The sequence below is a fragment of the Lepisma saccharinum genome, chromosome 1, assembly GCF_977018435.1.
Source record: "Lepisma saccharinum chromosome 1, izLepSacc3.1, whole genome shotgun sequence".
NCBI classification, from domain to species: domain Eukaryota; kingdom Metazoa; phylum Arthropoda; class Insecta; order Zygentoma; family Lepismatidae; genus Lepisma; species Lepisma saccharinum.
Window position 1 is genome coordinate 223,543,956 of NC_139229.1, and position 72,089 is coordinate 223,616,044.

General features: G+C 37.8%; 1 protein-coding gene across 1 annotated transcript; it reads left to right on the plus strand.

Annotated features, from left to right (window-relative positions):
• Nucleotides 1–19,994: 19,994 nt before the first annotated feature.
• On the plus strand, nt 19,995–57,935 carry LOC145979390 (persulfide dioxygenase ETHE1, mitochondrial). Its single transcript, XM_083112262.1, has 6 exons — nt 19,995–20,625; nt 32,476–32,620; nt 36,272–36,457; nt 38,348–38,530; nt 49,130–49,246; nt 53,425–57,935. The coding sequence occupies exons 1-6, from the start codon at nt 20,461–20,463 to the stop codon at nt 53,472–53,474; spliced, it is 846 nt and encodes a 281-aa protein (XP_082968388.1). The 5' UTR covers nt 19,995–20,460; the 3' UTR covers nt 53,475–57,935.
• Nucleotides 57,936–72,089: the final 14,154 nt, after the last annotated feature.

Consider the following 72,089-nt stretch of genomic DNA (forward strand, 5'->3'; position numbering starts at 1 on the left):
TTCATTAGTGACCATCAACTCAATGTTATCTATTCTATTATGGCACACAGGAAAATATAATGTTGGTTATGGAGTGTAGATGATTGGCTCCATAAATTTAGTTAGGTTTGAATGTTGCAATGATGCCAGTTTGTTTGTGAGTGCCTATGCCATTTGATTTGGTGATCATACCCTCGGCCACATTACAGTGAATATTCAGAGTCTCTATGGCTAAGAATTTAGGTATATTAATAGCAGTGTGTTTAATGGCTGGTTCAAGTTTTGTGTTGTTCTCAAATCCTAACAGCTCTCCTATAGTACCCAGATCCACTGTTTCTGTAGCAGATACAATCTCTACTCTGTGAGTGACAGAATTTTGAGTTAATACTATACCTCTGGGTAATTGAGCATTTAGAGTGGACAGATTATATTGCCCTGGAGTGATGACAATTTTTTGATCCCCTACTGCAATTTTGTTGTTGTGGTGTGTAATATTAGGGATCAAGTACATGCCATAAAATGCTCTGAGAGCTATTGTTTTGGGATATACTATATCATCATGTAATCTGAGTTTCAATATTGAATTTTGGCTGCTGAGATGGAATACACCCATGATGTTTTAAATACCACAGGGCTTTTTGAAAATTTTCAATTGATGGTTTATTTATTTGAGACATATATCTAAGAACAGATAAACACAAATGTCCACAATTAACATCTTTGAAATTTTGAACACGGGCATTATTGTAATAAAGATTAGCTGATTTTAGATATTTTATTAAATTTTCAGGTGGAACACCTCCAAATGAATCAAACACAAATGCCTCATTGTTTAAATATTTAAGATAACAGATCCAGTGAGTGCCCTGATTTTTGTACTTATCCAAATTAACAATGCCACACTCTTTGTTGAGTGGTTGTTCTGGTAAAGAATCAGACATGTACACACCTCTAAAATTTTTGATGCCCAGTGGCTTGATTAAAGCTTCAATATCTTGGTTTGTAAGCGGCTCTTCTTTTTTTTTAAACTTATTCATGGCTCTCTTAACACCTTTGCTTTGTTTCTCCATGGCCAGGTTATGGCGCTTTATTTCTTCTAATTCTGCCTTATTTTTCTTGGCATCTATTACTGTTTTTGCTATGGCAGCTGATCCCCCAGCCAAGCTCCCAACAACCCCAAGTGCTGCTAAGATGGCCGGGATAGTAAATATGAAACCCCCCACATGTGATTTTTTCCTGGATTGCTGTAATTTTTTTAATTGGGGGGTACTAAGCAACAATTTCATACCATGGCCCTTTGCAATACAAGAGCTTTTTTTCTTGCGCTGCTTTTTGGTTAAAAGACTATCAATAGTTTTAAGAGATTTAAGACCTGCATAAGGTATTTGATACATAACACCCTTGGCCTTCATTGTAGGTTTATTATATATACATATTCACAGCCCCCACCCCAGTTTTTGTTTGGTGTTCATAGCTATGGTGGTCCCAATGCTGCTATTCTCTCACTTAAAGAAGCATCTTTGCTTACAAATCTACCAAATGCAGCCTCTTCTAATTTCTTGTCTGCAACATGTCTCTTGTCAAGATCAGAATGTGTGTTGTATGCTATGTCATGGTCTCTACAAGCAGCACCTAGGGGATTAACACGAGGATCACCTCTGTTTAATCTATGGTCCAATTTTGTACCGGGACCACAATACTGATAGCCTGGAATATGTAGTTCAAATGGCAGCTTGTTTATAATGTCATTAACCAACCCCCGACCCTCAGAAATATTCCAAAATTTAGGTGGTAGAGTATTAATAATTTTTATAAGATATCCAATCCCCTTAGTGTCATTCACTATAAAATTAGACAATTTTGTGCTTATCATGTCCATAATTCCAACCTTTTCATTGTAAAAATTGTGGTTTCCAGCATTTTCCTCCCCAGCTATCACCAATAACCTATCTACAAGTTTCCTGACATCATCAACCCACACAAATTCTTTAGGCAGGGTGTTGTATTGTTTGATTCCACTGCCAGTCTTGATCTGTGACCATATGGGCTTGATTAAATTGTTGTATTTTGCTCCACTGCTAGACTTGACTCTTTTTTGTGTGGGATCATTGTTCTGGTATAGAGCATCTGATTTTATTAATATTTCCTTGTAATGCTCATAATCTTGATCTGTATAGCTGCCAGGCCTTTTCCTAGTCATCAGTTCCCACAATCCAGGTGTGCCAAGATACTTAACAAAAGCACCTCTTTCTCCAAGATGAGATTCTGAATATACAATTATATCATCTCCCATAAATGTTACTCTGAAATTGCCAATTGTATGTATGATGCTACCATCACGCTCTGTGTCAGCATATAAGCCAAAGACCTCATCTTTGTTGTCTTTAGGTGTGCTTAAATATTTTTGAGCAAGAAGACCCAATTCAATAGGATCCAGAGTAGCTTCAATTCTTCGAGGAGCAACAGGACTAGGTGTATGAATACTGGAAAGTGGGGTGATTGGATAATCTAATATATTCCTAGCAGCTACAGGTACAAGCTCTGTGATCAAATTTTGATTTTGCTCTGTAACAGTTTTGATATTTTTACCTAATTCACTAATAGCATCAATAATAGGCTGTTCTGTTTGTTTGTGTTGTTCATAAATTCCTCGGTTCTCTGATTTCCATCCCTTAAATCTTTTTACAAGATAATCTCTTAATTTAAGATCATCAATGATTGGCCTTTTCATGGTTATTTATATATGTTTCAATGTCTAGAAAATTGTTGATTTTATTTCTGTATTTGCCACTATTGGGTTTTCTTGTCATATCAATTGTGACAAACCCATAACTGTCCTGGTTCCAGCACCTACTGCAAAACTTGGAAAAATCATTGTAGCTCAAGTCCCCACCTACATATTCATCATGTATGTGTTTGAGGTTGGTATGATCTTGATGAAACACACATATAAAATTGCTGTTGTCTCGGATCAGCTGCTTCGGAATTTTAGAAAAAGTCTGTGCCAGGTAGAAGCAATCAATGTTTTTGTGTCGGCCCTGTGTAAAGAAATTTCTAACCTTGTTTTGATTATCCAGTATAATGTCATCAAACACAACAACAGAGTTATCGAGACATTCATGAAGTGGCTTAACATCTGGTTCAAAAGTGACAATATCCAATCCATCATATAGCTTCATCAGCTGCTGATATTTTAATTGTTCCAAGCTCTTAGAGAAGACATACAAGTGCCTGTTTTTCCAGTCTAACCAGTTGGGTGCCAATAAAAAATTATCAATCATTAGTGTAGTTTTACCACAAGCCGATGGCCCAACAATAAGACATCTAATATTTTCAGGCAGCAACTTGCCATTTCTCTTAATCTGCTGTTCAGGTTCTGGCAGCCTTTTTATAACATCCCAAGTGCTCATATTATCACTTTGTCTGCATCGATCCAGCTGTGTTCTGGAAGTGCTAGCCATTTGACAAATAACTTGTTGCCTTTTCTGCGGATGATTTTTTCTGAGATATGTGTCAGGCTGTTTAGTTTTGCTGAGTTCTTCTTCATAGAACCGGCCTTTGAGAATTTCTCCTCGGTGGTCTTTTATTATATATGTGTTAAGGGTCCCAGGTTTAATTTGAACCACTGTAAATAATTCAGTGCTCCAGTTTCTTGTAAAGCCTCTTTTGAATAAGTGCTTATATTTGCTGATTCTTACTTGATCACCCACCTTGTATTTGGCCTTTCTTGTTGTTGGCTGGTATCTAGGATAATAAACAGTCCTGATCAATTTTTGCTCATCAGATGAAGTTACTTCAGAGGGTTTCATGTTGATTGTGGAATGGACCGAGTTGTTATATTTATGTAGAAGTTCTGGAAGAATATTAAGCCATTTATAATTACCTTGAAGTGTAAATTGTTTATACATAAGATTTTTTAGGGTTTTGTTGAATCTCTCTACAATTGAGGCCTTGAGATTACTGTAACTCGAGTAATGTTGTATTGACTGGCTTTTAATAAATTGTTGGAACACAGAAGTATAAAATTCTTTGCCATTATCTGTTTGCAAATAGCGCGGTGATCTTCCACTCTGATTGATGATTGTCCTCAAGGCTTCTGTAACACATTTTCCAGTCTTGGATTTGAGTGGCACAGCCCAGGCAAATTTTGAAAATGTGTCTATTACAGTGAGTAGATACTTGTAGCCCTTATTGATTTTGTCTAAGTTTGTCAGCTGTCCACTTGCCATCTCAATCAAGTCGCTCTGCCATAAATCATCTATGCCTTTTGTGACTACTGGCAGTCTCTTATAATTATGTCTGGCTTGTCTGTGTAATTCATCAACAATAATTTGTCTAGACATAATATGAAAACAAGAATATTGCAACTATGGGGTGTTCAGCAGCTGATACTACAGGATTTTCTAAATATAATTTGTCTCCTATTTGTATATGAAATTCCAGAGAGCCATCATCTTCAGCATAAGATGTTTCTAATGTATTGGGATCTGTAAAATCTTCTAACTCTACACTGGTGATTTTTGGTTTGTTGTCAGCATTTGTTATTGATAAGGTGGGGTAGTGGTGTGCCTGTGGTTGAAGCCAATATTTGATCTTTATTGGTCTAAGTGTGCCCCCAACAAAAAACTGGTAATAAAATTGTGCAGGGGACAGCATATATATTTTGCCACCTGGTGTAAATGGTGAATCATATTCTTTGTTGGGGATGCTGTACAATTCAAGAATTACTGTATGTTTTGGATTCTCGATTATGCCGGTTATTTCTTTTTCTGCTGTAAGCAATCTGCTTGTTACAGATTCAAGGTGCTCATTGATGGTCCTAACAACATCATCATGGCCTGGCTTGATCTTTATGTCCACAACAAGTTTTTTGTATTGTTGCACAATTTCTTGTAGCTGGGTGGCAAAAACAGACAGAGCATTTGCTTGATTGGATTACATGGTCCCTAGCTGTTGCTTGATATTAGCTACAATTTGTTGCAAATTTTCAATAACTGCCAATTTTGAATTTTGAGCAGTAAGATCATGGACTTGTCTTCTGATATCCTCAAACAGGGCATGCAGTTCATTAATATGTTGATTAGTTGGTAGAGTGGCCACTGTCTGAGTAAGTTGTTTGATCTCTGTCTGGATATTCTTGATATCTTCTGATTTCAATATGCGATTCACTGCCCTCTTTATATTTTTAAGTTCCTGTGATGTAGGCAGATTTGATACAGTATTTTGCAAAGATTCAAGTGCCAATTTCACATCATTTAATTCAGAAGCATCAACCACACCACGCATAGCATTTTGGAGCAGGGCTATATCTGCCTGAGTGGGTGTTGATTGTTGTAAAATTTCAAGTTTTGTTTGGATATCATCGATCAAGTGATGAAAATGAGATAGTTCAGATTCAGTGTTGAGGTTTTCAAGCTTTGTGATCTGTTCCTGGACACTGACAAGTGTGTCTACAATACCAGGCAGGTGGGATTCTTGTACATTTGTCAAATCACTTTGCACTGCTAATATTGTACCCTCAAGATGGGTTATGGTACTTTAAATTTTTCCAAAATCTTCATATGTTTCAAGTTGCAGCTTAATGTTGGCAACACTCCGAGTTATTGCACTCAAAGCATCAGAAGATGGCAAGTTGTTCATAAAATTTTCAAGTGTCTCAATTTTTTCTTTAACCTCGGCTATGGCATTGTTCAGAGGGTCCAGATTAGGTATCTGGAGTGATTGAATCTGTTCCTTTAGAGTGGAAATCACTAGATCAAAATCTTCTTGTGATTTTATGCTTTTGACAATTGTTTGGAGCTGTGTCTGGACACTATTTATCTGCTCTTCCAATTGCTGTTTCAATTGCTCAGAGTTGGTGGCCTGGGTCTTAAATTTGGCTTGAAGAGCTGCTACAGCCTCTTCTAAACTTTGAAAATTATCTAATGTGGCCAAGTCAGTATATTTTTGAAGCAGCAATTTGAGTTCAGAATCAATTTTAAGAAGAGGGTCCATGCATTGTGATTGCAAATTTGTAATTTCTAGTTGAAGACTGGCATTGAGTGTGGTTTGTAAAGCTTGTAAATCACTTCTTAATTTCTTGACTCTGACATGAAGCATCAGAATCTCATCACTGTGATCTTCATGTCTTGTATGGCCAAATATATCATTAGGCATTTTTGTTTTAGTGGTTATTTATTATTGAATATCTGATTCTTAATTCTATAAAAAAAGGTATAAGCTTGTCATATGATCCCGGGACCTCAATATATAAGCAGTCACCAGCAGAAACAGTATATACAGTGCCAGAAATCATGTTTGAGTGCTTAATTCTATAAATATTTCTCCCCACTGTAATCTTGACATTACCCTCAGGGGTTGTAATAAATTGCAATTGACCACCTACAGGTAATTGGTAATGATTTAAATTATTGTTAAATATGTACAATATTTTACCTGTTTCATCATCAACATCTGTAAGTATGCTGTTCAGATGAATAATTAACAAAGCACTTAGTTTAGATAACATATCAGAAGAGGGTTGTGGTGTTGGCAGCTCCATAATAGCCTGTTTTTTGAACCCAAATAAGTTCATAGGCATGTTTATTTATTTCAAATCATGCTCTGTAATTGGGCATTGTTTGCCACTTTTCAAATCACAATGACCCCATGGTAAAGTATGTATGCCACATGACAAAATGCATCTCTTATCATCATGTGGGTCCAGAGCCACTTTTCTTACAATATTTGTAGTCAACAAGTGATCCACACTCTGAATTCTGGATTCTGATGTTCTGATTGTGCTACATGATTTGAGGCAATTTTTGTAATCTTCAAATTCAAGCTCTTTGTCTACAGTCACTCTGCCAATGCCCTTGGCCTTTTTGGCAACAGCGCCACTACATGTTTCAAAACTGTACATCTTGGCCCTTAACCCAGCAAATGCCACAATAACATCAACAAGTGTCTCATCTTTTAACTTGCCAGGCACCTTTTTGTTGTGGGGTTGAATCTTTGTATGTTCACTGGTATCAAAATATTCAAGTAATGCAGGCTGTGACATATCTTTATAAACATCTTCTGTTTGAATATCAAGAACAAAACTATCTGTGTCCATGTACATCAGTTTTACACGATCCTTATAAAAAGGCTTCAACACATTATAAAACAATTTTAACATGTGTAATTTGGCCAATTCTAATATCACAGCCCCTACATAAATAGGCTTATCAAACTTAATCTTTGTTTTTTTCATGTTGAAAAGTGCCATATTTTCATCATAAATTCTTCTGTAATTGAAGTTGGGCTATCCAATCAATTTTTTGCTCCGGTTGGGGTCAGTAATTATTTTAACATCAATATGTTTTCTGACATTTTCAATTGTTTTGCCATACACTGAATTGACCATCAATTTAAAAAAGGTCTTATCAAATTGGCTCATTGCAGATGTTCGAAGCTCTGTGTTTGTATCAATATATGGTTTCAACCATCTTGAGTGCCTGAACCTCAAAACGTTTCCAACTTTGGTCACTTGAACACCATGATTCATCAGGAACTGGAGGTTTTTGTAATATATGACATAATCCTGTTTCGGCTCTAGAGTCATCATCAATTTCTTCTGTTTAGAGCCAGGTGAACACTCAACCTCAGGAATTGGGGGCAGATCAGAAAATGTGTTGTGTAAATTATCAGGAATTGTCAGATCAACCTCTAAGAACAGGCCATAGTTACTGTCATCAAAATCTTTAAGATCTTCAATATTGAAATTTTCAACCCACTCAAGCCTTGCATATTGTAGTTTTTTCATCATGGCATAACCATAGAGGCTGTTGGCATCAACATACAGTATATAATTTGATGGCAGTGCTGGATCATAATCAGGAATATATTTGTTATTTGCTCTGGCATATCTCTGAGAACATTGCACCATGCCTCCTCTTATACATTGTTCCATAAACAGATACATATCTTGATCCTGGATCAGATCCAATTGCATTTTAGTGTTTGAAAACATTGCAGACCATGCTAGGCCCGGAGCACTGTAAAAATACATTGGATCCAGCTTATAATTTTGCATGGAAGATTTTCTGAATGCCTGCAGTATATCAGCTAAGAGGGTCACATCAAGTTTCAAATATGCCTTGTGATAATCACCAAATGTCTGGCATTTTAAATTGTTCCACATCAACTGGGCATGGTGATAATCATCATCAGTAATTCCAGATCCTCTGTTTTTGCTGTAAAACTCTTGCTGTGGTGGCAGAGAACACTCATCAAATTTAGAAAAATCTGTAACATAATCATATGGATATACACCCTTCCGCCTAATTAATTTCAGCTCCTGATTTGGAAACAAAGCACATGTGATTTTGAATTGATCATCAGATAATTGAGTGGCCAGTGTAGCCAGGCTAGCCGATAAAATTCTGTAAGAATGAGGAAATCTTAAGTGAATAGGACCACCATTAACTTTAATTATTTTGCTAATGGCAATATATTTTTCATTATTTTCAGCAAAAATATTTAAATTCTGCTTGTCAAACCCCTCGTACCTGATCAGATGATGAAAATCATAATTGGATGCACCATGGCAAAATATGGGGACAAATTTTGGTCTCTGGATCTTAATATTACAGCTATTACACAGGGCCATTAAGAATTTACCATCTGTATGAGAATGGTGATGTACCTTGATATTTGTATCTGAAAATTCAGAATCACATACCGGGCATTTTTCTGCATTGTTGAAATCTTCAATCTGATCCTCTGTTAAAGGCAACATGGGTTTTGATTTTAATAAGATATTAGATGCTATGTCATGGCACTCATTTTCTATTCTATCTGCAAATTCTTTGATGGCATCTGCTCCCATGTATAAATCTTCTTTACTAACAACCCCATCCTGTACAACCACATAATAAAAACTAGAAGGTTCATGTAGCTGGTATGATGTAATTGAAGATTCATCAGGATCTGGGCTACAGAATGCAGGAGGTTTGAGATTTGATTCAAAATCACAGACTATATATGCTGGGTGTTCCAACAGGGCTTCAAATTTTTTGAATTTGGCATTTTCACTTGGATTGGGCATCACCATATGAACAGGTTTATGGTTGCCACAGTATTTCAGATGCTCAATTAACTTGTTTTTAGCAATTTCTGCATTCTTTTCACAAACACCATTCACCATTTTTCTACCATCAAATACAATTAAACATCTTCTACACAACTTGAATATTGTATTGGATTTGTCTAGTTGTGTTCAGACTAAAGCTTCAAGATTTTGTATCAGAGTATAATGGCGTGTATCATCCCCTTCAATTAAGAGCAGATCAATCGGAACAGCAGAATCATCATCAAATGTACTGATTCTGAGAGGTGCTATCAAGCAATTGCCACGGCCAGTAGAACAAATAAATACATTAATAGATAATTGTTTACCATTAATATCCCGGGCATTTTTTTCAAATTTATCAATATTCTGAACAGACATTGGATATTCTAAACCCTCCATTGCCTCATCAAAATCATTTTCATGTTGTTTATAAAAAGTTATTCGCTGAGGATCCTTTGAAATTGGATACAAAGCAGCTAAAATACACCACAAAAAGCATTTCTCATCATTATTTTTTATATTAACCACGGCTTGTTTGTTTTTAATATTGGCAGGTAATGGCAAATATGTAGATCCTTGTAATGGGCTGAATTCAGAAATATTAACATATAAGATCCGCATAGGCTCCATCCAGACTCTTTTGCTGCAAATTCAGAGTGTTTAATATTCAATTGATCTATCAAACTGCTTATTATTTTGTCTGAATTTGCATTTGAATATACCGGTACAGTTTCTGTTATGTGGGGCTGTGTAAATTTTGTGCCATTTGGCTTCTTATATTGTGTAAACAATTTGAGGGACAGCTTATAAGAGCCATTTTGTGCATTTAGAATTGCCTGCACATCTGGATTTATTCTGTTCAAAAAATTCTTAATGTCACATTTTGGCTCTGATACAAAACGGTGATCTCTTAATTGGCCATTAAAACTGCTATGGATAGGTGGTGCATAGCGTGGCTGCTTTGCTGGTCCAGCATTAACAAGTGTTTCATGCTTCCTTTTCAGACCAGATGTAGATGGTTGAGGGGGCAATATTGATGACTGTACATAAGAATTACACTTATGCCATTTGTAATAAGCCTTGCTTAATATTTTATGGCATCTTGGACACATTTTTGTAGCCTTTCTGCATTTGTTAGGGTCACAAATATGGCGATGCCTAGACCAATTAGAACTAGTTATATTTTTTTTGCATTGATTGCAATATTTTTGATTTGGCATTTTTGTTGCTTGTTTATATATGGACAATATGCCAAAACAATTATGACAGCAGCTAGTGGCTGAGCTGGTGCTTTTATACCCAAACAACAGCAATAACTAGGCTCTGGTGATCCCCAATATAAAATAGTTTTGCTCTTTTATGCTGTTGTACAACACAGTTTACCAGGTTTCAAACCTCAGCTGTATATCAGCTAGCAGTGAATATTCTCAAAATCTCATGTGTGGAGATATTATTTTGCCACATGTATTTCAATCTGTCACATTTTATCAGGACTCAAACCCAGAGCCTCTTGATTACAAGGCAATAATACCAACACTTTGCCATCAGGGGAGGCTCACACACACTACCAGGTTTCAGACCTGGGGGCCTCTTGATTACAAGGCAACAAGACTAGCACTTCTCCATAGAGAGGTCTTAAACCCAGAAGCCTTTGATTATAAAGCATATAAGGCATGGGACTATGTCCATATTCTATTGAGCATCAGAACCCAGGAGAGCTATATATCAGCTAAATACAATTCAAAGTTGGACTTTGAAATGTGCAATGAATATTTCTGTAAGTCTCACTCAGGTATATATTATCAGAACAAGACAAAACCTGAATCCAATTCAGGCTTATATGACAACATGCAAGAGGCCAATGTTCTTTTTACTAAGAATTTCCCTTGGAGTCAATAACATGATGGAATGTATGGGGAATTTTCCCTGAAAGAGCACAGTGTAGATTTTATCTCATGCATGCAAGCATATTAAATCTCCCAGGCGTGCATAATTTATTGCTGGCCGAGACATGAAACTGATCAAAGATTAGAAAGAACATGAAACAATTTGCAGCCTGACCTTGTCCTATTGTATTGATCTGTAAGTTGTAGAGGATAAAAATATAAGCTTTTTGCCTTAGTTTTTAAGTGTAGCCAAAACAATATCAAGGGGGGGGGGGCATATTTTTGACAAGTTTATAGACAACAAACTGAGAGATGTAGCTTTTACACACATGGGCAAATCTGTCTGAGGGGAGTTCTTCTTTTCTACACTAGAATTCAAAATTCTTTAGATTTAAATATGTACACACATGGCCGATTGGGCTATATGCCCCCTCTTGACATAATTTTAAGTGTGGGCAAATCGGGGCATATGAACTCTTCTTTTCTACACTAGGATTCAAAATTCTTAGAATTAAGAGCATATCACACTTGAAGAATTGGGGAATAAGGGCATCTTGGCATAGTTTTAAGTGTAGGCAAATCGGGCTGTTTAATCAAATGACCTCTTCTTTTCTACGCTATAAGTGCGCTGGTTATAGGTCAAATCACACTACTAAAATTAGAAAATGCCGTCTTGAATTTGCAGGAACCGAGTTCACCAGCAAGGGCAAAAGATTTTCGCTCCCACTAGGATAGGCAAATAACAGAAAATGCTTGATAAGTAATTTGGTTCTCCACATTTCATGATATTATTATGTAACTAACAATTATACGCTATATAACTTTGGATTAATTTTATTTGTATGCCTAGTCAACTTTTCCGCTTAAGCAGCATTTGCGGGTGGAGGCCAGGGTTGATAAAGATCCAGGAATTTTAAATATATTCAATTCCCGTCCAGGAGAGAAAATCAGCAACAAACGTAAATGGGTTCTGGACCGTAAGGAACCTCTTCATCTGTGACGTTTTCAATTCGGTCCAGGGATATTATTTCCAGATGAATTTAATTTCTGTGCAGGAACGTTACTTCCTGAAGAATTTAAAGACGGTGAACGAATTTTCCGTATCAGTTTAAATAGGATCAAAGTTCCGTATTTAAATTAAAAAATTCGCAACTTGGTACGAATTTAAATTGTATGAGAAAAAAGTTCCGAACCTGCACGGAACCCTATAGAACAAATTAGAATGTATCTTTTCCTAATCTTTAACAATTCCAGGGTTGTTAATAGTCCAGGAATTGTAAATAAATTCATTTCCCATCCGGGAGAGAAAATAAGCAAGAGTAAATGGGTTCTAGGCCTCAATTCAGTCCAGGAACCTTTTTTCCGTATGAATTTAAATACGGTGCAGGAACTCTTTTTTCGGTAAAATTTAAATACGGTCCAGGAACCTTGTTTTGCGGCTGAATTTAAACAGTGTCCAAGAACCTTTTTTCCAGGATCAATTAAAATTCGGTGCAGGATTTTTTTCCGGATCAATTTAAATACGATCCAGTAACCTTTTTTTAAGGGAACAATACAGTACTAGGACCGAATTTAAATTGTGCGAGAAGAAAGGTTCCGATCCTGCAAAGGAACCCAATAAAACCCATAGAAGTTATGGGTAGATGGACCTTTGACAACCCTGGTGGAGGCTAAATGAAGAGAAATCACAAAATATCCAGAATTTTGAAACGTATTATTTCTAGAGCATACACACTACTATAAAATGTTGACTACATACCTCGTTTCCTACCTTAATTGAAATGTCCCTTATTCTTCATAGCATGTGAGATCAACCGCCCTGGGAGTCAAACCCGGTCTCCTGTGTGGTAGTCGGACACCAATCTGGAAAGTCAATGTTTTGGACATTTGGTCGATCAGTCGATCCTACTTCAACTTTTTCGAGAGGAAAACAAGCTGGCAGCTTCACACTCGAAATTTCACTTCGCCTACCCCCGTGACGGAGTGGTTAGCACATCGTGCTACGATGCCGGTGTGCCGGGTTCGAATCCCGGACTGAGCATGGGTGTTTGTGAGTGTCCATTGATCAATTTAATCATATCATTACTCATCCCCATCTTTGCAATTAGCCAAATGTGGCAGAAAAGCGAAGTAAAATGAACCAAATCAATCGAAATATCACTCCCAATGCATGAAAACGAGATCTCAAGTACTCCGTGATCCTACCGGAATCTCGCATTTACAGAAGCTAACTATGAAACCACTTATCGGATCAAACTACTTCCAACTAGCTGACACTTTTCAATTGTCCACTAAATCAACAGAGTAGGGCAAAAGAAGCAGATGTTTCTTGAAAATGAGTGGAAAGTTACCAACGAAGGATTTAAAGTCGGTACATTACAATGGCTTATTATAGCCTTTCCCTTCATTGCAGGTTATGAGCACAAGGGGTGAGTGTGGGAACCTGAAGGAACCGCGACATCTTGTCATTCATTCCCCGCCAGAAAAGGGACAAACAGTAGTATTTTGTCTCTTGCAATTTGAAAAGACTATGTCCATCCTGAACAATAAAGTAATTAACCCAGAAAGTCCTAGCACCCTTCAGCTAAATCTTATTTGTGATTTCGGCGCGGCCGACAACCAGAGCCAGATGAAGAGAAGATTTTGTGGGAGGGGGTGACCGTGCTTAGGCACCTGGTCTGCATCAAGGGAAAGTGTGTTTTCAAAAGGTCTCCGACTTCCCAGAAAGGTACGGGCCATATCATAGAATAACCTTACTATTCTATGGCCATATAATCACTGCATTTCCTGCCAATACATCTCTTTGTGTTCAACCAAAGTGAATGTCACCGCAGGAACCGAGCGCTTCGAGTTCTGTCGGTTACGGGACTTCTTGAATCTGTTGCCAACATGGTGCCAATAAGAGTTCCTTTCTGATTCTGCCAAGGTCGTTCCATCTATGAATCGGCTCTTCAGCCTGAGTGGCAAAAGACGGAGGAAAGTTGCACCGGAAAATTACCTTCTTAAATACGATGAAACCTGTAAAATATCCACAGATCCACATCCCTTTGACAAAACACCAATATTCTCAAAATTCTTCGAACGGACTGTGTAAAACATTGCAATACTCCAAAAACTAAACTTGCTCTGCAACACAAGGAAAATGCCCCATTAAGCAATCAATGTGCCTTTGTTAAGTTGGTAAGTTCAGTATGGCACTACATTTTAAATGATGCTGATGGAATAAATCAATAAGGTTTGTTAAATGACAACGACTCCTTACCACAAGAATATAATTATTCTTTACGGATATCCCCTATAACGGTTGGGGGGCTCGACGTGCTGACCTCACATCACCCCATTACTGGTTAAAGATCTCCACACCTCTAGGTAGGATTGTGGGAGGGAGACTGGCAGTCGGGAGATAGACCAAGCCCTTCCAGGCTTCCAGGGCTGTCGAACCACGGGCTATTAGCCTATTTATTTATAGATACTTAAATACATGTGCAACTCTGCAACCAGACATGTTTTTCCAGTGACTTATTGCAAGGGTTAGTTATTGTACTTGACTCAATAAAATAAACTTACTGTGTGAGGCAGATTCATATGAACCAAAAATAGACAAATCAATAATAATAATAATTTACTTAAAAATGACAAAAATGTATTTATTTGTTGAAATTTTAGATTCTTCGAAATGTTTGTTAATGAGTTGAGTTGGTGTTTTAAGTCCACTTTATGCACAGTAAGGCTAATCGGGACTGGACCTACATCAGTGGTCTGAAGTAGCGAGCTACTTGTAGCGTCGCTACTGTAGCTAGCTACAAAATTTGTAGCTGTAGCTGTAGCGACGCTACATTTTGAAAATTGTAGTTGTAGCGGTAGCGAAGCTACAAAATTCCTGTAGTTGTAGCGAAAATTTCGCTACAGCTACATTTTTCTTCAGCATTTTGAGGTGAATTTTGAATGTGGCAACAGCGTCAGAAAAAATCGGCAATAACCCTTAATTTTGCAGGAGGTTCATAAAGACAGTCTATTACATGGAGGTACAGATTATATAGATTGTAGGTTATAGATATCTGCGTAATTTATTTAATTAGTAGCTGAATAATTCAGATATTCAGATAACTAACTGACATATATGAATATATTCCTGCTAACAGCTACGTCTTTTTAGCTGCATCGCTATTTTGGGGAGAAACATGCCACGTTTGCTGCACCACTGGAAAAAAGTGCCTCGTTTGTGTCACCCCCGGAACAAATCCTGTGGATATTCATGGTTTGATTTGATTTGATTTAGTTTATTTTACTTCGCGTTTTGTGCCTCTTGGCTAATTTGCGAAGATGGGGATGAGTGATGAAATGATGAAATTGATGAATGGACATTCACAAACAACCAAGCCCGACCGGGATTCGAACCCGGGACCCTTGGCGTCGCAGCGCGATGTGCTAACCACTCGGCCACAGGGTCGGGCGATATTCATGGTGTAAGAGACACCAAAATGTCATTAATTGCTGTGTAAGACACAACTTGCAGTGCAAAAACGAGTGATGGATTTTCCACTGCACTGACAAGGGAATAGTGCCAGCAATAAATGGCTCAGTACGGTAACAGCATTGATCATCGTCAGTATATAGGATCTCACCAGCAGAAAATTATTGTTACAGGAATGATAGAGTTTCTGGAATTACAATTATTTTCGCGATAGTATTTGTTCACAAATTTTAAAATTACAATACGTTTAGAACAGTCAGGTTTACACGACAGTTTCCTCAATAATTTTATCATATTGCAAAAAGTATGTACGAGTTATTGACTTTCCTACAGAAATGACAATTTTCTTTAGTTAATACGTATACATAGTTTTCAAATTTATATATTTCTCCTACTTTTGCGTCACTTTTCTGTAACTTTTGCTAATCATGACATCATCATCATCATCATCATCCCTTGCCCTTTCCTGCCTCTGGCTGGGTCAGCATACAAGTCAAGCCTCTCCATTTTTTCCTGGTCTTCCACCACTACTTTCTTTCCACGGTGTTCCAATCTTGTCCTCTTCTCTTAACACTCACCGCTATCTGCTCTTTCGAAAGACATCTTGGTCTCCCCCTTGGTCTTACTCCCACTCCTTGTGCATTGTAAGCTCTTACTGGTAGTCTTTCTGCATCCATCCTCTTCATGTGTCCAAACCATCTCATCTGTGCCTGATCTATTCTGTCCTGAAGCTTCACTACCCCCACTGTCTGTCATATCTCCTCAATCCTTGTTCTATCCCTTCTAGTCTTCCCCAATATACTCCTTAAAAATTTTATCTCCACTGCCTGCATCTTTCTTTTGTCTCTCTCTCTGTCATTGTCCAAGTCTCTGCTCCTTACGTAATTATTGGCACATAGTATGTGTTTCATAGGTACATCCCTGTTCCATATTAATCTTCGAACGCTTTGATATAGTCCACCACCCATTTGTCCTCTTCTGTTTACCTCCTCATCTATTCTTCCACTTCTCTCAATCATGACAATGAGGATGAATGGTTTATTTAAATATTATATTATCTATAGTCGCTTTCTACCACTTTCGGCTAATTGTGAGAACGAGGAAGAATGATGAGCAGTGTGGGGAATGGAGGAGCAGGAGGATCTCATCCTCCCAACTTGGCGTCTTTCCTAGTTTTTGTTTGAGTCAATTTTATGCATAGATAAGCTGATCGAGACTGGATCCGAACCACTATGTGCCTCCGCTGGGAATCGAACCTGGGGCCCTTTGGTAGTCAAAGGGCGTCAGGTACTTTTCATTCAAAATGCTGTCTTCATATCAGTCTATAAAAATGAAATATTTACTCTCAAGAAAAATATGTTGATGTGAACATAAATACGTAATCCTACCAAATTTGATTTGTGTATAGATGTAATCATTAATTTGGTTAACACCCTAATTGCAATATTCATATATCAAATTTGAATTGATATGCCACTTGCATAGGTATGGTATTCTCAAAAACTATAGCAAAAATAAGTAACTGAAGTAACACTGCTATCAAACTTATTGAATGACTGGAATCATGATAATAAATAACAGAATCTATTTACCAGTAGTAGAAAATTTTTTAATACCCATATGGTTGTTTTTATTTTTTTATGCAGAAGTAGCGCAAAAATAGCGAAGTAGCGAGTAGCGAACAGGAGTAGCGTAGCGAGCTACTTTTTGGTAAATGTAGCTGTAGCTGTAGCGAAGCTACATTTTGGAAGAGTAGCTGTAGCTGTAGCGAAGCTACTTTTAAAATGTAGCGTTCTGATCACTGACCTACATACAGTTTAAAGTAAGATCCGGACCACAGCAGACGACGCGCTGGGACTGAGTCTAAACAAATAAAAATGTGCTTTTCTTCCTATCCAATTCAATGATTTTTTCCTTCGGAAGGGGTAGCATCAGTGATGTGCGTCTACGCGTAAACAACGATAGTCTACATTCTACACGTAGACTATTTTATACACGTAGATTACGTAATCTTTGTAAACAACATGGCGAAAGGAGATAACTTAGCAAAGCGCGCCGTGGAATAAAAAGAATATTATACTGCGTATCAGTTGCTGATGTGTGAGGAGAACTTTTCATTCTCTTTCTTCCAAATTCGAACAATTTCTTACTTAGGAAAAGAAACCTAACGTAGGTAATATTCTAGTGTTGTATGGGGAAAAGACCACTCTTGCCTCACGACTGCCATCTGTTTTTGTGTTTTGCATACTATTTATCTTCTTCCATAGTTGATGAGAGCAGAGAAGAGAAATTTTGTTGTAAATAGAATTCTTTTCAATTTGTTATCAACCAATATAGTTGAAAATGTCACTTTTCTTTCATAAAAGCCTTGAAAATTAATTTTAATGCACTTTAGATTGTCTACATAGTCTATGTAAACTACAACCCAACGTAATCTACGCGTAGATTACGTGTAGACAACGCATGTAGACGTAAACTTATAGGAGCTATCCACCGGAAGGAAGTGCCTTCGCGCGGACGCCATACTTGTAGCACAACAACTTCCGGTTCGTAGGCTCACAACATGCCGCTAAAGGGAGCTGAGATTGTGTCATGTATGAAAGGAACGAATGAGTGTGTACAAGGAGGATGTAAACTACGATCACGGCTAAATAATCTTTCACGGATCTCTCTTCATCCATTTCCTCGAGATCTAGGCGCCAAATTATTGCATTCAAGCTGTCAGGCGTGAAAATTGGAAGACCATTAGCAGGAGTAGACTGCGCAGTAATGACAACGGATGTGCAAAAACCCAAAAAGTCGGGACCTAAAAAAAAAACCATTCCGATCCAGACCGGAAAAAATGATAGTTTAAAAGTAGTTTATTCCCTACATTATTTTTGTAGTAATTGTCCGAAATTTATTGAAATTAGCAGTTTTTATTCCAGAAATGCAAAATACATCATCACCCGAGGGTAAAATTTTGTGTATAATTAACATTTTTTTAGTATCGGGTAATGTTGAATATTTTCCGCTCCTATAATCTCCCAATTTAGTCGGGAAATAACATTATTTTTCCCATTTTGAACGTCAGGACTTTAAAAATACCCCGTCCTGTTTCCTTCCCTACCAAAAATTTTGCGTCCCGCACCCCTTGCACTCCGTTAAAGGTAGAAGAGAAATCATTCAAATCTCGATTTTCTCTCTGTTTTAGTGATATGAGCAAAAATATTACTTTTCCTTTCAAAAGATGCTCGGTCATAGTCAGCTAGGTTACACGTTACGTTCTTGAAGTATACACGAACTGTATTAAATTTTTGTGTAACCAGATTTTTTTTGTGTGTTTGTAACCAGAGGAAATAAATTTTTGTGCAACCAGAGGAAATATTTTTTTTGTGTAGCCAGAAAATTAAGTGCGGGTACTATTATAAATTTTCGTCTTTTGCAATGGAAATCTTTTCAACATTGATAGATAGAGTGCCTCCCCGATGGCGCAGTGGTAGCCTCGTCGCCTTGTAATCAAGGGGTTCCGGGTTCGATTCCCGGTGGAGGCATATAGTGGTTCGGATCCCAATTTAAACTGTAGGTCCAGTCCCGATTAGCCTTACTGTGCACAAAGTGGACTTAAAACACCAACTAAATCAATCAAATCAACATTGATAGAAAAGAGGTCCTAGGTTTGAACACCATGGCGAGGCAATGGTGTGTCATTGTGTTTGTCCCATCAGTAATTTTTCCAGTTTATTATTCACCTTCATCGTCATGTTTAACACAAATAGCAGAAAATTGACTTCAAATAACAATGAGCGTTTTGTATTTCTGCGTTCAAACGAGAACGAAACCAGCAAGTGTGCATTATCGCATCCATCTGACTCGTCCTGACTGAAGAAAGAAGAAAAGAAGCTCCTTTTTCCGTTTTTTATATGTTCGTACATCTCGCACTTTTTCACTTAAACATAAATGTATGCATTTAAGCGCTCTCGCTCTGTAGGAAAAATTACTTTCTATTTAATATGTAGGCTACAAATATCGCCAAGGAAACGACGATCAGCAAATGGATCTCATCTTGGAATAATGCCGTATTACTTCCTAGTTGCTCATCCAATTGATATGCAAAGGCCTCTACTTTGCCCTGATATCTCTTATTCTCCTCGTCGTCAAGTGCTTTTATATGATCCATTTCATCCGGTATACAAAACGAGAAGAAATGCCACAAGTACGCGCTTGAATTACCCGGCCGCCGTGAACCGGAAGTTGTTGTGCTACAGTTCGACAATCGATTGTGCCGTTCGATATGTTTTTGTTTACTCGTGGATAGCCCCTATAGTCTACGGCACATCACTGGGTAGCATTAATTATTGTGACAGCAGTTACGAAACAAAATTGTGATGTGCATCGTACATCAATGTAAATATGAGATTTCGGAGGATACGTCTATATATAACATATAAAATTATAAAGGTTTTTCCCGTGGCGTCAGAACACAAGTTTGCTCAAATGCTGTGCTATGAGTGAGAGCCATAGGTGAGAGCCGTCAGTGGATATCGCATAACACTCTAGCAACCTTGCGTTCTGACGTCGCTAGAGAGACTACTTTTATTTTTTTGGCTAAATGCCTACGTTGTTAGGTTAGGCTAGCTAGGTTTAGTTCTCTTAATATAAATAATAAATTTGCAGTGTATTTATGCTAATAGAACCAAACCTAACAGACCTAACTTCATAACGTAGGAATTTCTCGTCTGACATCAGAACACAAGGTAGCATGTGTGTTGTGAAACAAGGAAGACCCACCCCATGTTCACCTGACGCTCAAGTTACGTCATCAGAAAATAACGCCAATGACAAGCAGAAGATTCTTTATGTTTCTACGCGTGGGAGATAAAAGTAAACAAATTGACATAACCAGACGGTGACGTATGTTTGAGAATTCATGCTACAGATAAAAGAAAAGAACTTCTTTAATTGTACTGAGAACTGTTCTTTGGACAACTTCCTCAGTTATGGTTCTCCTGTTTTAATACTCTTCCGGGCGCACTTTTTTTCTCTAAATGTCACTCGTACTCGGCAAGATAATCACACAACTCACGCATGAGACCCTGAGAAAAATTTCCCAATGTAATTGCCTCTTGCAGCATCATTGTATACGGCAAGCATCTAACATGGCAATGTTAACGGAATTAAAACCCTTTTCAGGGGATTTTTTCTTTCGTCAGGTGAGTGTTTTTTCTTTTAATTCTACTCTTCGATATTATATACAATAAAAACTGTTTCTCTTGGCATATTCATTGACAATGTGTACGTGACAGCTAGAACGTAAGCACACAAAAAATGCAATCGTTCATCTCTGATAGGGGGTATGTTAATATTCTTAAAAAAATGAGGGCTAAGTATGTTACAAGACGATAACGTTAGCCACTACGATATCAACCCTGCTGAAAATTTTTGTCTGCTGTTTTCAGTACATCTATAGGTGTTTTGAAACATCTACTGTGTTCAGATTTTCAAAGAGATGTAAATAAAAATTCTTAATAAAGATGAATGAAATGTAATACTTACAGCCACCATTTTAAGCTAAAAACACTACATACATATTAAATACTTGACCGCCAATTATTACATGCAGATTCGTGATTAGGAGTTCACAACTAGCGAGTAGGCGAAATTTCATTGAAATTGGAGTGGTCGGTTGTAAACTCGGTAACACTTTACTATACCTGAGACAGATTTCTTCAAATTTTATAGGAGAAAGTACTTACTCAAATCATTTTCTGTAGCGTTGTTGATGTTCGGGAATGTAATTTTGATTCATTTTAATGCGAATGCATGTGGTTTTGTACGAAAATCTATTTCCGACACGCTTTTGCTGCTGCCATTTGCTTCCTGCATGAGAGCACAATACGCTCTCGTATTGTCCGTATATGCTAAATTGAACGAAAGGAGTGCTAATGGAACCAAACCTAACAGGCCTAACCTGACCTAGTAGGCATACCTCGTCCCCGTGATGGTTTGTGGGGCTATCGTGAATTTTTGGGCTAACGTCAATGGTTTTTCTGGCTCAAGGAACGATCAACGGTAAGCTATCGCCATGTTGTGTGTGGAAATAAACAAGAACAGTAAGTACTCGTAAATGTAAGAAATATACATTACTTTCCTAACAAATTCAATTATTTCACCTAAATAAGTGTTCCGGAATGCAGAATAGTATGTTAGCAATGTAAAAAAGTGTGAAAGATATGATTCCCAGGTGTCTTTCACCGGAAAATACCTACTTTCGTGGCCGGATTTGAAATTATGTTAATACGTCGCAAACCATTGACGTTAGCCTCACAAACCACTGACGTTAGCCCCACAAACCATTGACGTTAGCCCCAAAAACCATTCACATTAGCCCCAAAAACCATTTTCTGTAAGGTTAGGTTAAGTTAGGTTAGGCAAGAATAGTTAAAAAAAAAAATACTCAACACTTCATGTTCTAGTGAAAACACGGCGAGGCTGAAACACTGACTATGGGGTTGTGTCATCTTAACACACGGAACATTGTACTCTCGTGCAGAAATCAAATGGCGGCAGCACAAACAGCGTGTCTGACAAGAGATTTTCGCAGAAAAGGACATGTTTTCGGATTAAAATGGATCAAAACTAGATTCAAGAACTTCCACAACGCTACAGAAAATGATTTCCGGGTAAATATGCGATAACGCCCGGACACCTTTCACTCATTTATTTCCTTAATTTTACCACTGGTACTTACCTATTTTGCCTTGCGGAACATTCTTTAAGGTGAAGTTATGGCTTTTTCCATAAAATACTGTCAACTTTTCATATTACGATTGATTATTTGTCATACTTGTTCCGCTTCTGTAATAGACAATATGGCGTGCACTCGTAATGGATCATCGTGCATCATGACGCGCCAGCTTGTGTTGATTTTCAGTGCGCAAGCAGTGTTTCAAACCTTCATGATGGAAAATTATGTACTATTTCTATTTTTTTTTAATGTTTACCTCCACAAACCATGCACGTTAGCCCCAAAAACCATCCACGGGTAGCCCCACAAACCATTGACGTTAGCCCCAAAATCCATCCATGGGTAGCCCCAAAAAACCATCCACGGCTAGCCCCACAAACCATTCACACAAGGTTACGTTAGACCTGTTAGGTTAGCACTCATTTCACCCCTAAATTCATCGAAAAAAGAAAGCACGGCGAACATAGTTAAAAATAGAAATTTTCGTAAAAAGAAGGCACGTTTGGAAACACTGCCGAGATCGCTTGACTTTCAACGCTCTCGCCATCTGAACGCACACAATGGATACAACGGCATAATGTGGCAGGCAATGCCAATTTCTTACGTAAAAAGTGATTAATTCTTGTTCGGCAGCATTAAAGTACGAAGTTTTTACTTTCCGTGAAAGAAAATACCTCCAAGAACGTCCAGAATGCTAAAGAAACTCATTTTAGTAAGTACTTTCTCCTGTAAATTTGAAGAAATCCGTCCGGGCGATATCGCATATTTACCGATTTCTGTAAGTCATCTCTCCTGTAAATTTGAAGAAATCCGTTTCCCTTATACTATAATGTTACCTAGATTTTGAAATAAATATAAAAACAAATTGTAAATCGGGAGGAATGAAAAGTTAAGTTTACAGCCAACAAGTTGAGTTACATGCACTGTATACAATATTATATTACATGTAATACTGATGAGAATATTTCACTTGTATTTCTTCTACTGTACACGTACAGTAGGCCTACTGAAGTTGTTCAGTAGAAGCTCAGTAGGAAACCATTGAGTTTCAGTATATTTCCGAGAGACACAGTAGAGTTCAGTTGATAACAGTAGATTCTGTCTACTGAATACAGTAGAAATTTCCGTGACCCATATGTGCTTCATGAAACGAGTTTACAATACCGGACCACTCTCCAATTTCTATGAAATTTCGCCTACTCACTAATTGTGAACTCCTAATCACGAATCTGCATGTAATAATTGGCTTTCAAGTTGGAACTCGAGAATAAAACGAAATAAACTATGTTTTCTTAACGTAACGTAACCCTACCATAAGAACAATAGCTCCACGGAAGACGCCATTTTCGCAACTGAAGAAATCAACAGGCAAGACAAGGTATAGTTCTCTTAGCTAAAATATTAATTTTTCTTTGTATTTATGCTAATGGAACCTAACCTAACAGGCCTAACCTAACCTCGTAGGCATTCCTCGTCGACGTCAGCAAGATTGTTGTGCGTAAAAGAAGACCATTAACGAATTGCGAAAGAAAGATGGTTCTGAATTGCTGTGTATGGACAATCACAGTGGTAAATCGCAAGGTTATTTTACAATTTCTACACGTAAATGTACAATTTTAACAAATGACTGCCAAATATGAACTACAGATACGTCATCAGGACACTGAAATTAGTAAGTAGACTAAATTTTATAGAAATTGGAGAGTGGTCCGTTATTGTAAACTCATGCCGTGCTTCATATTCCAAATGATGATATATTTTCGTTTTCTCATAAAGCTAAGTGAAACATACAGGAATGTGACTAATCCGAATTCTACAGTTATAAACACTTACAAACTAAACACAATTGAACGCCATTGGGATCACTATAAAGCAGTAAGTGTCCACCACTGTAACCGCTATGCCAATATTTTGTAGGCCCAAGTTCCTATTCTTGAATTCCAAACTAATCATGGTACACAGGCATTTTTTGATTTGTATTTATGCTGTTAACACATTCTTCAATGGTTTAGTGATTACTGATTATTTTCTGGAGAACGACCCTTGCACATACTCATACATGATTGTGAGTGGCCATGCATTTACTGTCGTCTTGGATAGAGACTGTTGATGCCATGTACTTTACATATGTGAGGTGTGAAGGATTATTGTGTCCCTTAATGCTTTTGTTGTTAGATTTGGTTGTTCAGGTTTAGGGCTCTTCTCATTAGAATAAAGGTAACACTTTACTATACCGGAGACGGATTTCTTCAAATTTACAGGAGAAAGTACGTACGCAAATCATTTTCTGTAGCATTGTTGATGTTTGGGAATGTAGTTTTGATCCATTTTAATGCGAATGCATGTGGTTTTCTACGAAAATCTATTTCCGACACGCTATTGCTGCTGCTGCCATTTGCTTTCTGCACGTCATCGAGAAAAACCGATGTTGTCTGTATATGCTAAATTGAACGAAAGGAGTGCTAATGGAACCTAACCTAACAGGCCTAACCTAACCTAGTAGGCATACCTCATCTCCGTGATGGTTCGTGGGGCTATCGTGAATTTTTGGGCTAACGTCAATGGTTTAATAATTACTCTTTATATCAAAAATTCAACTTTTTTTTGGTTAAAAAATTTTGTGAAATGTTTTTAATTTTTTTTTTAAAATTTAGGTATTTTTCGTTAGAAATTCATTATTTCACCTAAAAAAATGTTCCACAATGCAGAATAGTACGTTACCAATGTAAAAAATTGCGAAATAAATCATTGATAGGTGTCTCCGGTATAGTAAAGTAGTACCAGAATAAATTCGCTAAATGCTTCCTTCCACCACCTGATCACCTAATATCTGATCTGAAAACCCCCTTCATGCCTAACATTACATCTGCTGTAACTCAGCATCTGAGACGACCATAAGCCAAGAACGGCTGCTCGCTGCGAAATGCAGATGTTCATGTAAGCTAAATTTAAAATTATACTTTCTTATGTAAATAATACTTAGCTAATGAAGCTCTGCTAATATGTTTCCCAAAAGTTCGAACTTGCATCCACAATCATTTCGAGTATTCTGAAACACTTCCTTAAACTCTATAAAACTTGCGAAAAATCATTAAACATTTGGAACCATTACCTTTCTTCATTCTAGTTTTTGGACTTTTAACCACTGTTATTTTTTAAAAGAGATTTACCTACGTTTCGGAGGCTGAATCTACCTCCGTCTTCAGGGTAGCGTGTAGTCTGTTAGATCATATAAATGGTTGCCTTGGAGGATTATTCTTGGTGGCCTAGGCTCCATCGCGTCTGTCGGTCACAAGGAGCTCTTTATACATAAAGTTGCCAGGTAGGATTATCAGTGGCCCAGGCTCAACTTCGTCAGATGAGCACGTCAAGGTCATGATCAAGGCTTCGTGTGGCAACTTTAGGTTTCCACCTTGATACCCGGGTTGTTACGATTTTTGTTGCTTCATGTGTAAGGTTTTTACATGCTAATAGAATGTTTTTAAATAACTTTTAGAATCTAATCATTAAAAAATAACAGTAGTTAAAAGTCCAAAAACTAGAACGAATAAATCACCACTGATTAGCTACAAAGAAGAATTACCTTTCTTGAATATTGGTATTCATATTTCATTGCACACATTCTTTGTGTGCCCTACTGTGTCTGCAATAGTTTTACAATATATATCATGCAAGGTTTTTTTCTCCTCAAATTGTAAAGAAAACATTCCTTATAGTGATGACTAGGGGTGGATTTATGTGCACTAAAAACGGGCAAAATATGCACTATAAAAGACCATAAAATAAGTGCATATTCCTTGACTAGAGTTCTCTCTGCAATCTTATTCCTTGTAAATCTCCCACACCCACTACATAACATTAGTGTCATGGTGCACAGTGAAACACAAAACATTTTGTCTTTTTACTTTTATGTGGAAATAGGGTCCAGGCCTCTCCGATCGTAATAATAATAATAAAACAATTATTAAGCGGTGGAGTGGTAATGCTGTCACCTTGTAATTAACGGGTATCAGGTTTTGATTACTGGTGGAAGCACATGGCATATCCTACTTAAAAAATGTAGGCCCAGTCCCTATTAGGCTGTCTGAGCATATGCAGACTAAAATACTTTTACAAAAAGTTCCATCACTCTTTTTGAAACTTCATTTATTATGGAGGCACAAATAAATTTAAATATGCCTATGTGTTGGTTTCCCAGGGGTCCATGCTCCTCGGATGGAAAGAATCAAACATTTATTTTTAAAAACTATTTTAGAAAGTTTAATTTATTCTAAATGCTCCTAAAAATACATCAATTACATCAAATTTGACTTCATGTGCCGAAATGTTGTATTTTTTGTTACGATTTTTGTTGCTTCACGTGTAAGATTTTTACATGCTAATAGAATGTTTTTTAAATAACTTTTAGAATCTAATCATTAGAAAGTTAGAAAGAACAAGCCATATTACAATTGTCTGAAGGAGCTGTTCATGACAACCATTGCTGCTGAATGAAGGTAAACATTTTTTGATCAAAGTGAGCCTTAAGGTCAATGAGAAAGATGTGTTTTGGGGGAAGACATAATTCCCATTGTTAAGGGGCATTATTATTATGTAATTATATAATAATGTGTTTTTCTGCAGAATTGTGCACCCAATTACAATCTAAACATTTCAGTAGACTTGTTAGGAAATTGACCAATATACCATTATTGACCAACAGTGGATTGGTTTTTCTAGCATGAACCCATTTGCTTCTTTTTATATTTTATGCCAACACAATTCAGTTTGGCTCTTGCATAAGTTGATGTGTCCAGATTCAAGTTTGCAGAGACTCCTATTTTATTTGCCACAGATGTGGTTTTCACTGTATCTTCCCTGGCTTGTACAGTCACGGACACTGCCGGCCTGTAAAGAATACATTGACTTTCAATGGAATCGTTACAAGCCGGCAGTGTCCGGGACTGTACCAGTTATTCTTTCTTTCCCTAGCTTCAGCTTTCTGGAAGTGTTTGATTACCTCCTTGGCAATTGAAGGAACTCTTAATACATTCATTCCCAGCTCTGGGAGGGGCGTTCAGACATTTTCTGAATCCAAACTTTCCTAAAAAAAAATGTGTCCGGCATCTTAAATTTTCTAGTTTTTAAATATGCTGCCCCGAAGGCTGCAAATGGTGCGTTCTCATTTAATTTTTCAGCCCCGCAGACAGGAACCCGACCTCCCTCCCAAAGTCACATGGTTCACCCCTTTTCGTTTAATTAACACCCAGGGGGGAGGGGGGATGGACACCCCAGCTAAAATACTTTTAGTCGTTTACAGCAAATACAAGCACATACTTTAAAATGACCATGGTCGTTTACAGGTGGGAATGTGTTAAGGGGACGTGGCAGTGCCAGAAATGTTGGTTAATTGATTTGGATCATTTGACTTTGCTTTTCTGCCACTTTTGGCTAATCGCGAAGATGAGGATGGAGATACTCACAAAGAAAACACGTACCCAGGCTGAGATTCGAACCTGGCATAGCTCAAAAATGTTGAGTTCCTGTATGTTTCCCCGAATGTTTTGAGGTTTCACCATGTGTAAGTATGTAAATTTTTCGCGATAAATGCAAAATTTGATGTCTGTGTGGATAGTGTCTTGTATTGTGTGAAGTACTGTAGAAAGTTCTTAGCAGAAGACATTTGAGTCAGAGTTGAAGGGAACTCTCAATGGTGAAAATTTGATTACCAGTTTGATATAGGCAAAACACATTTCACTTGTCCATTTAGTCATTTTATACATTCGTACTTACCTATTATGCATTGTGAAACATTATTTAGGGTGGTATTTTGCTTTTTTCACTGAAATAATTGTAATTTTTCACATTACGAGTATTTATTGTTCGTTGCTTTTTCGCTTCCGTTACATGCAATATGGTGGGCAAATCTTGACTAGCGTTGTGTATCATCTGTGGGTATGCAGTGTTTCAAACTTTCAAACCATCTTAACCGAAAAATTCCTACGTTCGTGTTACAGATTTTGTATTTTTTTTCCAGGTTCACAACCCCACAAACCATGCATTGATAGCCCCACGAACCATGCATGCATAGCCCCACACACCATTTACGGATAGCCCCACAAACCATGCATGGATAGCCCCACGAACCATTCATGGCAAGGTTAGGTTAGGCAAACATAGTTAAAATTCTCATGTTCTGAAAAAAAAAGGCATTGTTGGAAACACTGACCGGGGTTACGTCATCGAATACACGGAACATTTGGTTCACGTAATCGAAGGTAATGGAGGCAAGAGCTTTTGTGCATCGCAGGTATATTAATGTCTAGAAATACATGTTTTACTGGCCGAATAAATTGAACGAGGGGAGAAAACACTGCCGCGACCTTTCAAAAGTCTACAGAAACTCAGTTCCGTAAGTTCTTTCTCCTGTAAAATTGAAGAAATGTTTTTTGCGTGTATCAAACTGTTACCAAAATGTGTAAGCAGTTGCATTAATACAAATGTATAGCCTGGATTTTGTGACCTGTGGTGTTTTATTATGGATATTTACAACCTTTCTTACAAAATGTTTATCTGCAGACTAACTTGGATGATGAAGCTAGTGACATGTACGTGATTTTTCAGTAATGCATATTTCTTTTAATGACCTACCTATCAGTTTATTTTTTAATGGTATGCAAGGTGGATTGATTTAAATCAGATAATATAAAAGAAAAATCACTTTGAATAAATAATTTATAGAATAATGTACATAAGGATTTTGTAGATATCAGAATCACTTTAGGTGAAAGTACAGGGTGTATCAGAAGTCCCTTACCACCCCTTGTAAAATCTGCAGTGATGTATTTTCATGGACTTTGATATGGCCGATACAAAATAGGCCTAGGGAGACACCTTTTGAAGTTTGACGGGCGCCATCTTGAATTCAACTTTTTTATTTAAAATGATAGGTGGGTCATGTGATACATGACCATAGGCTAGAATTTAGTCAGGATGTCAAATCTGTAACTTCATTTGGTGAAAAGTTATTGGCAACTGAAAGTGATGTTTACCTGTTACAGAATGTGCTCCACATGATGTCCGTGCTGGGCAATGCACGTGTGCAAACGCTTTTCCCAAGGACTGTGGACACCGAGCAAGCCATCTGGTGAAATTTGCTCAAAGGCAGCCATGATACGTTCCAGGTGACGAAGATCACGAATTTCCACACCAAAGTCTTAATGTGTCCCCAAAGGTAGACATACGTCCTTTGGAGTTAGGTCTGGTGATCAGGTAGGCCATTCATCTGGCCCACGTCAACCAATCCATGCCCCAGAAAATTGTTCATTCAGGTATTGACGCACCTGGATGCCATAATGGGGAGGTGCACCATCTTGTTGAAAAAACCTGGGAAATGTGCCATCTTCCGACATCAGAGCTGGCAGTATCTGTTCCTGTAGCATCCCCAGGTATCGTTCCGCATTTAAATTTCCTTGAATGAAAAAAAGACTGATTTCCCCATATGCCTGCCCACACCATAATTTTGCCTGCACCAGTCATTTTGGAGGGATCTGTTCATGTGGGGCTGTCATTCGACCAGTAGCGCATGTTTTGCCTATTCACCTCCCCATTTACGTAGAAGTTCACTTCATCGGAATAGAGTATCTGCACAGTGACGTTTGGATTTAGCCTTAATTGCGTGATAGCCCACTCGCAAAACTGCACGCGGTGATCTGGTGATCGTCCTCGGAGAGGTGTTGCTGCATATGCACCTTATATGGATGCAACTTGTGCCTCTGTAGCACCCTGTACACTGAACTGTGACTCACAGCACATTGCATTGCTATACGACCTGTGCTTCGCTGCGGTGACGTCAAGAAGGAGGCCAGCACTGCCGTAGCTGTTGCTTGCTACCTCTATTTGTGCAAGGTACATAAATCTTAATATTAAACCACGGCTAATGTATCTTGAGGGTAGGGTTCTTTTTGAAAACGAAACCAGACAGGATGCCTTCCAATGGAGACGTTTAAACGATTATATTATCTCAATAAGGATACATGGATTTATATATTTACATAATGAGATATGTATTGCTCTTGTTCTTATTTACATTCAATTTATATGCTCTTAAAATTTCGCTATATGCTTCCTTCTATACTTCTTTCTGGTCTTCCTTCTGGACTTCCCTCTTTGTGGGAAATCTGGATTTGGACTTCTTTCTGGACTTCTTTCTTTGTGTGAAATCTGGATCTGAACTTCCTTCTTTGTGGTAAATCTGGATCTGGAGTTCCTTCTGGACTTCTATGTAATCACTGGAATGTGTATCCTTTATGCCAAGTCCTCTGGTATTTTCATATTTAGGTTTTCCCTCTTCACTAAGTCCTATTTTCACAAGCTGGTAACACCTCACTTTTTCTTCATTCGCACAAAGTCCTAGAGGGTTACGAGTTCGAGGGTAAGGGTTGATATCTATGCCACCTATTTCTATTCTCCTCACTTGAGGCAACGGCTGGAACGCACCAACAGTAAAATAAGTCCAACAAGGTTTATCCTTGTTGCTGGATGACTGAAACGCACATCCAAGTAGGTGCAACGGCTGGGATGCGCAACCAAAGGTAATGTGGTTTGTTACTGGAATGTGCCGCCACTGGTATAAATCAAAATTTCCACTAAGGGAATGGTAAATGAAGCTAACAGATTAGAGATCTGTTAGAGGACACAAATTTGTATCAGTGTTTTCACTTCTTTAGTTTTCCAGTGTATTTACATATGAGCACTAATTTAATTTATTAATTATTTACACTAATTTATTGTTTTTATATCTTTTTTTCATCCTCTTATAATGGATTCTATTGTTGTTCATCTTTCCAAATTACTTTGCACTGCCATTCGCGTATCTCGTCTTAATCTTCAATTTAGCACACCTTGTGTTGCATCTCTATTCCACCTGGGCAAACTGTTTACGTGAGTTAGTCCCATTGGGTACATAACATGCTTCATCCTTGAGTGTCCGCGGTTGTCCACTATGCGGTCTGTCCAAGACTTTGCCCGTCTCCTCAAATTTGGTTAATAAATGTGATACAGGGTGATGTTCTGTATGATGCAGGTTGAAATCGGCAGCCACTGCACGGGCACTTCCCCCACCCCACAGTTTGACAATCTGGATGCGTTCCTCATTTGTTAACGGCATGGTTCAGCACCTGCAACAAGCGGGTAAACATCACTTTCAGTTGCCAATAACTTTTCACCAAATGAAGTTACATCAAATCAGATTTGACATCCTGATGAAATTCTAGCCTATGGTCATGTATCACATGACCCACCTATCATTTTAAATAAAAAAGTTGAATTCAAGATGGCGGACGTCCCCATGACATACTCCAAAAGGTTTCCCTGTAGGCCTATTTTGTATCGCCCATATCAAATTCCATGAAAATACATCACTGTGGATTTTACAAGGGGCGGTAAGGGACTTCTGATGCTCCCTGTACATTAATCTTGTAATCATTGAATAATGTTTATTAGGCTGTAAGAAAGGAAACTAAATATATGTACTGATGGGGTGAAATTCATACGAAAGGAAATGTAATATGTAAACTGTAAACACACCTTGTCTCTTGATTTAACATTCAAAAATTTTTATAAGGAAAAATAGCAAACATATTGTGCAGAAAAGTATACAAAATACTAATCATGTCAAACCACAAATAGTGCCATTATCATTAAAGTGCAAATAAACATTGCAGTTCGTATTTTGGAAACTATAATTTAAAATAAAGCCAAAATTCAGATACAGAGACTAAAATTTTTTTTTAGGTTACAATTATGTAGTACATCCAGAATGTTTTATTTTCACTAGAAGAAAAGTTACTGAAATTATTATAGTTTCATTAACACACTCAACAAGCATTTCGATAGTAGGTTCATATACACAGTATCACAAACAGAAAAATGTATATTTACAAATGTGTGTTTTATTTGCATTAGTCAAAGTGTTCAAATATTTTAGAGGGCCATGTACCAGAAAAACAGTTCTATGAAAAAAAACATGTATCTACATGTATGGTGCCAAAAACATACCTGCAATTTTAAGAGATTTAAATAAAAAAAACATGATTTTGATCCACACTGGTAGTATGCAAAATGTTCATTTCTTAATTTAAAATATTTAATCATTCATTTGCATTATCAGTTCCCATAACGAAATTTAGAAAACCCAAGGTATGAATATTGTCAACCTTTAACACTACTTGTGCATCTTTATGTTTGAGAGAGGGGAAGGGGAGGGCCTGTTAAGTCAAGATACTTTAGCTTGTGAAAATAGTATTGACCAACTCTTTAATTGCTTATTTTGCAGTTATTTGACAGAGAAAGTTGTACATACACGTATCTGCTGGCAGATACAGTTAGCCGGGAGGCTGTGATAATTGACCCAGTGCTGGAGTTAGCCGAACGGGATGCACAACTTGTGAAAGATTTGGGTTTCAACCTAATATATGCAAGTAAGTTCCATTCTGTGGAAGTTAATTTTTTTTTAATTGTAAGAATTGTGTGAGAAGTAGTCTTGGTCAGGACTTGAATAAGCGTTTCTGCATTTTTTGTCCTTTCAGTGGTTAGATTCTCAGGATCTGAGCACAAGATTACATTGTGGTCACCTTTTTGTACATGTACTTAGACATTTTTGCAAGGGTTGGTCAGAACTTCATAACACATTTGATTACATTCATAGTTGCCATCATAGCAGCAACAGGTTTGAGTTTTTCAAACATCAAAAACTATTGATATGATGAAATATATGATTGTTCTCATATTGTAATAGTTTTTACTCCTTTCAATGAAGAAAAACCTGTTTAGTTAGAGGTAAACAGAAAGACTTATTCACAAATGTTATGCTGTAGCTTCTTACTTAAAACGTCAGTGTAACTTGTGTGATTTGTAACCTTCCCACAGAAATATTTATACTCTTGTGAATTTCCTTGATACGTGTTTGCATGTAAAGGCTTACCTATCCGTACCCCTCTGACTTACAATCGACTCCTCCCCAGAAATTTTCATTGGACATTTGAATTTCTCATTTGACACAAGTTATTTTTTACGTAATGAGTTTTCTTGGTTGGACACCTGCTGAAGATATCTCCTGGTTGTGCTAATGTTTGCATGTTGTGTACAGGGTTAGCTTAAAAGAAATAGACACTTTCAAAGTTTTTCAGAAAGAAGAGTTTTAATAATAGAGCTGAAATACTTACATGGTTTGAAGAGTACGTCCTGAAGTATACAACAGTAAGTTAAAAGTGTTCTATGTGTGACCCTTTTGAAACACGACAGATATCAATGCGATAGTCAAGTTCTCCTCTCCCATGACTTTTCTCTTTGCACAGACAACCAGTTTCCTCAAATTTCTTGCTCCAATCATAGATTGACTGCCTTGTTTACCATGCAGTGTTCACAAACGACACTGCACAATAGTAACAATTTGTTTTTGCAAATTTGTTCACGCAGTAAGCCTTCTCCACCTGGCTAGCTGCCATACTGCTTGACTTACGTGTGTGTGTGTGTATATATACATACATACATACATACATACATACATACATACATACACAGTGCCTTTCACGACCAAGTCTTCCGTGGAGCAGCTGCTATTACACCATGCAGCGAGAGTACGTCTGCCGGTAAACTGGGTCCAACATCCACGTAAATGGAACTGCTAGCTATGTATTAAAATAAGCTCGTACAATTACACAACAGTTAAAATTAAAATGAGCACGTAGCTTGTTACAAGATTCATGATGAAAGTTGTGCGAATTACTCACAAATTTAATATAAATATATTAATAACTTACGTTTCGCCAGTATCTATGTTGCTCCTGCGATGTTTCGGGATGCAACTGCTCCCTTCCTCAGGCTGTTCACGTTTAGGTTATATATAATTCATAACCACGTCAACCTCTCCGTAGGTACAGGATATGGGATTGGTAAAAGGTCTGTGGTTGGTGCATGTCATAGTACCATGCCTTTCCCCGATTAGAAACTGCTCCTTGGAATGTTAAAACTGTGAATAGCCATGGCCCGCGTGTATTGCAATTGCAGCACACGCGGGCCATGGCTATTCACAGTTTTAAAGTTTTAACATTCCAAGGAGCAGTTTCTAATCGGAGAGACAGCATGATACTATAACGTGCACCTGTAATGGGTTTTAGATTTTTATTGTTTTTTAACCACACACCTTTTACCAATACCATATCCTGTACCTATGGAGAGGTCGACGTGGTTATGAATTATATATAACCTAAACGTGAACAGCCTGAGGAAGGGAGCAGTTGCATCCCGAAACATCGCAGGAGCAACATAGATATTCGCAAAACGTAAGCTTGTTACAAGAGGTGTTGGAAATGATGTCCTCTTGCTTCCACACATTTACAGCATTTTTTAAGGAAATTTTCACTAACACGTATCAGTTCATCTTCGGAAATTGCTTTATTTACTCTCCTGATATTTTCTTTCAATTCTTCTAATGTATGGCTTCAGGTTTAAAAGCTTGGTAGCTTGACATGCAGATGTCAGGCAAATGTAGTTTCCTGTGCAAGGCATAATCTTACTTTGTGAAATTTGCACGCAATGAAAACTTATTTTGGACACGAGAAGGTTACATAATTATCATACAATATCATATCTAGGTAAATGTTCAACGATTATATTACATTTCAAGTGGCAGAGCAGAATGGGCAGATTTACATGTATTAATTTTTTCCAATTTTTCTTTGTGCGTAACATGTCCTTTTGTGTAAGTTATATTTTTATCTTTGTCAATGTTCAAAGCATATGTACCGTAATTTGTAGCCATATTTATAGCCTTTTCAATATTAAGTGTTCTGTTCTGCCCTGGGTTATCTTTTTGCACATGCATTTTAAATTATACAAGGTGCATTCAATAAATAACTGGAAAAGTAGTATAAAAAATCTAAAATACGACTGTGATGTTCGTTATTTTGTGAAGGCATCTGTAAGCAATTCATAGGTGGGGCTGGCACACCAGCCTCGCGCACAGGATACTGGGAAACAGTTACACAAGACGGCGGCACCCTTACAGGAGTGCTCCAAACTGGAGCAGCCCGTGTCGTGAGATTTTTGTTGAGTGAATGCGTGAAACCGATAGAAATTAGTCGCCACATGACAGTTCAGTGTGCTGACAACTGTATGAGTCAATCACAAGTGTACGACTGGGCTCAGAAGTTCAAATAGGACATAACCAGTGTTGAAGATTCTCCACGTCCAGGTCGCTCTGTCACTGCAGTCACGAAAAGCAACATTACTCAAGTGGAAGAGTTGACATGGGAGAACCGCCGTTTGTTTTGAACTTTGTTTTTTGGACCACAAGGGGCCAATTCTTGAACATTACATGCCCAAAGGATATAATGTAAACAGTACGACCTACTCCAACCTTTTGCGTGAAAAACTGAAACCAGCCATTCTGCAGAAACGACGTGGTCTGGTGTCCACTGGTGTGCTTTTGCTCCATGGCAATGTGAGACCACGTACTGCCAGTGTCACATTGTCTACCATCGAAGACTTAAAAAGTTTGTTTACCCTACCCTCCATATTCACCCGATCTCACACCTTCAGATTTACACACCTTTGGCCCACTGAAAGATGCACCAAGTGGATCGAGGTTCCAGAATGATGATGAAGTCCAGTCAGCAGTGCATGAATGGTTACGCACGCGTCCAATAGATTTTTTCTCCTGTGGAATCAGTGCCCTTATCAAGCGCAGGCGTAGGTGCATTGAACTAGGGTAGGGGGACTATGTTGAAACATAGTAGTGTAGTTCTTTTGGTGCTTGTAATAAATATGTTGTTACAACATGTTTCCGGTTATATATTGAATGATTGATTTCCTTTATTTTACTTTGCTTTTTGTGCCACTTTTGACTAATTTGCGAAGATGGGGATGAGTGATGACATGATGAAATTGATGAATAGACACAAACATCCATGCCCATGCCGGGATTCGAACCCGGGACCTCTGGCATTGTAGCACAATGTGCTAACCACTCCATGAGGGCTGGCTATATATCAAATGAGCCTTGTATATTATCCTATGTGAATTTTCGCAATGTATATTTTTTCAGTGTTAGTTTTCCATTGGTTTTCCAGTGAATACCCACATGCATGCAGACCATATTACAGGAACAGGAATGCTAAAGAAGTTGCTTCCTGGGTGCAAGTCTGTTATATCTAAAACAAGTGGAGCTCAAGCAGACCACTTCGTTGAGGATAAGGATGAAGTAGAATTTGGACGGCATAAATTAGAAGTACACAGCACTCCTGGTCATACAAATGGTTAGTGTTTCATTATAATGTGGATTCCTCTTGTATAATGTATTTATATGTATTCTGCAGTGGCGAATATATAGTACAAGCAATGCAAGCACTGCTTGCACTGCTTGCACTATTAAAATGTTATTTAGTGTACTTAGTGTTGATTGCCTTATTTAGTTTCTATTGCACTCGATTTCGCGAAATTTTACATCTGCAAACTCCCTCAGCAACCCATTGGCAAGCATCACATCCATTGCTTGCGAAAACAGTACATGGTACGCCAACGCTCCCAGACAGTCATGTGTATTTTGGGGCTTTTCAGCTTCTCGAGAATAGCTGAGCCAAGCAGAAATCAGACACCTGAAAATAGCCTAGTTCACTGCTCTTTTTGACTCGTTTAGACTCTCTTTGCACCGAAGCATCTAGTTCGTTGCACGGTGCAACACTGAGTCGTCTAGTTCGTTGATTTTGAGTCAAGTAGTGTATTTAGTGTCTGCACTACCTTTCGGACCAGTGTATGTGTGTTGTATGGTCACGTGGTGCATGCTAACTAATCAAACGACCGTTTAAAGCAGCAGACAGGCTTTTGTTGAATCTTCTGAACTTGAACATCACTTTCCGTCTATTTGGTTGAACATCATTTCCTTGCACCACCCTGACACTGGATACACCTGCACTACACAGAATGTCAAAAAGTGCAGCCAACTAGACGGGGCTAGTATATAAATGTTAACATGATCTCGAAGATGGATATTTACATTATTATAAACACAGAATATTGTAATAAATTTATTATAATTGTTCCAAATTCCATGTAGACAAACTTTAAAGCATTACTTTAAGTTTCATAATTTGTAAAACGTGTCAATAATGTTGATGTTCAGGCATTAAAGACAAACATAGTGTCCACGTCACTAGGGAGCATTGGAATTTGCTAAACAACCGGCTGTTGTCCGCCTCCCTCATCTGAAATTACAACAAAGGTGTTGACAACTAACAAATAATTTACGTAATATTCATCGTGAGTTTCTATACAAATAAAATCAATAAACTGATGTTTTTTTTTTTGGATAAAACTTGAATGTATAGAAAGCAATGAAACTCTCTCCTGAGACCTTCAAATATCAAAAACGTTAAGTCCTAAATACTATCAAACTCGAAGATACATTATTAATAAATTCATGGTTCATTTTCTTCCTGTTGTAATGATCTATGATTCCAAAACTTAATTTAATTTTTAGCTTCACGTCAGTTCTTTTACTTTGCCACGAGCAATATTTTTTACAATGAGATTGGTATCACTATTCTGCTAGTTTACTGCTAGAGCTTTTATTCATGTAAATCTTGAGCTGCACAAGTCAAGTAGGATTTGTGCGGTATTTGTTTGATGAGAAATAATGGAAAATAAATTCCTAAACTATGCAAATCCATAACATAATTTTGATCTTGCTTTCTTATACTACAGAATAAGCAAAGTGGTTATGGAAGTGAAAGCTTTGGAATGCTGTTGTGGAAGAGGGGGGAGGTGGCGTGGGTTGGTGACTTATTGTATACACAAGACAATATTCTCCTCTTGGTCCACATAGCAACAGGTGACTCATTGAATAGGTATGATGTCATCCACTCTTTAAGACCTACAACAAAGAAAGCCATTTATTGAACCTGAATTGTACTGCACATTCTATACGAGATATAATTGTTAGTTGCTTTTCCCCCATCAAAAACCAGGGTGCGCATTATGCACACGTAAATACGGTATATACATTATACTGAATTCATTTTAAAATCGAGAAAGAAGTTTGAGGAACTAAATTTTTGTGCAGAATTCCATTATTCCATGAGAAGCTATGTGTGTGTGTATGTAAAAGTTGCCAGTTCGTGAAATAATGCAAATGTGATGTAACGTTGCAGGCTGTGTAACCTATGTCTGTCGTGCACAGGGAGCAGCTTTCACTGGAGACACCCTGCTGATTCGTGGATGTGGACGAACTGACTTCCAGGAAGGAAGCTCTGAAGCATTGTACAATTCGGTACACACCAAGATATTCTCTCTGCCAGACAATTTCCGTCTGTATCCAGCACATGATTACAAAGGTAATATGATTGATTAATTTGATTTATTTTACTTCGCCTTTTGTGCCACTTTTGGCTAATTTGCGAAGACCGGGACGAGGATGATACGATGACATTGATGATTGGACACTCACAAACATCCATGCCCAGGCCAGGATTCGAACCCGGGGCCCCTGGTGTCATAGCGTGATGTGCTAACCACTCTGCTACAGGGCTGGCTAAAGGTAATACAAATCATGCACAATATGTACAGTGTGATTGAAAGTCCTGCAGGACTTAAAGTAATAGATTCATTACAACAGAATGTTGTTTGTTACACAGGGGGAACTTTAAAATTAATGTGGTTTGGTTCATCGCCAGATCTCCAGCTGGACACCATTTATATCCAACCACACTTGCAATCTTTGAACCCAAGAATTGCATTCTACTACGTAAACTACGTGAAAAATCTGCTAGTCTTCCGTAGCCTTAAATTTTTGGTATCTCTGGATAATTGTCTCCGCTGAAGGTGTTTTTCCAAACGTTGTTTGGAACCTTCTCTGCATCAAAACACAAGGTTTTTAGTTGTCAAGCTTGAGCTTTTTCCTGCATCGAGGCCATCTTGGAATCATGTCATCGCGTGATCACTTGTGCTCGCATCATTTAGCATTGTGGGACGAACAAAATTTTTAGTTTTCCTTTGTAGAAAAACAATATTTCGTTGTAATAAACCTATTACTTTAAAGTTATAGCTTTTTAAAATCCTGCAGGACTTTTTAAAAACACACTGTATATACGTACACATACAGACAGGTTTATGCCATCACCACCTTGTAATCAAGGGTTTTTGGCCTTGATACCTGGTACGACCACTCAGTGGTTCGGAGCCCATTTTAAACTGTAATTCTAGTTCCGATCAGTGTATCTGTGTATAAAGTGATATAAAAAAAAGAACTTACAAAACAGAGGTTGATGCAATATAAAATTAACTGCAACTGCATTTCACAGTGAGAATGTTTAAAAAATAATTATATGCAAATCATACAATTTTTGTAAGAATCCTTTTCTTTCTAAATTTCTGTTCAATACTGGAACCTGTGCTCTACGTATGGTACCCAGTGGCATAAATATCTACAGGATTTTTTTCCTCAAGAAAAGGCAAGCAAAGTATTTTTTCCAAGGAGAGTGGGGGAAGCAAACAGTGTGGCTAGTCAGTGGTAATTCCTGGAATTCTGGGAATTATGCTTGAATTCTTCTCCGTAGATGTGAAAAATTGCAACTTTTATTAATCCAAATCCTATTGACTTGATACATCGCCCTGAGGCAAGTTCTCACAGTTTAGCTTTTATTTTTATTGAGGAAGGAAAAGAAAAGAAAGCTGCGTGAAAAATATGACCAAATTCTCTCAATTTGTTTGCTTTGTTAGTGTCTTTGCAGAACAATATCTGACATTCAGGAGGTTATTGCAGTTGATTATGTAAATTTGAAATTGTCATGCAATTAATAATTCTTTGTATATTACCATATCCTGTAACATTTGTGATGCATTTCTAGTCTGAGTATGTGAAATGTAAAATGTAAACTCTGCACCTTAAATTAAATAACACACCGTTCAATTGATTTTAATTATAATTTTTGAATACATTGGAATCGCACAGACCCTGTATATGGCTAATATATATTTTTTTGTGTGTGGGTGGTGAGAGGCAGTAATATGTAAGGTTGAAATAGAGAAAACAGAACATTTGAATTTTTGAAAACTTCCCCTTGAAAACTGGGAATTGTACTTGAATTTTATAATGTTCCTAAAGTGGCCACCCTGAATGTAATATTATTGCCCCTCTCAAAAACACTCTTTCAGTTTGAAGCATTCATGTTAAATGACTGTGACTGAAATGAAATTATATGTAGGAAATGATAGGTTGAACTCTTGTCTTCAAGCAGTGCACCCTGGAAATGCATGCTTTCAGATTGAGGCTCTGGTGTGTGCAGGGACGTCGTTAAGGGGGGGGCATGCGGGGGCACTGGCCCCGGAAAACGTTCACGTGGCCCCGGGAAACTGTTCTGTATTTGCTGGAAATTTTACTTTGATGACAAATATTCCAATATAATTCTTCAGTAAATTTTGCTTGCAGTTTGAAACACTTCTTCAATTTTCAGTAGCATGAACCCAAGCAAGGAATTTCTTTCCTATTTCCCTGTTTCTTGCTTCTTGAACACAAACAGTTGTATTGGGAGGGGATGCAGTTAATGGTTTTGTGGTCCGCCCCGGTCAGGGAAGTCTGAGACCTATTGAAAATGCACTTTTCCTCCCTGCTGCACACCAGATCCAGGATCCCCCCAAAACACGCACTTTCTCTTCATCTGGCCCTGCACTGGCACCATGGGTGCCGAAAAGACGACACAAACAGGAAGATTTAGCTATGGGTGGCTAGAACTTTCTGGGTTAATTATTATATGGTTCAGAAAAGATATCCCCATGCGTTTCAAATTCCAAGAACAGAATTCTATTGCTTGTCCCTTTTTCGGCGCGGGAATGAATAACATAGTGGTTCTTCTTACATGCACTCAACGCTCCTGCTAATGACTTGCCCTGCAAAGGAGGGGAAAGGCCACTTTCTGAAAATTCGGAGAAATAGCGAAGCGGTCGGTTCATCTGTTGATTTGGTGGACAGTAGACATCTGTCAGATAGTTTGAAGTAGGATTTGTGGTCCAATCGGTGTAAACTTCTGTAAACACGAGAAGATAGCATCACGAAGTGTTTGTGATCTCGTTTTCCTACATCGCGAGTGAAATTTCGAATGAGAAGCTGTCAGATTGTCTTCCTCTTGAAACAATGGATCCGGATCGACTGATCAACCAAATATCCAACATATTGCATTCTAAAAGAGAGTCTGACTACCACACAAGATCCTGGGTTCGACTCCCAGGGTGGTTGATCTCATGTATAGTGAAGAATATACCACGTTTCAATTAAGGAAGGAAACTAGGTATGTAGCAATTGTTTTTACAGCTGTCTGCATGCTCTATAAGTATTATGTTACAAAATTTGTATATCTTTCTGACTTTCTGTGATTTTTCTTCATTTAGCCTCCACTTACAAATGCGGAAGCTGCTGCTGCTTAGGTGGCTAGGTTGGCTAGGCATACAAATATAATTAATCCCTAGTCATACAGCGAATAATACTTATATTATAATCATGAGTTATGGAGAAGCAAATAACTGATCAAGCATTTTCTGTTTCTATTTGTTGTGCAGTGGTTAACAAGGTGCATTATGATGCCAGGGGTCCTGGTTCGAATCCCGGTCTGGGCATGTGTGTTCTTTATGATGGTCCTCTCATCAATTTCACATCACTCATTTTCATCTTCATCTTCACAATTAGCCAAAAAGTGTGAGAAAAGCGAAGTAAAATAAACCAAATCAATCATTTATATATTTCTATATTACGTTGCTTTTCTACCTCTTGGGTTAAATGCGACGATGAGGATGAATGATGAGCCGAAGGAATGGCGATGGGACAGACATGATACAACCATACCTGTCTAATGTCCGAACCTTGGACCTCTGGTTTTGTAACGTGTTATACTCAGTGGAATTCTTAGGAAGAAAAACTGTAAAAGTAGGGTGAAAAAAAACAAAGTTGTACGATGCATAAAAAGCCATTTTTAGTTCTTCTAAAACCTTCCAATTATCGAGTTCGTGTTTTAAGTCCACTGTATGCACAGTAAGGATAATCGGCGATCCGAACCACTATGTGCCTCCATCGGGTATCGAACCCGGGACCCCTTGATTACAAGGCGGCGACGCTACCACTGCGTCATCACGGAGTCCGAGAAAAACTTAAAATTAGCCAGTAAAATTAATATTGAGGGACAAGGCCTGTGAAGAGTTCTTTCATTCGGTTGCACGTGGTCATCACATCGAGTCCCATAGTTTTGAGAGCAGAATTTGCTTCCATATGGCTTTCAAGTACTTCCCAAATTGTCCTCACGATGTTCAAACAGCACAGAAATTTTGGAACTAATAACAAGGAGGCACATGCCCAGGGAAGGGGCTAGGGGCTGCAGTCCTTTCCCGAAATCCTACAAATATCTGATATTATTAAATGTGTAGTAGTAATTAAATTTTACTTCATTAACAGGATTAAACATCTTGTATAAACTTCTTGCAATATACCAAGAAATTCATCTCCAGCGCATTTACTCCTCCCCCAACCTTTTCGTCTTTAGATGGCGGCTGCCGATAAGGTATAAGCCCCTTCCGAAATAAAAAATAAAATTCTGGCTACCGGCCTGACCACCAGGGTTCGAACCTTGAACCTTTTGGTTGATTGATTAATTGAACTGGTGTTTTAAGTCCACTTTATGTACAGTAAAGCTAATCGGGAGTGGACCTACAGTTTAAAGTGAGATCCGAACAACTATTTGCCTCCATTGGGAAGCGAACCCGGCGAACCAAAGGCGAGAGCGTAATCATTTGAGCGTGTGGAAACTTTGTTTTATCCAGTGCCATCAGATATTCAGTTTTCCACACACAAATAAGATTATTTTTAAGAAATTAGACGTGTGCATATAATTTCTTATCGTCATCATTTCCTAAGTGAACAATCAGATGCCATAGAAGACTCGGGCCCACCTTTTAAAGTGATACCGGATTCGATTCCGGTATGAACTGTATACGTGAGATGCCTAGCTTCAACTCATTACACACACACTTCATATTTGCACTGTTGCCAATACTTGTAAACCTGGTTCCAGCACTTTACATCTAAAACCACGGAAAAGGATTTTATCTACTTCTCAGTTTACAAATTTAAAGACTAATAACATTGTTCTTGGTGTATAAGCCATTATGCTAATGAGTTCATTATGTATTTAGTTTCCCGAATAATGGCTGTGGATTTCGCAAGAGTATATCTGTCGACTGTTGGGGGCTTCAGAAGAAAATGGTGTTCCTTTCCAATTTATTGATTGATTGAGTTGGTGTTTTAAGTCAGGAGGCCCTTGGTCCTTTTCTTTCCAAGACTATATATATATATATATATATATATATAGTCTTGGAAAGAAAAGGAGCAAAGCATATATAAAAATCAAATAAGGTAAAAGGAAACACTCAACGGACAGTAGGAAAATTCAAAATTTTCGCTAATTTATAGCGATGATGCTATAAATTAGCGAAAATTTTGAATTTTCCTACTGTCCGGTGAGTGTTTCCTTTTACCTTATTTGATTTTTACTTAGCCCTTTTGGCCCTCCTTGCTTTTATCCATTATATATATATATATATATATATATATATATATATATATATATATATATATATATATATATATATATAATGTATGTATACAGTATAGGCCTATATGCTGCATAAATAGTTTGTTAATAGTTAATTGTTTGATAGAAAAATCTTACGTTTGGGCCCCCCAAACTGATCAACCTAGCTACGTCCCTGGGTGTGTGGTACAATGCGAACAATATGTACACACAAGAAGAATTCCTTGTGTGAGATTGTACCTTGTCCATCCATGTGCTGAGTGCCATTTTCTACCTCAGATTTTGTCATTAGTGTAGTAATTGTAGTACTTTGGTACATGTTAGTTTTAATTAATGCATTTTAATTTGTTCTATTCAAAATATTACTTCTTTTAATTGTCTGGCATAATTTAATTGCTATTCATAATTTGGAAAAGAGAGACGTGGTAGTATATAAATACAGAGAAACTAGTATTCACTTTATCCACAAAACTATTTTTTCTTCTTCGTACTATTAATTTCAGTGGCCACTGCCATGGTTGGAACTTACTGCTCTGTTGCTTGGCGTGCGTCTTTTGTTTGTAGTTTTCCGGCTGCCGCTAGGTGCGCAATTGCTCCCCCTAATCATGGACGTCCACAGATTTTTTTACACGCAAAGACTAGGAAGGTATTTTTCCATGGGGCATATTACCCCGATAATAGTATTGCCCCCCTAAAAAAAACACCACTTGAATTTGAAATTATCGCATTAATGTAAATTATATGACTGAAATCAAATTATAGCTGTGAGACATTCTATTTCTAAGGGGTAGGTGTGGCCATCCTTGACTCCCCCCCTTCCAGATATTTCATGCCCCTACATTATTATATTTTCATCTAGAAATTTACTGTAGAGGAATCTTATCGCCGTTATTAAATGATATTATGCTCTTAAAGCAAATAAAGTATTTTGAAGTGGGCATTGCCCGTCCCCAACCTTGGATGGAAAACAATTCTGGGGTAATTGAGGTAAAAGAAAGCAAGACTAGGAGAATCTTAAGAGTAGCATGCCAAAGGATATACAAGATGGAATTAGTTTTCATGTCTTTCTTGCATTATTTCTTCCAGACGGCCAAGAGCACCTGCAGGGGGGCACAAAAGGAAAATTGCCCTCCTCCCTCGATATCAAATTTCATACAAATAAAAATACATTTCATTAAATTTTATAGCTTGCTTTGCTCGCATTATCTATTTTTCTCAGTCTCGTCAAGTTCAGAGTCATAGCTAGGGGCCAGCGGGAGTCGACCCTGGGTGCTAAATGATCTACTAAATGAAAAAATTGTAAAAGAGAATGCAATGGTGCCCCATGAAATTTTTTGTGCCATATTAAATAAATATTGTTTTCAGTTTGCAAAGATTGGGATCTAAAAAATTTCGCTTCGCTCGCAATTTTATTGTTTTATGTTATTGTAAATTGCCAAAGAGACTAGTTATTGCTAAGTACTTCAGACTCTTTCTGCTAAACAGTTTTCTCCTAAATCCATGAACACTATTGTTTGGAGGACATTTCAGAGACAATTTACGTGTATGTGTGTATATACATATACCCATGAATGCAATGAAACTAAAACAGTGAGATAAATGAGGTTTTTCTTTCCCTAATGAACTTTCCTCAAGGCTTTTCCTCCCCTTAATCAAGAGGGTCTGCGCACACCTATGCTCCCCCTCAAGCAGTATTATTGCCTCTGTGATCGGCGACAGTCGGTTGCCTTTGTTGTACATTTGCAAACGAAGCCGGCTTCCACAACAATAACGAGTACATATACTGCCAACTAGACAATAAGCTCTGCGGATTTTTCTTTAGCTATGAACTTGTCACCCAACAAAGCATGGCAATTTTAACACAGAAAACAATACGCATCGCATTAAGCAGCAAAAATGACAGCCTCCTCTATGCAATTCCTACAAGAACAAGAGTTGAAATGCTCATGGAGCCTTAACATTCATTAACAAACACACACTTTCACATACACACACGCAATACATGCACACAACGTCAAACCAGTGAAATACTTAAAATAATATTATGGTGCTTTCAATCCAACAAAACTCACCACCACTTTGTCTTTCTTCTTCAGTGATAGCAATAGTGCTTCCTTAATACAGTTGGCAACACTAGTTACTAGCTAGCCAATGAAAATGCAATGTGTAAAAGAAGCAACCATTACATCATGCTATATTGCCACATTAACATCCCTGTCGAATGGTGTGAACCGCAAACTGGAGCGCTATTTAAATGTTTTAAATTATGTTTGCGCAAGTGTGTCCAAGAATGGAATGACATATTGGCAACAATGGCAAAGGTTGGCAAGCAGGGTAGAACACGTGATGCTAAGAGGGAGGGAGACGAAACTAAAATTGAGATCTGCACTGTGAAGTTGAGCCCCTGTTTTTCTTGTTCTACGGTGAAGTTGAGCCTGGGGTGGATGCTATTTAGCTTGTTCACTAGAAGGTTGAGTTGAGCTAAATAGCACCCACCCCAGGCTCAACTTCACTTCACCGTAGAACAAAGAAACATGGTAAGGTTAACTTCCTGGACATCACCATCATCCGTGCACTTAACAAATTCACAACCACTGTCTACAGAAAATCGGATTCAGGTAACCAGTACTTACTCACTCTATCTAGCCATGTGTGGCTGAACTTTTATCGAATCATTGAAATAGCCCTGAAACATGGCTACACAGAAGCACAACTTTCCACTTGGTGCAGTAAAGCGGAAATACAGGTCAGACACCCTAACCAGCCACAAGAAACCCAGCCACAATCAACCTCTAGTGGTCAATATAAATGGTTTGCCTTCCCCCACCATCCCACCACTTCCAACCGCATATCCAAAGCCCTTCTCCCATATGGCATCAAAGTAGAGCACAAACCCAATTCCAAAATAGCTGATAAACTAAACAAACACAAACGGTACTTCCTCTCCCCCCTTGATAACCCAGGTGTATAGGATGCAGAGTGCGATTGCAAGGCACATTACATCGGCAGATCCATCAGATCTGTCAATGAAACAATCCAACAGCACCTAACAGATGTGAAAAAAGCCCAACCCACTACTGGTCTTGCTAAACACATCAAATACAATAGCCATAAAATTCAAAAAGTACAAGTCAAACACACTTCCTACACACTTGCAGACACCAAAATCAAGGAAATGCATGCCATAATGCACTTCCTGCATGAGCTAAACATCAATAGCGGACAAGCGCACCACACTTGGATTCCCCCACAACAACAGTTAACGCTGGAAACTAGCAGATGACATGGATGCAGACGTACAGTAAACAACAGCGCACCTAGTGACAGCCGGAAAATTACAAACAAAAAACGCACGCCAAGCAACTGTACAGCAACTTCCAACGGGGATGGTGGCAGTGGCCACTGAAATTAATAGAACGAAGAAGAAAAAACAGTTTTGCGGATAAAGTGAGTACTAGTTTCTCCATATTTAATTCCTATATCAGGAGAAGAATGCAAATAGCCTCAGTGCTGATGCAACCATTATACTTTTTAACAAACAATGCAAGGAGTTTCAAAACAAGATCAATACGTATTGTATTTGTAGGACTACCCAAATACTAAGAAAATGTTGTTCCACAAAATTGAAAACGTTTTTTTGACAATTTTAAAAATCAGAAAATTAAGAATTGTGCTTAAAACCTTTCTGCCTGCAGCTTCCTAAAATTTCATCATGATTGGACAAACCGTTTTTGATTTATAGAATTTCAAAAAGAGTGATCGTTTGCAAAACTCAAAAAAATCTGCCCTTTTTTTTGTCTTTATGACTATAAAAAATATAAGGCAAACTCGTAAAAACATTTGGTTAGCATAGATGAACGCAGAATTGAATAAGCTAAATATTGATGTAACTCGTTTTAATGTAGGTCTAGTGGTTAATTTTTAATTGGAGTCCAAACTCAAGTATCTATAATTTTTAATCTGATAGTAGTGTTGGAAGGAAGAGTCCATTTACTGGGAGGTAGCTTAGGTATCAAACTAACATGTGTTATAAGTGAGGAGCACCGGTTCAATTTCATGGAGTAGATACAGCAGTGTTGCCACTGTTAAATTTCCAACCATTCCCTGCTGATGAACAAAAAACTGAATTATTGGGTGAAGTTTTCAAGACACACCATGTTAATTGTTACCACATGGTACTGAAAGATACATCTTCCAAGTATTCTCAACAGAAATTCCTGCTTGGGAGAAAGATCTTCCGTCCATCTGCTAAATTTTAATATACTTGTCCTGAAGAAGACCCTTGATGCTTTGGGTCAAAATGTCCACATTTTATTTTTTCATCTACTAATCATATTACATTATATTACCACCGTCAATAAGTGGTGCTTCAAGTGTGGGAGGCGATGTAGCATGGTGCACACTTACACAGATCCACGTATCTCTCAAAATAGTTGCCGTTGGCCGCTATGCACGTCTGCCAACATAGGTATACTGTTGGAAACACTGTTGAAAGATCTTGGTAGAAAGATCCTGTATGGCTTCTCTCCTGGCAGTGATTATCTCCTCAGCTGAATGAAATGAAAAACGACCCATCGTCATCAGCACTACTGATCAGGTCAGCGTAAATGGTCATGTGATCGTCACGTTGGGTCAGGATGCGTGGCACACCGTTCTGGGTAACACACATTTTCAGGTCATCAGAGATAATTTTGTAGAATGTTCTGTGGCTAATCCCTTCTGCTGCTGCGAGATCTACCGTTTGGGTGCGGTTGGCACGCACCAACATTGCAAATTCTTTGATCTTGGCGCAAGGAGTTTGTGCCACTTTAACACAGCACTGTGACCAAACGTGTCATTGCTGTACACTTGCTTCATCATCTGAAATGTTTCGCTAGAGGAATTGACTAATTTTTGGCAGATTTTTTGCCCATTGCTCAAACTGCAATATTCTTGACTACCGCCACTTGCATTCATCTACACTTCACAAAATAGACCATAGTTCTGCTTACACTGTATGCATGCAGCTACCTCTTGCTTGGACAAGAGAAGAACTGGCACGGCACCATTCCATGGTGCAACCTATCCACTGTAGTGCACCACAGCGACACTATGGCCCGTCTACAAACATCTTGACTGTACTTCGTATTCCTCCATGAGGATGAATTGTTGACCACTCAAAAAAATTCACTGTTTCCATGTAATATTAAGCTTCAGATGAACTTGAAGAATTCCTTCACCTAGTAATTTTAGCATACTGTTAAGTATGGTGTGAGAATTTGTCTGCAGAAGTGAAATACAGTGTAGACTGCATGTAAGAAACATGTGTCCAACAGATGTAATAATAATTGCACAATAACAGCTTACTATGATTTCTTTTAGGTTTCACAGTGACTAGCGTGATTGAGGAAAAGATGTACAATCCTCGTTTATCCAAATCTCTCAAAGAATTTGTTGACATAATGTCTAATCTGAACCTTGCCTATCCGAAGCAAATAGGTTAGTACACATATATATGTTTGTATCATATATGTCTATGTGTATGAATGATTTCCAGTATTTCTCATGTAAGGGAATTATTTTTTATGTTAGGATAATCTCCATAGGTATTAGTTTTAACTGCTTGAACATGTATATTTGTAAGAAAATATTACTGGAAAATGTTTGCACGTCCATCGATACACGAATGTTGAATTACTTGAAAAAACATTTTAAATTTTTGCAATTGTCTTGACAATCTAAACAAATTTTCATATTACTTGTTTTGTGTTCACCATCAAGAAGAAATTAGATATACACACATGCATACAATTATACATTTTTTTCTAATTTTCTGCATTTATTTTTGGTAATCCTTTACTCATTTGAAATCATTAAAATTCTAAATGACAAGTACACGTTACTCCATCTAAATTGTAAGAAATAAATCTATACTTTCATATCTTTATATTTTGGTTGCTACTTAACATATTGGAGACCATTAGCAAATAGTGGAGATATACCACTCCTACACTTAATGCTGTATGGATATTTTTTCAGTTTTTAAATTTACATTCTTGCCAGAAAATCTGACAGGCAAGAGTGAGGTGAATGAATAGTCTGTTTTTCTTGATGCCATCATTTTGAAAGCTGAATCCCTCATTCAGAAGCTTGTTAGAAGAAGATGCTTTTGATTGTTCGCCACTTTCTAGTCTGATCCCAATTTTGATGCTTTGTATTATGTACTTTTAATTTTTTTTTCAAATGCTAGTGCATGAGAATCTAGTTATTTCAAATTGAAGAACAGTGTGTGAGAACAAAGTAGGAGTTGGAAATATTACTACATATTGAAGTTGATCTACAGACTTTACTGTTTTTAATGTTGCCCCAGCTTAATGTACTTTAATTAGCAATAAAGCAGGTTGCTAAATTGACAGAAAATGTAATATGATGCCAGGGTTGCCAGGTTCAAATCATGCTGGCGTGGATGGTTGTTTCGTGATGTTTGTCACACCATTTGTTCGTGGTCAGCATTAACCCAAGATGTAGGAATGCAATTTGAAGTAACCAAAATAGAAATAGTTTTATTGGTAATTTATTTTCTATTTAGTAACAATAGTTATCTGCAAAAATATAGTTTTAACAGTGTTGATCATGCCTAATGAATGCTTTTGCATGTAAAAATAATGCTTCAGTGGTTATTCTGATTGCATGATATTTCCAGCAATAATAATCTGACAAGCCCTTTTGCTCTAATAAACCTAGGAACCAACACTCATGATAAATCTCTAAAACCCGAAGAAGTTGACAACCTCAGTTATGCTATCCTATGCTATGCTAAGTTCATGCTATGATGTAGGCAACCATATTGATACTGAATTTATTTGGTGTCAAGCTTCTTTGTCAGATAGCAGAAAATTGCTGTTAACTAGAGGTGGAAGTGGTTGGAGAAAAAGAAACACTGCCTTTTCTGGGGGTAAAATACAAGATGTTTCTATGTTTTTTTTTTGATTGGGTTCTTTTCTGGGTTTTTGGCCAGTGTGTTTCAAATGAATAAAGATACAGTTGGCAGTACTTTTCTTGTTTCACAGCTTTTGTTTATCTCTACTGCAAAAAGACATGTATTTCTAAATTTTTAATAGAACTTGCAACATGGAATGCATATCTAGACATAAGCAGTAGTTTCATAAAGAGCCGGCTTTTTTTAATGGATGTTTTTTTAGTGTTATCTTCATATTTCAGTGGGCTTATTAAATATACACATTCACATAACTAGTGTAGTTTTCTACTAGGAGAGTCAAATGAAAACCTTAGAAGTCCAACAGAAAGTATATTATACACTATATATAGTTCAAATTTATATAAGGCTGCAACTATTATTTACAAAACAACCTCAATGCTGCAACACTGATCACCATTTTTGCCATGTTAAGATGGAACCTCCTCCACATACTTGCACCAGGGAAGAGCTGTAGTTTATTGCCCTCTGGAAGCCTCGAACTTACGGAAATTCTTTTGTAAATAAAAATTCATTATCTCTCTTCATGCTTACTACACCAGCAAGTTCAGAAACGAAGGAGGAAGTTCAAAATGTCCTCAATTTGAAGGCAGATGGGTGGAAACTCCTTCGCAGCGGCTCAAAAGTGACCACACGTACATCCCAAAGATTATTGTTCGTGAGGTGTAAAGGCACTGACTCAAACTTGAAATTATTTGTAGATCAGAAGTGGGTCTGTACTGAAATGCAGCAAACTTATGGAACCCTACATGAAGAAATCTACTAGATTAAAAACAAATTAAGGTTTACATTTGACTCTCCCTTGTATAGAGTGGTATGATTTTCAGTTTCAATTTGACATAGGAACATACACATGTTCATATTTCACATGCAGTGGTTTTCAAGCTCTGTGAGACCACAGCCTGGTAAATTCATTTCTTAAAAGTTGATGCACTTATTCCAACCATTTTACTCATAAATATTTTTCTCATTTAACCTTTAGCCACCGGACTTCTTCCGCACCTGTATTCTTGTTCATGTTGGAGCATTTTCGAACTCGCGCTTTTTAAACTTGCTGCGAAGTACAAAATTAATTGCTGCCTTGTGCTCGGGGCAAATATTGGCGATTGGGCCTTTGCTCCCTGAATCCTTAATTGTCGGCCATTGCTTAAAATGTTACTTTTTACTTATTCTTGCTTGTAGAATTTATTTTTTAAAAAAAAGATGCAGTATTTACAATTTATATTCACTTTTAGAAATCTATCCCATAATAATATTGCAGTAACAAAGGGAAACAAGAAACTTTTTCAAACTTCGCTTGTTAATAGTAGTAACAATGGATGTATTGTTTTAATTCGAGTATGTCGTACCTTCACAATGTATACTAAAGACGAAAAAGACTGAACTGAACTATTTTGTGTAGTTTTTGAGATATTGCACGTTAATTTCTGCTGCGCACTGCTGGTCGAAATATCAACCATCCGGGAGCTAAAGGTATACATGGATTAATGTGCACCCTTGAAATTAAATATTAATTAATAAATGATGGCATTTTCATAAAGAGTAATAGCAATTGTTCAATTATGTCTAGATTCGCTGACAGAATTAGTGCATCACTGTGTTCGTAGGGCTGAGCCAATGCTGGTACCAGAGTAGCATCGATATCAGAAGGCATTGTCTGGAATTTAATCACTGATGCTGACTGGTCCATTTCTAGAGTCCAGGTGTCTGGTTTAGTCTAAATATAGTAGAAATTATTAAAATGTTGATTGCTATGATGTTGTCGTAACAGACAATTTGCATGTTAAAATTTTTAAACTGGACTACTTTTAATTGCTAGTGGTGGTGGTATTGGGTAGATTCAAACTGGTATCGGCCCAGCCCTAAATTTTGCATCCATAACTCTTGAGAAAGAGACCTGTGTGGTGCGTAGTGCAACTAAAAGGAAAGTTATTTAATATTTTACGTTATGGGTGACAATAAATGTGGAGAAACTAGTACTCACTTTTATCCGCAAAGCTGTTTTTTTCTTTTTCAATTAATTTCAGTGCCTACTGCCACCATCGTCATTGGAACTTGCTGTACTGTTGCTTGGCGTGCGTCTTTTGTTTGTAGTTCTCTCGCTGACGCTGGACCTGATGGCACAGGTGAATGCAAGGCACATTACATCGGCAGGTCCATCAGATCTGTCAATGAAAGAATCCAACAGCACCTAGCAGATGCGAAAAAAGCCCAACCCACTACTGGTCTTGCTAAACATCAAATAAAATAACCATAAAATTCAAAAGGTTCAAGTCGAACACACTGCCTACACGCTCGTAGACACCAAAATCAAGTAAACGCATGCCATAATGCACTTCCCGCACGATCTAAACATCGATAGCGGGCAAGCGCACCACACTTGGATTCCCCCACAGTTATCGCCCGGAAATAGCAAACAACACGGATGGAGACGTACAGCAAACAACAGCGCACCTAGTGGCAGCCAGAGAACTACAAATAAAAGACGCACACCAAGCAACAGTACAGCAACTTCCAACGAGGATGGTGGCAGTGGCCACTGAAATTAATCGAAAAAGAAAAAAACAGTTTCGTAGATAAAAGTGAGTACTAGTTTCTCCGTATTTATATACTACTGCGTCTCTTTTTTCCCAATTATGAATGAGTGACAACTTAACAAAAATGAATATTTCTTTTCCAGATCGTGCATTACCAGCTAACAAAGTGTGTGGGATTCAGGATTTAATGTAATTTCTTTGACTCAAGATACTCCACAGATTCTTAAGTGTAAAAGGGCTGGCAACTATTGTTGCATTAAAGTGAATTTATATGTTTACAATTGTTGAATAAACTTGAAGTGGCCTTAAAAATTGTACATTAATTCTCTCACTTCAAAAATAATACCAATTAACTATGATGATTCATAAAATTTAATTCATTCTGTAATTCTAAGACCTTCATGAAATGTTTTAGGAAATTGAAAGTTGTTACAATTGCTCTGAAAAGATAACAACTTTAATTTAACACAAACACACACACACACAGTCAGAGTATACAATATTTATGGAATTCTTATGTTTGATGGAATGTGAAGGTGTCATGGGCATGCTAAAAGATTTGTAAGATAAGAACAAATAATTGTTTAATCAAAGTTTGCAATACAAGACTGAAACTTTGTGACTAGAAAATTATTATTGGTGAAGATATGGCTGTATGGGCTTATCTCTAAGAGGGACAAACACAGTACAGTACCCCCCCCCCCCCCGCCCCTAAAGCATGCTTACTTCTCCTAACTCACATTGATTTTGAAGTTTCAGTTTTCCTGTGATTGTCAGTGATTGCTTTCAATTATCAGTCTCCTGCAATAGTTAATGCAGTTAATAAATTAACATCGAAATAAAATTACATGTAAGAGAGATGCAATTCCCCTAACATTCACTTGGTTACCTCATACCTTTTGTAACTTTCAAGTGAACTGTTTTTACCTTTCATGATGTACAAGTCCAAACTACAGGGTAGTCCAAAAGTATGGAGACACCCGAATAAAAGTTGAGTGACATTCTGATGTGCAATACTAAAATTGTAGATTTGTAATAGGGGTGGGGGAAAATGTTATAGGGCATATGGCAATGATGGCTGCCATCTTAAAACCTACCATCTTGAATTCAACTTCAAAATTTTAAATGGAAACCACAGCTTGTAACTCCTCAATTGAATAGGAAATTTTCTCATGAGTTCAATGGTATGTATGTTTATTTTGGCTCTAGCACCAACCATGACAAAGTTATTGACATATCTTTGCTGTTGTCACCCCAAACCATGCTAGTCATGAACCTAAGACCACTCAAGTTCAAATGATGTGTTCAATGTGCTGACCACTCCAGTGTTGTAAAAGCTGTCTCAATCCCCATTCGTGCAAAACCCTTGCTTAAAATGTCTGCGGTAATGCTGGTACATGTGTCGATGATTTGTTGCTTAAGATATGTCGATGATTTGTTGCTTAAGATATTAGACATCCTGAATTTACACTGAACACATGATGGCCTTGACATGCCCCCACAGCTAGAAATCTGATGGAGTGAGGTCTGAGGTGGCCACTCCACAGCACCTCGCCGACCAATCCAAGTGTTAGGAAACTGCACTTCCAGGTACTGATGAACACAATTGCCTTTATGAGGAGGAGTGCTGTCGTGCTGGTAGAAAACAGGGAATGGCCCATCTTTAGACAACAGAGATGACAAGATATTCTCTTCCAGCATTTGAAAATACTTTACTGCACTTCAAAGGCAAAATGGGGTTTTTGCTGTATTTGCTCTATGGCCCATTTTGCAACAAATTCTAATGGTGATCAGGATCGTCAACTGATAGGTGGTGGATAAGTTGCAGCTTACAGGGGTGCTGCCACTTATGTACTCTCAGAATCTGCATGACAGTCATGAAGCTAAAACCATTTTCTTGGGCTTTGTTTCGAAATGCAGAATGCAGCCAACACTGCTGTTGATGTTGCTTCAACCGTCGACGTGTGTGGTGTGCCTGATTTGGGCTTATTCACAGACCCCGTTTCCTGAAATTTGGCAAGCACCTTACTGACAGTGCCATAGTGGATAGGGCCCTATCTGCGTGATTGTCGTTGAAACCATCTGCAATCATTATGCTTTGCTCACCTGAGATCAGCACAATCTCGATGCACTCTGCCTGCGTTGATGCATTCTGCCTGCATCGAAGCCATGCTGTGTTACGTCACATGCAAGGATAATACAAACAAAGATACATTAATAACTTCGTCACTGTTGGTGGAGCAACAATCAGCATACCATTGAACTCGTGAGAAAATTTTTAATAGAGAATTCCAAAATATTTCAGCAAAACTACTACTGTCATGTGCAGTCATAATGCTGTAACGTCTAAATGATATTTCAAAGGGAAGTGATTTATAGACCATGTTATGTTTTGTATTTTTTTCCAAACACTACAATTCTACATCATTTCCAACTTGAAATTACATGTTTTATAATCAGTGCTTTTTAATTATTATAAAGAATTTGCAATTTTGGAACTTGATTATTGAAGGGAAGAAACCATAATGTTTTCTCTGTGTACTTTGCCTGGATATATGATAAAAAGTAGAAACATATAAAGTGAGACAAAATACAGTGCAAAGCAAAATCCCAAGTGTTTTAATGAAGAAATAAATGAAAATACTGTTTTTTTTTATTCAGCACACCTCATACGAATGCATGTAAGTAATTCATATTCTGGACATATCTCAGGATTTGAACTAAATATGTTGGAACATTCCAAGTAAGAACATGGCAGAGAAGGGATTTTCTAAAATATTTTTAGAGTAATTTATGCAGTTGTAGGAATTCTCTTAAGTTTATTCCTTGTTAAGAATTTCCATTTTCCTTCCCACATTTTGCTGCAAAATGAAACATTATTCTGCGACTTTGTGTAACTCGTGGGATAATTCACATTAAGGAAAGTATTTTGTCAGCAGATTAACTCAAAATAGTGCATTTGAGAGCTTATTTCACATTTTGCAATTTGTGACAAAATATGGTTCATAAATATACCACGCACACACTTTTTGAAAACTCCAAAATTGTAAATGATATTGTGTTGTCTGCTAAATTCAATCGTGCAATGTTATTTATCTCCATGACTCATGTCAATATCAGTTCACTTACATTAAGAAGCTGTAAAAGTATATGATTCTTCAGATTACAGATGAGAAGTTGGAAATAGGGGTGTTATAAGAGCTCAGAACATAGCTTAAATTTCAAGTAATAAAAACACCAGAAAGGAAATTTTAAATTGATAAAAATATTCCCTTGGTCACTTATGTGTCGTGAATGTTTATTTTTCAAAAGAAGTTTGTAACATGCTGAAAATGTTTCAGAGAGGCACTACAGACGAAGTTTCTGGAAATTGGAGACGGGGTGTGTTCATATCTTTGGTTTATGAAAGAGCCTGAAATGCATTTTTTTTTGTTAAAAAGATGAAGGTATTAGAAATATTGACCATCTTTGTTAATGGAATTGTGGTAATTGCCTGATTTTAAAAATGGTGTTTTATGCAGTTGTTGCATCTAGAAACCAGTTGTACAATATTGTTACATTGGACAGTATTATACCAAAGACTTGTTTCATTTTTGTGACTTTGGTGGCATGTGCTGAAGATGGAATGAATGGGCTGTGAATTTTAGGATATTTGTGTATTTCCATATTTCATACAGTTGTATGAATATTGTTGTACAGTTACAGAAACTGGGGACTTATCAGTAAGTGAAAAATGAAAGAATTTTAAAAGTTGAAAATTTTTGTTGAATGTGTATCTTGTATTAATAATTATTATTATATCCAGCTGCAGTTGCTCGGTCGTTAGGGTGTCTGACTACCATGCGAGAGACCCTGGTTTGATCCCCGGCAGGGGAGAACCGGGACTTTTTCCACCTGTTCAAGCTGCTCCGGTGCCCACCCAGCATCATATAAAGTGGGTACTGGAGGAAACTCAGGGGGGGGGTAAATGCAGCCAGGGGTGTGGTGCTAATCACATCACCCCCACCTTCGGCCATGATCAAGAAAGTGTGGCGCCCTAACTCCACACCTTCTATATGCTTTCACGGCATGGTGCAAAGCACAGGGGGCACTTTACTTTTTTTTTACCTTTATTATAATAATTATATATATAATATAATTGTAACATCTTTATTTGGGTTTTTGTCACAGGTGACTCAATATACGTACTTTGTAAATGTAAATTTGTGTCAGGATGAGTTTTGAACTGTTTAAAGTACTTGTTGCCTGTGAGTTTCATTAGAATTGTAAATATTTTGTATACGTTGCTGCAGTTTTTCGTATAAAGTAAGTTGATCAATATTTTCTGTGTATATTTGTTGTAAAGGAAGTATTTTATGTTATGTTCTACATAGAATTAAATGTTGCTTCTTTCAATTAGTAAACAAATATCATCTTTCTGTACATTATATCCAAAAGGTTTGTCAGAATAATAAGGAAATAAACTGAAGTGTTTCAGTCACTAAACAGAATGCAGTTTTATGTGATCTGTTTTGATTTTTTTCATATTTTTACTATGTTATAATTTTCAGTTGTTGAATTTTTAGATTTGCTACAGCTTATAGATTATGTTGCAAGTTTTGCAAGTTACTATGTTATTGTTCTGGGAATAGAAAATAAATATTTTTATTGTTAGTATTTTGTGTATGTGTGGTTTTATTTCTTTCCTTTTTTATTCATGGCTGGGGTATTCACAGAATCTTTCATGATGGTTATTGCAAATGTTTTCCTCAGAAATGTCATTCCGCAAAGTGTCAAGTTTGTTAGAAGTATAGGGATTGTTCAATTGCATGCATTGCTCTGATGATGTAATTGTGGTACAGAGTGAATTCATCCATGTAAGCTGTTGAAGAAATGTGTGCGGCAGTATTACACTATGTAGATATAAAGAAGATTAACAGAACTGAACGCAAGAAATCAAACGTACAGTCACAAGACCTGTTCATTTCAGAAACAGGATGGAAAATTAAATATCTGAGTACCCAGCGTACAAAGGGTTAGGGGGCCTTCCTTTAGCTATATATTCACTAGGGTGTGGATATTTGCCTATTTGTCTTTTCTATTCCTTTGTAGTAAAACATGTTTTAAGTTCGTTTCATGGTGTTTCTAGTTCAAAATCTAATTTTTATAGTGCCTATAAATGCCTATTTTGAGGGTTAGTGCCTATTTTGCTTAACCGTGCTTTAAAAGGCACTAGGAATTTTGTGTCTTTCGAAATATCAAATGTCACTTAATCAGGGTAAGCAAGCTGCACGACCTGTTTGTGACTTGACTTGGACAAGACGACACCAACCAATCCCTTCTTTTTTTCCACCAGAAAGCTTCTAGGAGTCGATCAGTACTCATTTGCTTTGAGATAGTTATCTGTGGAGATATCGTGTTCATGTGTTTAAAAATGCCAAGGCACAAGACTGCCAAATGGATTGCTTCAGAAGCTTGTTTTACCACTTACGTAAAATTTGATTTTTGTTATTTAGCATCTCTCTTCTTCCAACTGTGGCTAATCGCGTTGATTAGGATGAGTGATGATATTTATGAAGAAACACTCCCAAAGAACACCTATGGCCAGGCTGGGTTTCAAACCTAGAACTCCTGGCATCAGAGGCATGCCATGCTAACCATTCTGCCACAGAAGTCGGCCCAATGAGAGAGAGAAATTCTCTGTCAAGCTTATGTTAACTAACTTTACAAATAAATATGTTTTCCCACATGTACATATGTAGTTTTACATAATGGCCTTATCAAAACTCTCAGCTGCTCACATAATTTCAGATTCCTCTGAAAACATTTTTTTTACCTCTTGTTATTCAAAAACAAGGATAAAGGGTGAACAATTCTCAATGTGACAAGCCATCATCTTACATTACCTCAGTTCTGAATACAACAATGTCAAGTTATGTGAAAAACAAGTGGTCTTGTGTTACACACAGAGAATTGTACTTAAGTCACACAATGTTATTTATTCTAAAATTTACTGCCATACACAGATTAACAGCTCACATACTCGTGCAATAATGCAAAAGCTTTAAATTAACCAGGTTTTATCATCCTAGACTTCCTGCATATGAGGATTTGATTCAAAGAATTATTTGTGAAACATTTGTGTGCAATCAGCACAATGGGTAGGTAACCCAAGTTTATTTCTTCACAGAAATTTTTATTGGAACATCCTGTAAATTTTTTTTTGTTAAGAGGGTACAAATTGTTTTTTCATCACTTGTGAGGGATTGGGCACCCAACGGGGACATTTGTTCAAATTGGCACAATGCTTAGCACAAGCTCTTTATGGACTCTGTAAAGAAGAGTGAATTTGATGTCTGGGGAACAGGACGGCAGTAGCGGCTTCTGCCTATTTGCACGTGCACACCCAAATAAATCTATAATGCAATTAATTTTTATTATACTTATTCACTGAATACTATCTCCTTCAAAATATCAAACGTTTCCACACCCCATCACCGGCCATGTAAGCTGCGTATTACCAGCACCTACATATTGAGGTGCATTTGCTTCGTACAAGTTGCAGTGTGCTTGTTTTCCGCTGTTTGCAGCATGCAAGGAGAGAGAAGTGATTTGCGCCTGTAGCTTGCAGTCTTATAGGCTTTACGCGCACTACTGGTGCTGTGTTCATGATGCAGTGTTGCAATCCCATTCCATTTGAGATCACGTGGCGGAGTAGAAGTAGCCTACACATCATTGTAAATCGATGGATATTTTTTGGAAAAGGGACATTTCTATGGTATCTTTGCTAGGGTTACCAGACGTCCGGTTTTTCCTGGACATGTCCTACATTTTAGCCTTATGTCCGGCGTCCAGGAGAAATTTGAAAAATATCATAAATGTCCTACATTTTGAGCGTTACATAATATTAATTAGAAAAATACGTAACAGAAAGAAATCATGCCAGTTACAAGTCTATGGACTGCGCTTCCAAACTCAATGGTGAAATTTATTTTGATTCAGTCATTTCCCCAAAAGAATAAAGTTTGTCCTGCTATTAAAAGAAACGGGAAAATTGAAGCAATTAATGAACAAAGTTTTGGGACCACTTTCTGATAATGTGACTGTTGAATGCCTGAGCAGAATTTCTTGCCTTAGGGTTTATACTGATGGAACAAGGTGTTGCCCATTCTTATTCAATATTCAATATAATTTGATTGTAAATCACAGGTATAGAGAACGGAGTTATTCAGGGTGTCTCCCAGTCAAGAGAAAGTAAAGAAGTCAATAAAAAGGCAATAAATTATTGTTGTGGTCAAGAATTTTTGCTATCAACTGATTGGTTGATTTAGTATATTTTACTTCACTTTTTTCTGTCCTTTGGCTAATCTCGAAGATGAGGATGAATGGTTTTAAGATAAGATGAATGAAGGGACAATCACAAATATATAGGAAAGACCCCAACACGGGCCCCACATAAGATTATACAGGCTGAGAGTCTAGACGCCAAAGCCTCGCTTGTCTGCCAAAACACAGATCGGGATGCATTAATACGAGAGAGCAGATCTAATTCTCTTCATAAATGCAGCTTCAGTTATTATCTTAACTGCCCCTTTGGTAGGGGTTTTCATTAAATAAATATTTATTTTCTTAATTACTAATTTCCAACTTTGGGGTCGAATAAATAAACGTTAAGAAAAACTGAAAAAAGGTCTAGAAAAGTCCAGAAAAGGTCAAGAATTCTGGATGTGTTATTTTGGTACCTGTTATTGAACTAAAAACTACCCAAGATGAAACTTCTGGAACCATTTTAAATTACCTTAATTGCTGAATATTTGTTTGCCATTACAGGTCATAATTCAAATTTTGAGAGAGTACTTGCATTACTATCAGCACAACAGACTCAAGATTGATTTCCTTTTCTCATAAAGTCTGTAAAATGTTTGGTACTGGTCCCTATAATTTCAGAGTTTGACTGTTCAGTCTAACATAAATATAGATTGACTAAACCTGAAATTTTGATAAAAATTGTCTCCTCTGAGAAGTACCACTTAAATCGTGTATTAAGAGGTGCATTGATTAGTATGATTACAAGTTATGAAATTTTGCATTTAAAATTTCATTAAGAATTCATTTTTTTGAACTGAAAAGTAATTTGTCAACTACTTTCTAACATGTTCTATAGAAAAGTGTATTATTTATTGAGAATGTTTTGTGTCGTACATTTTGACTTAATGTCCTAGATTTTGGGACACCATGTCCTACATTTCCCTTACATCGATCTGGTAACCCTAATCTTCGCCCACCCTGTTCCGAGCACGGCAGGGGCAAGAAAGAAGAGGAGGAAGGGGGGCAACCAAAAGCAAAACACATATTTTAAACAATGTTTTGCATTGCCTTTCCTCAATGCAGCTTGGACAAAATAAACTGTCCTTGTGCTGCTGCAGTCGAACAACCCACGCAGGGGTAACGTTGATCAGTCAGCTCTTCCCATTATGTGCCTGTTCACACAATGTTATGAAGCACCTCCCAAAAGAGCAGCTAGCTCCTGGTTGTTTTTTCCTGGTACCCAGCGTGAGGATTATCTATCTACATCTAGGGGTGCTGAGGGGGTGCGGAATCATGTTGAAAATATAGAAAACGTGCATGTTTGGGGTGGGGGCAGAGTAAGTTCTTTCCAGGAACTTATATTTTTCCTTTATTATTATTGTTGTTGTTATAACTAACTAACTCTCTAGCCTTCTTAATCCCGAAGGTTCATGGCTGCAGCAACACAAACCTTCCATCTGTCCCTATCCCGAGCAAGATCTATATACTCTTTTCCATCCCTACCGATTTCCTTTAGGTCCATCTCAACGTTATCCCTCCATCTTCGTCTTCCTACAGGTCTCTTACCATCAGGTTTCCCAACAACAATCCTGTAAACTCTTCTTTTCTCTCCCATTCGTGCCACATGGTCTGCCTACCTAAGTCTTCTTGATTTAATCATTCTAATAATATTTGGACATGAATACACATTATGAGGTTCTAAATTATGTAACCTTCTCCACTCACCTGTCTCCTCATCCCTTTTAGGTCCAAAGATTTTCCTAAGGATCTTATTTTCAAATACTCTGAATTTATGTTCCTCTTTCAATGCAAGGCAAGTTTCACATCCATATAATACTACAGGCAAAATTACTGTTTTGCATATTTTAACTTTTAGTTTCTTAGATATTAAACGAGAAGACAAAAGTTTATGAAGAGAGAAGTAACATGCATTTCCTGAATTAAGCCAACTTTTTATTTCCTCTTTAATATAATTTTCATTTGTTAATATTACTCCTAAGTATTTGAATTTGGAAACTGGTTCAAACGAGTTGTTATCAATAATTAGATTTTGATTATTACCTAACACTTGGTTTTGGCCTGTGAGCATATACAGTAAAACCTGTCTATCCCGGAACATGATGGTTCCGAGCAAAATTTTCCATCTTAACAGTTTTCCTTCTTATACAGGGTTGACTTTAAATACAGTATAGAATGCTGCAGGAAATTATAGAAAGACAGATTTTCATTTCGCATTACTTATAATGTAGAGTACTATTGCATGTACGTACATGAATAAAAATGCGATACAGTCACAACAAGCATAGCAGAGATTACAATTATGTAACTATGCAACATGTTGGTACACTTTTTACAGTATTGTAAGAACGTACAGTAAGTACTTATGTATCTTTTTCCCACAGGTGCTTCAAAGTTCGTTGACATGTTTTGGTCACATACGTTTTGATGAGATGTCTACAAAGAATCATATTCAAACAAAACCAAACACTATCACAGTTCGAGCACAACTGACGTGAGATAAATAAATACGTACGAGAATCAAGCGTTTCTAGTTCGTGCGACAATACTGAAACAACAAACCGTGGGAGCGCATTCTTTCATATCGACAATGTTACCAATAAGGGAGTGGCAACAGAGGCGTGTTCCACTTACAGTATTGCATTGTTTTCTAGCAAGCGAAAAAAATAAAGGAAGACATTTCCATCTTACTGAGAATAAAAACATCTCGTTGGTCTTTAAATGGTGTTCCGTTTCCGCGTTAAGGTTTTCGCCTTAAGCAGGTCATTTTCAGGTATAAAATCGGTCCGTTCTAGGGGCTTTTTTTAATGTATTTACAGGTTTCCTTCTTATAGAGGTTCTGGGATATGCAGTTTTTACTGTATTTGGTTTTATCTTTGAAACCTATCTCTTTAGCTGCTTTGAAAAATTTTAGTGTTATTCTTAATTGTATTTATATCCTCCCCTAATATATCTACATTATCTGCATATGCTAACAACTGAGTCACACCGTTAAATTTTAGTCCTTTGTTAGTTTCTTTTACCTTCCTAACAGCATATTCTAAGACAAAATTTAAGAGCAATGGAGATGATGCATCTCCTTGTTTTAACCCATCATGAATTGTAAATTTGTCAGACACATTAATGTCCACACGAATTTTACTTTCTGTTTCACTGGTGCATACTTTTGTCATACTAACAAACTTCTTAGGTATTCCAAACTCGACTAATATATTTTTATATAATTTATCTCTTTTTTAACTGAATCATATGGTTTTTTGAAATCAATGAATAGCTGATGGACACTTTGATTATATTCCCACCTTTTCTCAAGTGTCTGTCTGATGAGAAAAATTTGATCTGTAGTTGTAACGTTTAAATCCACATTGATAATCACCTATAATTTCATTAGCATTTGGGGTTAGTCTTGTTAAAATAATGTTAGATAATATTTTATATGTTGTTGAGAGTAGAGAAATTCCACTGTAATTATTGCAGTTCATTTTATCACCATTCTTAAACACAGGAACAATATCGGATTCTTTCGACTGTTGAGGGATTTCTTCTTTATTCCATATCAAACAAATTAATTGATGAATTTTTCATATTAACGAATTTCCGCCATATTTAATTAACTCAGCTGGTATTAAATCAATGCCAGGTGCTTTGTTATTCTTTAACCTTTTAATAGCATCTTTAACTTCAGTCAAGTTAGGTTCTGGAACTAAAGGTTCTGCTGCGTGTACTTCATTTACTTCTGATTTTTTACTCTGATATTTTTGTTTTTGCTTTTTGTTTCAATTTCATTAATTTTGCATTTCAAGTGATGTCTTTTATTTACTTCTAAATGTGAGGTTAACTTCTCACTTTATTCTATTATAATTTCTTAGATTTGTATTTTGAGAGTTATTTAACCACCTAAGTCTAGCCTGATTTGTTATTTCTATTAGATTATGACATCCGTTATCAAACCATGGCTTACTTTTTCTTGGTTTATGGTACCCTATACTTTCTTTAGCAATTATTCTATTGCATTATGTATGTGCTCCAAATTCTTATTTACGTCTGTTTCATTTATATTTTCATCATCATTTAAATCCTACAAAACATCAAATCTATATGACAGTTTAATTTGCTAATCTTTCTTAATTCTTTCGTCAGCAAATTTTCCTATATTAAATTTTAGAACTTTAGATTTTCTTGCTTATGATTTATCACTGCGAGTCTTTATCTTAATTCAGCTATTAATAATGGCCACTGGCACAGTCAGCACCTTTATGTGAACAAACTTCAATTATATTAGTATGCCTTCTCTTATCAATCTTATATGATCTATCTGACTATGAGTTTTACCAAGTGGAGAAGACCAGGTATATTTATGGATATCTTTATGTTTAAATGTGGTACTTTTCACAATTAAATTCTTTGAGGTTGCAAAAGTAATTAATCTTATACCATTATCATTACTTAATTCATTGAGACTTTCTTACCAATCGTGGGTTTAAATGTCTCTTCTTTACCAATCTGTGCATTACAGTCACCTAACAGAATTTTTATATCATACTGGGAAATCATCTTTAGTATTATCATCTTTATCTTTCGTTGGTGCATATATGTCTATTAAAATAATTTTACACCACCTACACTGTAATATGATATCCTAACATTAATAAATTGTACTGTTTTAAGAGCCGAGATAATTCTATTATTTATGAAGAAGGCTGTTCCAAAATTATGATTTTCAGTACCACCATAGAGAAAAGTATACTTCTTTAGTTTTACAATTCCCTTCTCCTGGCCACCTAACTTCCTGGACAGCTACTACATCTAATTTACATTTAACTATCTCATTAACTGTACACTGAATTGCCCCAGGCCGGTAAAGTCTCAGAACATTCCAGGTGCCTAATTTAATATCCTTATTCCTAATGTAGATCTTATACTTAGTCCAGGGACCCCCCAAAGAAGTCCCCGCTCGGAGATCCGAATGGGAGACCATTTTACCTTGGGAACATCCATGGCCTCATATTGCTGATTCTTGACATATCTTTTTACAGTGCAGAGTTGTCAGCTCTACGCCTAACCCCCAATATGAATGGAGGACCGCACCTGTCGTTGGTCAGCGGATCCCTCAGATCTAGCTGGGAAGATCACATAGTAGTCCACCAACCGTACCCCACTTCTGCTAATTGTGAGATGCTCATAGAGCCATGATAGGACAGCTCTGTAAATCCCAACAGAGCAAAACATTGACCATTTCACCCTGTTGGTTGATTAACTGCAGTGAACAAGCGCTGGGCTGTATGTTATACAAATCATAAAATTGAACTGAATATACTTTGGCATTCGTGCCAAGTTCAGGCTTGAGTCCATCTATTTAAATATCATTCCCATAAACATGTAACATTTTGTTGATAAACAGTTCTTTGTCTTTTTGTATTTTTTTCACGATGGCAGGTATCAGAGACCACGGCTGAGTGTTCAATTTGTGTGCGTTGGGTAAAAGAAAATCGCTATGCAACCTGAAGGTCTAGTATTTGTAAATAAAATCATACGTACGTACAAAAAAATATGAAATCATGTTAGTTTCATGTAATTATCAGACTGCTTCTCTAACATAGAAGTGTGCATAAACAACAACAGCAACGAAAAATATACAACTCGCATTAAATAATTTCCTGGGCATAACTCAATGATCTACTGAAAGCAATTAAAAGTTTTGTTTCAGTTCGATTTTGAAAATAGAGGAAGAACAAGAAGGTGAAAGATAAAACTGTTTTTTTTTTTATCAAGGATGCTAAAAAAAATTAAAACATGAAACAACTCGCACTGAGCTTTAGGCAATTATCGAAAACTCCACCGGAATAAACAGTAGTACAAACAATTCACAACAACATTGGTGATGAAAGATAGACAACAGCCGCTGATATTTGTATGATCGCCGCCATTTCAGGAAGTAAATGCGATCGATTTCTCTTTCAGGGCTAATGGATGGTCTGTAGAATACAATAATAGCGGTATCACTTCAATACTTAACATTCTACGCTCAAATTGACGACATTGTTTTAATATCATAATGTAATGTAACGTCATTAGGTTGAAAATAAATTTTGAAAAGTGGTTGCTTCGCGGCCTCCTGGCGCCGAGCCTGCTTGTACAGTCAACGGCAAAGACGATGGTAGGTAAATTGCCCATCGTTATTTTCATTACTTTTTATTCTACATCGTGTGTTGTTTTAAGGAATAAAATTATGTTGGTGCAAAACAAGCATTTCTCTCTGCTTATTAACGTCTTTATTTCAATTCATTATCATCATATTGTGCAATGCAGACCGAATGCAAATGGTGATGGACAATTCGCCTACTGATTCTTTTACCGTTGGGTGTACCTCTGCTGTTCCAGTTGGTACCTTTGCAGCACTTAGTATTTTTAACTTGTAACAGGTACGTACTGGAAGTCTATCCACAATTGCGTTCAGATTCGATTGATTTGTTCTATCTTTCATCAACATACTACAACCTTGGTGACAATGAAGTTCGACCAGAAAGGAATACGTGATTAAATGCACAGAGGCATAGGCGGTGGAATGGGTGACCCACAGATGTGACTCATGTGTGTAAGAGGAGGCATGTGAGCAGGCAAGAATCGTGATCCCAGCATGTTGCACCCAAGATCACGTAAAGAACGAAAACGGGGAAATATACGCGTGACATTGAACTTCGACCAGGCACCAGACCCATACGGAAAATTCCAGATAGTGGCGCATTCGACGGAAGCATGACGTCACGGACACGATAAGGGAGTCCGCCGTATATAAGCGCGTGCTGTGCACCGAGGAACCGCAGTGCATCATCAACATGGCCAGGGGCAAACCTATTGACAACACCGTGAGGAGAAGAGTGGTGGAGTTGCAACGGGATGGACTCAGTGAACGGGAAATAGGGCGCCAACTGAACTTACCCATGTCAACCGTCCACTGCATCATCAAACACCACCAAAATACGGGTACTACAGAGCCAGGTAAGGCCCCCGGTCGAAAACGCCTGCTGAGCGTGCGTGACCTACGGATATTTAGGCGCTATATCCAGACCAACAATCATGTTTCTGTGGCCGAATTACGACTGTGGACTCGAGAACGCTTTCACATTGAAGTGTCAACCAGAACCATTCGCCGTTACCTACAGCGATGCGGTTACCGAGTGTACAAGGCGAAACGTAAACCCTTCCTTTCCATGTTGAACAAAGGCAATCGACTAAGGTGGGCACGAATGTACCGGGGATGGACATTTCGGCAGTGGAACAGGGTTTTGTGGACGGACGAATCCATTTTCAATGTTGTGTACGGGAAAATACGGAAAACAGTCATTTGTCGGAAGGAGGAACAGAATGAAGCAAAATGTTATGCACGTCGGGTATAGAAACCTGCGTCAGTGATGGTATGGGGATGCATGACGGCATCTGGGGTTGGCACACTACACGTCTGTGAGGGCATCGTGAATGCACACGCCTATACACGCATACTGGAGCGGCATCTTCCCACAGTGCGAAGGCACCTGTTCCACAGGCGGCGTCTCATCTTTCAACACGACAATGCCAGGCCTCATACAGCGCGGCTGACAAGAGAATGGTTGACTCGCCATCACGTGCGAACTCTGCCATGGCCACCATCGAGTCCCGACCTCTCGCCCATTGAGAATGTGTGGCGTGTTCTTAAGCGAAGTGTGCAACAGAGGGGATCCACGACAGTGGCTGCTCTTATCGCCTGCCTGCAGGAGGAATGGCACCGCATTGATGTGGAATACCTTGAACGACTCGTCCGCAGCATGCCCCGACGCATTGCCACAGTTATTCGCCGACGGGACGGCGTCACACCATGGTAAATAGGATCCCCTCTATTAGTGGTCGAACTTCAATGTCACGTGTAGATGAACGAAAATGTTTTATTTTGTGTGGACACCATACATTGCTGCGTTGCAGCGGAAATTTATGTTTTCCTTTGTTCCATGTAGCCTGCTGCATAAAATATGTTCAGCATATGCATGTGTTCTCCTTCTTTCACAACACACTCCTATATTTGTGACTGGTCGAACTTCATTGTCACTAAGGTTGTATCCCAGTGCAAGACTAAGGAAAGTTTTTAGGTGTTACAAACTTCCTCACGCACACGTTTTGTCAATTATTTATTGATGGGCAGATCGCTTGTGCTTCACTGTCGAACCTTAGTTTGGCTGTCAAGATTCTGGCCATTAGCTGTAAAACTAATAGCTGCTGCGAGCATCGTGAACACTCTGTCCGAAAGGTTGACATAATCTGAAATTGGAAGAAATTCAAAGGAACACTTCACATCCAGCCTACCTCCCCCCCACCTCACTTGTACAATAAATGAACACACAAATTTGAAACAATTAATTGAGTGGTAGATGAAGTTCATTAAAATATTGACTACCCTTAGTCCGCCGCCGTTGCATATATGCAACAAAAAAGTATGGCCATTGTAGCCGCTGTTGCAGATATGCAACAAACAGCTTTAGATACAATTATCGAGGGTTTCCCACACTTATATTTGTATATTGAAGTTGAAACACTGACAGTTCGTTCGGGAACATGTTTTGCAATCGTGTTTACGAAAAATCCAAAATTCCTTCCCCCCCCCTTTCTCCGATTGTTTCACGTGTTTCCGCTCCTTAGTTGACAGACAAAATAAATGCTTGGTATTTACGATGCTGTTTTCCTCCAACCTTCCAACGCTGTGATTTAGCACTGATAAGGCACACATTCTTCTTCCTGTTTGGACCTGGTGTTCCAGCTGAAGTAGTGGCAGACGGGGGGGTCAAGGAGGTTTTGCAGTGTCAGCTTTCTGTCGCCTCTATGTTAGAAATGCAATGAAGCTTGACGATAGCCAGAGGCCAGAAGCGTGAGTCTATCCAGAAGTATAGACAAAACAAACGATTGCAAAGGCTCCCTACCCTCCTCTGTTAGTATAGGCCTTCCAATAATCGGTTCTGAGCAGTTTTCTGAGCAGTTTGTATCATATAACCGCTCATCAATTTCCCTAACGCACATTCGTTTCCTTCCGGACATATTTCCACAAAGAGCAGAGTCAACAGGGAAGAAATAGATTCACAGTAGCTACACAAGATGCAAGTGCGAACGAAAAAAAACAACAAAAGTGCGGGTTTTACGCCCATTTTACATGGTTGCATGCACTGATGTTCTACCTGCAAAACAAAAGTTATCCGAAGTAGATTGGTCCCATAGTGTCCGTGTGATAAGAATTTGATGAATAATATTCAAATTGGCTAAAATTCGCTGTTTTGAGTAAAAATAACAGAGTTTTATGTTTTGCCTTATTATTCAAATTGTATTGCACCCACAAACATGAATCAAGTTTCAGTCTGTTGCGGAAGGTCCATTCTTTTTTAAAAAAAGCAAAAGTTCCGGTTTTATCCCCAAAATAGCTGGAGAAGAGGGGGGAAACTTCACATTTTTATCTATTTTTCATTGAAAGTCGGGGTATGCAGCCCCCGCCCGTAATCCCCCCGCGGTTGGAGCATCTAAATTTTACATGCACCGATGTATTACCTGCAAAGCAAAAGTTATCCGAAGTAGATTGGTCCCATAGTGCCAGAGTTATTACGATTTTTCTCCATTATGTAGCCTATACAAATTCAAATTTCCCGCTCAAAGCCTCGGCTACACTGGGGCTTACTTTCTTCAGACCGCGCGGCGTACTAAGGGTAAGACCTTCCACATTTCTTCTTCTTCACAATCAGTCCCCTACATTCGCTTTCCATGAAGCCTTGATCAGGCACGTAGCCAGAGAGGGTTGAAACCTCTTCGAAATCCTACAAATGTTTCGTTGGTTTATAAACCTGCAGCTTTTTATAATTTTTAAGCAACTGTAGCTTGTAAATCATGAGGTCGACCATACTTAATCTGTCCGTGTTTTGCCTGGTGTTTCGTGCAGTGGCGTGTCGGGAAGGGTGGGGGGTTGATTTGATGGGGTTCATAACTCCCATCCTGAGCACATACTGCTTTCATGGTATTCACTACATTTCTTCTTCTTGACTTCGACCGCTCACTCTCCTTTTCTGGAAACTCGCTCTGCTCACTAATGGCGCGATACGGATGGAAGGGTCAACATCAGTAGCGTAGCGTCCTAGTACGCCCATACGCCCGGCGTTCCCTGATTTAAAATTTTAAAAATGCGTAAATTCTGTAAATATAAAGTAAAACGTGACTAATTATATACATGTTTGAGCATTATGGCATTATAAAAGCTATTTTTCGTGATTTGTCTACAACGCTCCACTAACAGCTCTCCTTGTAGTATTTCTCTAATGTCTTTGCTTGCCGGACGACGGCTAGGTTTGGCTTACAGGACCATGCCTGCCTGTAGGCAGAGAGAAGGAGGGAAAGCTTGTGGCTTGGATCTCTACAGCACGGGCGAAATGCTCTCGCCATACGCTGGCGTACGGAGACCTGATTGGTTCTAGGGGCCATGTGACCTTTCCTGCCTTCCGATTCAAGGCGCTGTACTTCCGATGCAGACGACAGAAGTAGAATTCCTACCCGTTTTTTCGCGCTCGTGCCTCTGCTCGTCCCTCTGCTCATGCTGTGTGATGCTACAATACGCAATATTGACTGACGTATCTTTAATGACCACTGCATTGTGTAATTTATCGCAAGAACAGTAAAGTGCATTAAAAACTAAAAGAACAAAAAAGTTCTTGTCAAACAAGTTGATAAAGTCCTCGTGGTAGAAGTTCAGCCTGTGGCTGCTCTACCACCTAACCCACAAAAATTTTTATTTAAAAAAATATTTTTTCGTTAGTATCTAACTGTCTAATATTGTGCCAGTGGAAATGTTTAGCATTCGTTTCAAAACTCTTAACATCGTATGATCTCTTGACAAAATTATTGTAAAATGTTTATCAGCATTCTCAAGATACAATAAAAAGTGGTCTGAAACTCTGAATTACTACTAATAGGCACTGTTACGTCAGTAGAGTGTACGATTGTTGGATCATCCACCCACCTTCGTGTCAGAGTGTTTTGCACAGCGCGCTAAGACGCCAGAGGTTTCCGGTTCGAATCCAGGCCTACGCATGTTTGTTCTTTGTGAGTGTCTCTTCATCAACTTCGGTAAATGTCTGTTATATCGGAGACACATTTCTTCATTTTTACAGAAGAAACTACTTACGGAAATGAGTTTCTGTAGTATTTTGAAAGTTCTTGGAGGTGTTTTCTCACCGTAGAATGCTGCACAACAAGAAATAAGCACTTTTGATATAATAAACTTGCATTTTGTGCAAAGCGACAACATTATGCCGTTGTTTCCATTATGTACCTGCAGATGGCGCGAGCGTCGAAAGTCATGCGGTCTCGCCAGTGTTTCCAAACATGCCTTTTTTTACCAGAATTTTATTTATTTTATTTTTTTAACTATCATTACCTAACCTAACCCAACCTAACCTAACCTTGCCGGAAATGGTTCGTGAGGCTATCGTGAAGGGTTTTCGGG

Bases quoted from the DNA above. Each gene is read 5' to 3' on its own strand.
- LOC145979390 (XM_083112262.1), top strand. From the start codon at position 20,461: ATGTCACTCGTACTCGGCAAGATAATCACACAACTCACGCATGAGACC. The intron at 20,626-32,475 runs GTGAGTGTTTTT...CTTATTTTGCAG, and splicing joins GGGATTTTTTCTTTCGTCAG to TTATTTGACAGAGAAAGTTG. The intron at 49,247-53,424 runs GTTAGTACACAT...TTTCTTTTCCAG, and splicing joins TGCCTATCCGAAGCAAATAG to ATCGTGCATTACCAGCTAAC.